Source organism: Muntiacus reevesi, chromosome 3, assembly GCF_963930625.1.
Source record: "Muntiacus reevesi chromosome 3, mMunRee1.1, whole genome shotgun sequence".
In the NCBI taxonomy this organism is placed as follows: Eukaryota; Metazoa; Chordata; class Mammalia; order Artiodactyla; family Cervidae; genus Muntiacus; species Muntiacus reevesi.
This window is the reverse complement of record NC_089251.1, coordinates 130,395,296-130,454,086: the sequence shown is the minus strand read 5'-3', so window position 1 is coordinate 130,454,086 and position 58,791 is coordinate 130,395,296. Positions and strand designations below refer to the sequence as shown.

Sequence of the window (58,791 nt, the reverse complement as noted above, 5' to 3'; positions counted from 1 at the left end):
CTGAGGCCACTCATACCTGGTTCGGTCTAGCACTAGATTATCCCCTCCCTTACGTTTCCGTCTCTGGGAGGCAGAGGAAGGTGTGCAGAGGCTGAGGATGGAGACAGAGGTAGTAGAAATGGTGAAGCAACTTGGAAGATAGGCTGATGGAACCACAGTATTGTTGCTGAAAGTTTGTAAGTAAGGGCTGGGGTTTGGTTAGAATGGGGTATATTTTGTTTAAGGGGCCAGAGTTAGGTAGCAAAAATGAGCCTGAAGAGGAACTGTATACAGCATACACAGACCCACATAAAACACACCCCCACAGGGCAAGGTGAGGGTGCTGGAAGGAAAGATCTATGGCTGGGAACTCCATAGGCAAGGAGTTCCAGGGGGACCAGGACAGAAACAATGGAAGGGGATGGAGCTGAGAACCCCCAGAGAGAGAAACGTAGGTGCCAGTGGAAACTTCTGGCCACTTTGGACCCCAAATGACAAGCAAGTTGGACAGGAAAGTCTGCAAATGAGGCTGCTTCACAGAGAATTCTTTGTCTCTGTCCTGCTTGACATAAGGAGATGCTGGTGTAGGGCTGCCCTGGAGGTAAGAACCACTCCAGTCTTCCTCCTCAAGACCCTCATCTCCTTGGAGATGGCCCCTCTCCCTCCAGCCTTGGGCCCCAGGGAGGGGAGCCTCCCAAACCTTACATCTCTTTCTAGATCCCCAGACGTCCTTATATCTCTGCCCCTCACACCCCAAACTTCCTCTTCCACAAGGGGCTTATCCTTTAAGCCCGCAGAAGGGGGAACTCTCCTTCCCATAGAGAGAAGCTTTCTACTGATGAAAAGAGGAAGGAAGGCAGCCGAGGGAAGTCAAGAAATCAACAATCATAGGAGGGACTTCCCTGGTGCTCCAGGGAGCTTCTCTGTGCTCCCTAATGCAGGGGACCCGGGTTTGATCCCTGGTCAAGGAACAAGATCACACATGCCTCAACTGAGTTCACACACTGCTGCTGCTGTTAAGTCACTTCAGTCGTGTCTGACTCTGTACGACATCATAGACGGCAGCCCACCAGGCTCCCCCATCTCTGGGATTCTCCAGGCAAGAACACTGGAGTGGGTTGCCATTTCCTTCTCCAATGCATGAAGGTGAAAAGTGAAAGTGAAGTCGCTCAGTCGTGTCCGACTCTTAGCGACCCCATGGGCTGCAGCCTACCAGGCTCCTCCCGTGGGATTTTCCAGGCAAGAGTACTGGAGTGGATTGCCATTGCCTTCTCCATCGCACGCCGCAATGAAGATGAAAGATCCCATGTGCTGTAACTCAGACCAGTGCAGCCAAATAAACAAATAAATAAATATTTTTTAAAAATTATGGGGGCAGGACAGGCAGCAAGGCCCACTGGGATGATCTCAGTCAGCCCCCAGCCTTCCCACAGATCCCCTCCAGCCAGGGTCAATAAGGGGGCCTCCTGGCTTAAAGTTCTTCCAGAAGGGACACTCCAGAGCCTCCCCAGACCATCCTATTCTACAGCTTCACAGCCCTGACTGCTGGGAAGTGCTTCCTAAACTCCGACCTCCTGCCCATCTGCTGCTCTTCTTACACCTGCTGGTGGCTTCACACCGCACATCCTGTCAATGGCCTCCAGGCCATAACTAAGAGAGCAGATCTAGGAGGAAGAGAGTGGAGGAGACCCTATATCTGGGGCCCAGAGAAGGCCGCACCTTGCAGCCCTCCTCACCAGTCTCAGCCTTCCTGCCAGCCTCACTCCACTGCAGGTGAGGGAGACCCCCGCCCAGAGGATCCCAAGTGGACACTTCCAGGGAAGTTGGCTGATGGAACATACATGTGGACTTTTGCTCTCCTCTCAAAACTCCTGTAATGCAACAGAAAAGTTTTTTATTTTGTTTTAATGAAAGCATAGAGACTTTCCTGGTGGTCCAGTAGTTAAGAATTCACCTGACAATGCACACGACATGGGTTTGATACCATTCGGAAAAATCCCACATGCCATGGGGCCCCTAAGCCCATGGGCCATAACGACGGAGCCCACGCACTTACAGCCTTTTCTCCGCAGCACCAGAGGCCACCGAAATGAGAAGCCCACCACTACAACTAGAGAGAGGTCTTCCACCAAGTGCAACTAGAGAAAGTCTGTGTGCAGTAACAAAGATCCAGCGCAGCCAAAAATATATAAATAATAAATAATTTTTTCAAAAAAACATAAAGCCTGGCGGATCAAAAAAGACCAAAACAGGGGAGAGAAGACCATAGGAGCGATGTTCAGCAAAGCACAACCATGGCGGTTGCTAGAAACTAAAATACTTCTAGTCCAGTGGGTAAAGAGTTACAGCACACCCACCCTCCCAAAGCTCTAGCCCCTCCCCTGGACCCAAAAAGGCTAACTCTTGGCTCAGAAGGGGCCTCAGGACCCTCTCCAGCCTCTCAGCGCAGTCCCTAGGATCTCTTGTTAAATATTTTGATTATCGCCCCTGACAACAGTGTCAAAATTCTGGGAGGCGGAGAGCAGATGGATGCGTGGGAACCCTGGGCCTGAGAAAACTAAACTCTGAGCTGGCTGCAGAAAAGCCAAGAAGCCACCCAGTTCCTCAGCGCAGAGCCCCCAAAGGCTCAGGATCAGTGACTTTGGAATCCCTTCGCAAGGCAAGGAGGGGATGGGGAGGGAGGGGGGAGGGGGCAGGGGCAGGGTGTGAATATAAATCTGAACCCGGATTGGTAGGACACCGAAGAAGTGGTTAGATTTCTAGATCCTCTCCCTGACCCCCAGCAGAAAACAGGAGATTTATTCCCTGGAAAGGATAAGAGAGTGAGCTCTGGCCCCAGGGCCAGCAGGCACAGTTAAGAACACGAGTACTAATAGGAAAGACAGAGTCAGCTGGGCGTTTCCTGAGCAACAGGCTGCCAGGCCTTTACCTGCCCCCAGGCAGAAAAGTGAAAACTTCTCTGGAGATCTGGCAAGGCCAAGAAGAGAAACCCAAAGATACCAGACAGTGGTTTCCCCAAAATAGAAGCCCAGCCGGACACCTGAGAGCTAGAGAAGCCCTTGGTGTGTCCACCCTCACTTCTGGTGCAAAGAATCCACCCTTTAATCTCCCACTTGAAATAGAAGTGGAGACCCCAGGTTCCCAGGCTTTTAAGGAAAGCTTAGTGTTAGTCGCTCAGTCGTGTCCGACTCTTTGCAACCCCATGGACTGTAGCCACCAGGCTCCTCTGCCCATGGAATTCTCCAAGCAAGCATACTGGAGTGGGCTGCCCTTCCCTTCTCCAGGGATGGAACCCTGGTCTCCTGCACTGTAGGCAGATTCTTTACCATCTGGGCCACCAGGGGAGCCTGAGGCAAGCTTAGCAGAGAAACAACAGAGGCCAACAGCAACTGAGAGATAGTAAGTGAAATTCAGTGGGGAGAAAACTGTAAGAAAAGTTATCAATATCCTCAGAGAGATCAGAGAAGAAAATGCATCCGTGAAACAAGAACAGCCGGTAATAACATAAAAAGAATATTCAGAGAGCAACAAGAATAATAATAAAACCTCAGAAATTTAAAAGCATGGAGCCCAGACTGAGGCCCACACCGAGCACCCAGACTATAACTGCCCCTTCACCCACTCCATACACACTGACAGAGGCCTGGCTCTCCTCTCCAAGCAGTTCTGCAGACCCCGGAGGGCCCCTCCGGGATGGGAGCCATCTGGAGACCAGAGAAGGCATGAGAACCCAGACACAGGGAGGGACCCAAAGGGCCAGGAGGAGACAGAAGGCCCAGGGCCGAGGCTGAAAAGGGCCAGAGGCTGCCACCTTGGTGAGCCTGTGGATGTCCCCAGGGAGCCCTGTCAACCACTGAGCCAGTAGCCATGGGCCTAGCGATGGCCCGATCACCCACGTAGGAAAGCTGGCTGAGGCTCGGAGAGCCCAAGTCATCACTCAGAGCCTAAAGCAAGAGAAGTGAAAAGCTGGGCACGAGAACTCGTCTTAATTCAACCCACATGAACAAAACCAGCTACATCTGGAGTGGCGCTGCCTCCAGTCTGAGAGCCTGGACTTGGGTTCAAGTCCTAACCAGCTCCCCTGGTAGCTCAGACGGTAAAGAATCCACCTGCAATGCAGGAGCCCTGGGTTTGATCCCTGGGTTGGTAAGATTCCCCTGGAGGAGGGCATGGCAACCCACTCCATATTCTCGCCTGGAGAATCCCCATGGACAGACAAGCCTGGCAGGCTGTGGTCCGTAGGCTTGCACAAAGTCGGACATGACTGAGCAATGAAGCGCACAACCATCCACACTCACCAACTAGGCATCTTGGTTTGATCTTGGCACTCAGCTTGCCTCTTTCTGCCCACATGTCACCCACCAGCGACAGAAAGCCCCTCCCAGGTGTCGCTGGGACCTGAGGCCCTCCACCCAAGAGCTTCTGGTGGCAGCAGGATGGTGGGGAGGCCCCGGAGGAATATGTTCCCCAAGAAGAGCATGAGGGGGCCTGTGGGCTGGACCCTCCCTCTGCTCCAGACTGCCCTGAAAGCACACCACAGATGGGAGTATTTTTAGCCAGGCCCCAGCAGGCAGCCAGCCACCCAGTGTTATTCGAGACTCTGGGGTCATCAGGCCAGCCAGGGTCAAGGGACCCATGGCTGAGGCTGCGGAAATAGCACCCCTGGGAGGAGGCACCCTGTAGATGGAGGAAGAGCTGGAGCCCAGAGCAGGGAGTCATGGCCAGAAGGGCTGAGCTGAGGACAGAAGTCAAGAACAGGTTAAAATACTGGGATGGCGGCAGGTGACAGGGTCTCCCCGGAACTAACATCCAGGGGCCAGGAGGGGTGCCTTCCTGGTTTCTCCTCAGTAAGGGGGTCAGTGCCAAGGAGGGCAGATGCCAAGGTGAGAATAAGGGAGTGGATGGAGAGAGGTGGTAAGAAGAGACAAGGAGCAGGGAAGGGAAAAGAGGGAGGCGAATGACGGTCTCAGGGGTGGGGAGGAGTGACAGCTCCCAACTGGAGCCAGAGTCACTCCCAGGCCCGAACACCCCCTCCTCAAGGCACCCAGGCTTCTTTCTCCCGCTAGGGTCTCTCAGCCTTGGTATAGGCTTGCATCTCTGAATCCTTTCACGATTCCTCCCTGTCACCCCATATAAGAGAGGCCAAGCTGGGATGTGAACACACGCATGTGTACACACACACACACACACACACACACACACACACACACACACACACAGCCTCCTGGGAAGAGACAGGACAATGGAGAGGGGAGAGGGGTGTGCCTTTGTCCACCCCACCCCCACCCCCGCCCAGCCCTGAAAGCTCAAATCCACACAAAGAGCTTCACAAAGGGCCTCTGGCTCCCAGAGGGGGAGATAAATGAGGAGAGGAGGAGAGGAGAGACCCCGGAGCTGGAAATGCCCAGTCAGTGGGTCTGGGAAGCAAGATGGGGGCTGTTCTCACAGCCACGGAGGCCACTGGGGAGCACGGAGGCCGGGGAATTGGGGAGGGGGTGGGGCTCATGTGTCCAGAGCATGAGGAGAAAGCTGGGGTGAGAGGCCGCTTCCTGGAGGAGGCAGCCAGAAATGCCAGCCTGCTGGCCAGCCTGCTGGAGGCAAGCAAGAGACAGGTGGCTGCCCAGCCTGAATGAGAGGGGCAACAGGCCTAACCCCACCCCAACCCCAAAGATGGTCGCTGCATCAGACTAACCCCCACGTACCCCCTACACTGACTCAGGTCTGGCAGGGAGGAAGGTGGGTACCTTCAAGGCTGAGGGCCAGACCAGGAAGGGGGGGCATGTCTGTCCCAGAAGAACTGACTGGTCAAACAGAACACTGACTTCTTACTCCCAAGAGACCGCAGAGAACAAAGGGAACCTCTCCTTCTACCGGTACCACACACCCCTCCCCAGCACAGTTAAGGGGGGGCTGTCTAGCTCAGCAAGAAGAGAATGGGTAAGAGGTAGGTGGCAGGCCAAGTGCAGACAGCCAGGGACCCTAAGACCTGGTTTGAATCCCAGCTCCGCACTGCCAGTGTAAGACCATGGATGAGTCACTCACTGGGTCTCAGCCTGCCCATCTGTGAAACAGGGTGATGATGCCTGCTCACGCTGATTTTCAGGGTTGATGTGGCATCATGTGAGGTTGGTCTGAAGGGCATTTATTAGTATTATTATTGCTAAATGACCTCTGAACTGTCTGCCAAGTCGGAGACCCCAAGCCCAGGGCTCTCCCCAATCATCCCTCTCTTTCTGAAATGGGCTCAGATGTGAGGCCCTTGGCCAAGTCAGCAAGTGAAGGGGTGAACCAGATGATTCAAAGGCCCCTTCCAGGGGGAGAAGGAAACTGATGTGTATTGAGGGCCTACAAAGTGTTAGGAACTTTACCTACATCAGTTAACTTAACCTCCTCCCTAACGCTGTGAGTAGGTGTTATCATTCCCATTTCCCAGATTAGGAAACTGAGACTCACAAAATTAGTCAGTGGCAGAGCACAGACTTGCAACCAGATCAGCCAGCCTGGCCCACTGAAAGTGGTTCCACATTCTCTCACCACACACCCTCCCTCATTTTGTCGGTATCTGGGGTGGTGCTAGTGGTAAAGAACCTGCCAGCCAATACAGGAGATGTTAGGGACACGGGCTCAATCCCTGGGTCGGGAAGATACTCTGGAGGAGGGCATGGCCACCCACTCTAGTATTCTTGCCTGGAGAATCCCATGGACAGAGGAGCCTGGCAAACTACAGTCCATAGGGTCACAAAGAGTAGGGCATGACTGAATTGACTTAGCCCCCACATCCTACCCCTAATCCTTGAACCTCAGAGCAGAGCTCCCAGAACAGCCTCCTCCCCACACACCCATCCCCAGCTGACCTCAGAATTGAGGAGTCCGGACAGCAGAGGGTGATACAAGAGGGAAAGAGGGGCCAACAAGAATTGAGTGTGGACAGGCTTGAACTGTGGCCCTGCCCACTCTGTCCCAGAGCTTGGCATATGCTGTTCACAACAGTTGGCAAGGTGGGCTCTATTGTCCCCATTTTACAGGTGAGGAAACTGAGGCTAACTAGTTTGCCCAGGGCTCCCAGCTAAGAAGCAGTAAGCAAGGACTCCTCAGGTGCCTGTCCATAAGTCCCTGCTCCCTTCACGACAGGCTCTCCTCTCTGAGCTGACCACCTTGAGGGGGACAGTGCTGAGTCACACAGGGAGCTGGGGTCTTACAGCAGAACCATGGAGAACCACCCTCCCCGCCCCCCACCCCACCAGTCGCCTCCAACTCACTCAGCCCCTGCTGGCTTTGCTGCAGTTCCATTAAGGAGCAAGGGAATAAATTAGGCCTGCTTAGCATATTCAGTGGCTGGGGTTCAAGAGGCCATCTGGGTGGCTCACGCATCTCAGTGCAGTCTGCAGCGGCGGGGAGCTGAGGCGGGCAGTGAAGGGGGGACAGTCTGGCCAGACTGGGCCTGCTCTGACCGCCCATAGACGGCCTCAGCTCAATGCCCAAAACACGCTTGTTCCTGCTCCAACTTCATTCCCCTAATGGTGTCGCAGCTTGGCTCGGGTATCTGCACCCCTGCGCCACACTCAGGCCGTTCCCAGAGGACACCCAAGGTTAGCATAGGGGTAGTTGCCGGCTGCCCAGCGTCTCCCAGAAGGAGCTTTGAAGTGGATGGTTCTGTCCAGTGGGGAAGGGAAGGCCATTCAGTACAATACAGATTCCTGAGTGCCCCCGCCTGGAACCCACACCGGCCCAGTGAATCGTGCCTCAGTTTCTCCCCTCAGCACTGAGGTGCCTCAAGCAGGAAGGGAAGACAGGGTGGGGAACAGAGAACAGTGTCACAGGCCAGATGGAGTCAGCCCTCTGCTCCAAGCAGGACCATCACGCCGTTAGCACAACTAAGCTAACAGCCAGGACCCAGTCTGAAGCCAGGCCCTGAGTGAGGAGGCCTGGCAGCCAGGCCAAGAAGGCCCAGGGCCATGCTTCATGGCAGCCTGGGGCCCAGGTCGCTGCCTCCTGCCAGCTCCTTGGGTCACCCCTTCCACCCGTCCCACCCCACCTCAGACTCCAAAACCAAAGGCCCTGTCCTCTTCTGAGTTGCAAGGCCTCAGAGGGCACCTTGAAGGCCTCCTGTGGCAGGAGCAGGGGCCCCACTGTGCTTTGAAATCCATGCCTCCCTCGGGCTGCTACCCACCATTGATTTTAAGGCCAGTTTCTGGGGTTGAGGAGATGTGACGGCCAACTGTGGTTCCTGGATTCCCTGTCCTGAGAGGACAGGGAGATCTGGGACACTTCCGCCCCTCTCTGGCTCCCTGTCTCCCCTTCACCAGGGGTCAGACTCTTGCTGCCTGCTAAAGGTTCTCTCAGCCTTCCCCGGCTCCTTCCTCTCACTCAAGCATCTCCCCTAATAAAATCTTTACACATTTAATCCCATCTTGTTTCTCGGAGGACTTGGGCTAATACAATCATTCCATAACCATAACGACAGCAATAACAACAGCTACTGTTTATTAAATGTTATCGATATGCTTCACGCTGAGTGCTCTTATGGGCAGCGGAGGCACAGAGATGTTACACAGTCACCCAGGGATGCACAGCCCTGCAGTGGCAAAGCCCAAAACTGAATTTAGTTCACCCCAGAAGGCCACTGGTGTAACCACAACTCCACACTGCCTCTTCGGTCAGAGAGAAGCCATCTATCCATCCCCATCTCCCGCCTGTGGGGGGGAAGAAAGACTGGGAAAGGGACTTGAAACTCCTAGGAAGGGACAAGCCAGAGAGAGAAAGAAAGAGAGAGATAGAGCTTGAGGGAGATTTAAGAAGAGAAAGAAGGCGGAAATGAAACAGGAGACCAGGAGGAGAGCCAGGGCCGGGCCTCAAAGAATCCTGATCCTACAAGCAAGAGTGCCTCGCCTCCCCGGGGCAGGGCTGGGCTGGGCTATAGGACCAAAAGAAACAGCGAGGAAGGAGAAGGCAGCCCTGGAGCACTTTCCAACCCCACCCTCCTCTTGCCACCCTTGGCCAGGCACCCCCAACTGCGCCCTCGGGCACGTGACCAGAGTATGTCAGAGGTGGCAGTCTAGGAGCTCTGCAGTCAGAGGCTTCACGGCCCCAGGTCCAGGCACCTCCGTCCTTTCCCGCCCCCTGCATTCCTCATCCTCCAGCCCTTCCAGGGCAGACACAACAGGCCCAGCCCAGGTCTCAGGGTCCCAACAAAGCCAGGCCTGTCCCCTGCCCAGCCTCCGTGGGAGTGACGTCTGGGCTGGGCAGCAGGTGAAACTGAGCCAAAGGAATAGGCAGAGAGCCAGGGACGTCCCTCCCGCAGGTGAGCGCGCAGCTTAACTCCTGGTCTGCCAGACCTGAGTTCTCGGGGTTGTTGGTTAGGGCACGAAGGGCTGGGTGGAGGTGAAGTCAGGGACGAGGAAGGGGAAGCAGCTTCCAGGGGGCACCCGTTAGCGCGCGCGCACACACACACACACACACACACATCCCCATTTGGTCCAGCCACAGTCACATGAGGATGACCCACCAGCTAGCTCACACCCACCCATCACCTATCCCCTACCCTATGTGAGTGAAGTCACTCAGTCGTATCCGACTCTTTGTGACCCCATGGACTATAGTCCACCAGGCTCCTCCATCCATGGGATTTCCCAGGCAAGAATACTGGAGTCGGTTGCCATTTCCTTCTCCAGGGGATCTTCCACCCTGTACCATAGTTTAAAATGCAGGCTCCCATCCAACCTTGGTTGAGACTTCCAGAGGCTCTCTGTGGCCCACAGAAGTCTAAGGTCCAAACTCTTTAGCTTGGCATTCAAGGCCCTTCCGATGCCGACCCACTGTTTCCCAGCCTCTCCTCTGCTCCCCTCTACTCCAGCCCCTGAGGACACCACACAATTTAATACCCCCAGGCCTGACAAAAAGTGGCTTTGTCTCACCTCTGAGAACTCCTACTCACCTGCAAGGACCCAGGTCAAAATGTCACCTCCTCTAGGAGGGCTTTCCAGATTGCCCCAGGCAGAAGAGCCACTCCCTGCCCTAGAGCCAGGTGACAGCTTGCACAGGCTTGCGTGCACCTTGTCTCAGGATGAGGTGTTTGCACTCTGCCCCCACTGCCCGCCCCCACCCCCACAGGGCCCCTCCCACCACAGAGTGAGGACTCACTGGGGAGGACATGTGTGCACCTGGGCAGAGGGTGGGTGAGTGGGAGAGAAGAAGGATGCTGGAGACAAGGACGAAGGGTGGATGGAATAGAGAAGATGGTAGAGGGAGGCAGGAGCAGGTGGGTGGAGAGGTAGGTGGGCTGAGAGGTGAGCAGACAAATGAGAACTGGGAAGAACAGAACCAACATGTCACATACAGGGCACCAGGGCCCATCAGACCAAAGTTTTGCCAGAAGGCTCTGAAAATTGAGTCCAAGGACCCACTCAGCCATTCTTGACAACTCTGATTTCAGCTGTGGCCAGAAGAGAGGGTGAATGGGGCTTGATGGGGACCCCTAGAAGTTCCTGAGAAGGAGATGCTGGCAGGAATGTCCAGAGGAGGTAGGCAGAGGCAAAAGCTTGAGCTGAGAGACAACCCCTTCACCACCACTGGCCTCCTTAGGACTGCTACCCACTACTGGTCCCGCCGAACATCAGGGTCTTAGCTCCCTTTCCACTCCTTCCAAACCTTCAAAATGCTTGCTCTTCTGACCCTGCAGACATTCCTATTTGACCCCTCAATCAGATCTGAGCTTGTCCAAGGTTGTCTTATCCCAGCTCCATCCTCACTCCAGCCCCAGTCACCACTCGGTGGGTGTTCAGAGGAGCCTACGACCCAGGGGAGAAGGTGGTTTCCCAAGCAGAAAGGCAGCAGCCCCACCTGCCCATCACTGTCCCCTGTGCCAGGCCTCCACCCGGGTTCTCTCTCCTTCTCCAGGGTTCTTCACCTGCCCACCCTCGCCATCCATCCACTGAATAGCCCTTCAGTTCAGTCACTCAGTCGTGTCCGACTCTTTGCGACCCCATGAATCGGAGCACGCCAGGCCTCCCTGTCCATCACCAACTCCCGGAGTTTACTCAAGCTCATGCCCATCGAGTCGGTGATGCCATTCAGCCATCTCATCCTCTGTTGTCCCCTTCTCCTCCTGCCCCCAATCCCTCCCAGCATCAGGGTTTTTTCCAACGAGTCAACTCTTCGCATGAGGTGGCCAAAGTATTGGAGTTTCAGCTTCAGCATCAGCCCTTCCAATGAACACCCAGGACTGATCTCCTTTAGGATGGACTGGTTGGATCTCCTTACAGTCCAAGGGACTCTCAAGAGTCTTCTCCAACACCACAGTTCAAAAGCATCAATTTTTCGGCACTCAGCTTTTTTCACAGTTCAACTCTCACATCCATACATGACCACTGGAAAAACCATAGCCCTCACCAGACGGATCTTTGTTGGCAAAGTAATATCTCTGCTTTTCAATATGCTATCTAGGTTGGTCATAACTTTCCTTCCAAAGAGTAAGCATCTTTTAATTTCATGGCTGCAGTCACCATCTGCAGTGATTTTGGAGCCCCCAAAAAATAAAGTCTGACACTGTTTCCACTGTCTCCCCATCTATTTCCCATGAGGTGATGGGACCAGAGACCATGATCTTAGTTTTCTGAATGTTGAGCTTTAAGCCAACTTTTTCACTCTCCTCTTTCACTTTCATCAAGAGGCTTTTTAGTTCCTCTTCACTTTCTGCCATAAGGGTGGTGTCGTCTGCATATCTGAGGTTATTGATATTTCTCCTGGCAATCCTGATTCCAGCTTGTGCTTCTTCCAGCCCAGCGTTTCTCATGATGTACTCTGCATATAAGTTAAATAAGCAGGGTGACAATATACAGCCTTGACATACTCCTTTTCCTATTTGGAACCAGTCTGTTGTTCCATGTCCAGTTCTAACTGTTGCTTCCTGACCTGCATACAGATGTCTCAAGAGGCAGGTCAGGTGGCAAAGGACAGAAATGGTATGGACCTAACAGAAGCAGAAGATATTAAGAAGAGGTGGCAAGAATACACAGAAGAACTGTACAAAAAAAGAATAGCCCTTACTGAGCATCTATCTGATCTACATCCTGGGATACCTAACCCACCAAACACCGGCTCACAGACTTGCAGGGGAGACAGGCTAGTGAACAGACATCACCCAAAGCACCCAACACTTCCCTTGTCTTGGCCAGAAAGGAGCACTAAAGCTGAGGCCTCTCCACCCTCTTTTCCTGGGATCTTTTTGGAGATCCAGCGTCCTGATATGGGCTCCAGGGCTATTCAGGTTGAGAGAGAGAGGGGCTGGCCGGAGGCACCAGGGCTGGGGTCTCTTGATGAGGAGGACATCAACTCAGGTCTCCAAGCTAGGACCTGGACCCTCAGCATCACCTGGGTCTCCTTCGCTTCCCACCACTGGGCTTCTCTGCAGATGGCAGCCTTGGATTCCCACTCACTAGCTGCTGTCCCTCCAGGGGTTGTCTTGGCTTGCCTGCCCTTGACACTGTGCTCCCTCCTGGTGCCAGGGTCTCCCGGCAAGTTCATACATCAAACAGGAAGGCAGTGGCTGGCTTCCTGCCCTCGGCAAAGAGAAAAGGACTAGAGGGCACAGCCCTCAGCCTTGTATTCTCCTGACCCATCAGGGACCTGGGCCTGCCCCCAGAGAGTGGGTGAAACTGAAAGAGGTGGTCAGCTGCCCTCTACCCACCCTGACTCGAATACAGACCTCCAGGGCTTCTTCCTCCTTCCTCTCTGACACATGAGCCCCACATTGGAGGGAGAGGGGTGGCAAGATGAGAAGAGTCACCGCAAAGGGACATATTAGGGAGCTAGATTATGTTCTCCTGTTCCCCTGGATGTCTCTCGTGCCTATTATCAAGATGGTGAAGTGCTCCCTTTATAGAATGATGCCTCGGACTCTTGAGATACTTGAGTCTTCCAAAGACAGTGTATTAAAAAAGCAGAAAGAAAATTAAAAAATAAAAAGCAGAAACAGGCTGCCCAGCCTGAATTTTGAAGCAGATGGCTTCATCCAGGGGTGAAGGGGAGGTCATTTAGTACAATACAGATTCATGAGTGCCCCCACCTGGAACCCACACCAGCCCAGTGGATCTGTGCCTCAGTTTCCCCCTCAGCACTGAGGGACCCCAGCAGAAAGGGAAGATGGGGAAGGGAATAGAGAGCAGTGCCACAGGCCAGGTGGAGTCAGCCCTCTGCTCCAAGCAGGACCACCACACCGTTAGCATGACTAAGCTAACAGAATATTAAAAAGCAGAGACGTTACTTTGCCAACAAAGGTCCGTATAGTCAAAGATGTGGTTTTCCCAGTAGTCATGAACAAATATAAGAGTTAGACCATAAAGAAGGCTGAGTGCCAAAGAATTGATGCTTCCAAACTCTGGTACTGGAGAAGACTCTTGAGAGTCCCTTGGACAGCAAGGAGATCAAACCAGTCAATCCTAAAGGAAATCAACCCTGAATATTCATTGGAAGGACTGATGCTGAAGCTGAAGCTCCAATACTTTGGCCACCTGATGTAAAAAGCCAACTCATTGGAGAAGATCCTGTTGCTGGGAAAGATTGAAGGCAGGAGGAGACGGGGACGACAGAGAATGAGATGGTTGGATGGAATCACCGATTCAATGGACATGAGTTTGAGCAAACTCCTGGAGATAGTGAATGACAGGGAAACCTGGTGCCCTTTGGTCCATGGGATGGCAAAGAGTCAGACACGACTGAGCAACTGAACAACAACAAAGAGACACCCATCAGGATAGATGGATGATCTGCCCAACAGAAATGAGAACACAGGATCACCGAAAGACACGAGTGAAAATGTTCGTGTCAGTGCTATGCGCAATAGCCCCAAACTAGAAACAAGCTAAATGCCTGTCAATAGCAGAATCGATAGCTTCACACAGTGGGGCACGAGGCGGCAGTGAGAAGGAACGCTCTTCAACCAGACACAAGCACGTGGATGAAATTCTCAGCCATCATGTTGATCAGAAGTCAGACACAAAAGAACACACAAGCTCCATTTATAGGAAGTTCTATAATAGGCAAATCTATGCTGGTAGAAGTCAGGACAGTGAACAACGCTCAGAGGCAATTAGTATCGGAAGGGAACGGGGAAGGGGGCCTTCTGGGTGTGGGCAAGGCTCTATTTCTCGACTGGCGCTGGTTACATGGCCACAGGAGTGTGTTCATTTTCTGGAAAGTTTGTGCACTTTAATGCATTTATGAAACACTTCACTAAAATGGAGGAATGCTCAATGAAGCCTTACCACCTTTCATTTTTATGAGGGGAGTCATCTTCACCTCACACCCTCCTTCCTGCTCCTTCTCACCCCACCTCCAAGCCTCCATGTCCTGTCCCTTCTCCTCTGGAATCAGTCCTGGCCTCACCCACCCCACAGTGACCCCTCCCCATGACCTGTCACCTCTCTAACCCAAACCACCATCATCTCTCCCCCAGGTGACAGCGACCATCTCCCCAGGTCTCATTGCTCTGCCTCTCCCTGCTTCCAATACACACACACACACACACACACACACACTGCATGGATCACATGGCTCAAGGGGAGCAGCTGGAGAAAGCCTTTGTAAAATTCCCAGGTGCTCCCAACTCCCAACTCTTCTCCATCTCAGGACCTTCACATGTGCTGGTCCCATCACCTGGAACGCTTCTCCTCTCTAACTTCTACCAGCACGTCAGCTCCTTGTTTAAATGCTACTTCCTCCACCTTCCTAATCTAACTCCAATCCCTCTGGTAGCCCCCATTACCTCCATTACTTCTCCTCCATTGCACTGTTTCCAACAATGCATTTGCGCAATTACTTGTTTGCACTTGGTTCTCCCTCTCCTCTTGGACTGACACCCACTCTGAAGCCAAGAACAGGGGCTGCCTGCAGGTATCTGGATGGCTGAGTCCCTTCGCTGTTCACCTGAATCTATCACAACACTGTTAATCAGCTATACTTCAATACAAAAGAAAAAAATTAAGAAAAAAAAGGACAGGGACTGCCTGCATTCCTGCTCTGGCCTCAGCTGCCAGTTTCATGGCTGGCTCACTGCAGGTGCTCAAAAATACACACGGGCTGAGACAGGATCTTCATTGCTCCCATCACAAAAAAAGAAGTGATAATTATGTGACATGATAGAGGTGTTAGCCAACACTGCAGTGGTAATCACATCACAATATATAAATGCAACAAATCAAAATGCTGTATACTTTCACCTTACACAATGTGATATGTCAATTATATCTCAATAAAAATAAATTTAAGAAATACATTAACCTGAATGCAAGCGTGCTCAGTCGTTTCATTCGTGTCTGACTCTTGAAACCCCATGGACTGTACTCTGCCAGGGTCCTCTGTCTATGGGATTCTCCAGGCAAGAATACTGGAGTGGGTGGCCATGCCCTCCTCCAGGAGATCTTTCCAAACCAGGGATCGAACCTGGGTCTCTTGCAGCTCCTGCATTGTTGGCAGACTCTTTCCCCAATGAGCCACCTGGGAAGCTCAATGCATACACTTACAGTGAAGTTAATTCTGTTACAAACTGGGGCAATGAATATCCCAAAACTAAAGGAAAAAAAAGTTTGTTAAATAGATGAATGAACAGACCCGCCTACCTTGCAGGCAGTCTGGGAACCAAATTCCCACTTATGCAGGGTCAGGACACAGGTTATGTTCCTATCTATCCCTCTGTTATGGCTGTGCTATCCCTCGTGTGGCCCTGGACGAGTCATTTCCCTTCCGTGGGCTTCTGTGCGTTCATCTGTGCAGTGCAGGGTTGGGGTTGGTATGGATCAGGACCTGGGTCTTCAGGGGGGTTATGATATTGTACAAGAGTGATCCTACAGTGGTGGAGTGTGTGAGTGCATGCATGTCTGCGTGTGTATCTGTGTGTGCACACACCCGTGCACATTTCCCTAGCTGGAGAATCCATAACTTTCATCAGATTCTCAAAGGAACCTATTCTCAAAGGTTCAGAACCACTAACCAAACTCCTTCAGCTGTGGGATCTATGATTATATATGACTAGAGAAATAGAGGAAGCAATTCAACCCAGAGCAGTGGGAGTTAGGTGAGACCCCAGAACTCCCATCACAGATGTAGGACCCCACAACAGGAATGCAGGGGGGCTGCAGGACCTTTTACCCTTGGGGATCTCCTAAACTCAGTTGGGCTCTGGGCTACTGGGCAGAGACCAGATGAAATGACCCCAGGAGCCGGCTTCCAGAGAGAGGAGGCAGAGGCAGCCCGGAGTCTCCTCCCCTCTGCTCCCACCAGCATCCAACAAGCAGCCACTTGTCTTGGGATATGGCAGAGAGCGAGGAGGCGAGGCTGGCACCTGGAGATGCCCTCCAGGCCCCTTGGCGCCCAGGTCAGAGAAGGTTTGGCGGGAATGCTCCGGAGGAGTGCCAAGCCCCACCTTCCCCTCTCCGGAGGCTGGCAGGCTGCTGTGTAAGACTAAGGGAGGGCCCCCCGTGTGGGGCAGTCACGGGACCATGAGGAGGCCACCCGAAGGGTGCAAGGCCTAAACCTTCAGGCTCCACTGATTCAGGGCTGAGGCTCAGAGGTGTGGGTGCCAAGGCGGGGGCAAACTTCCTCAAAGCCAAGAGGAGGAGCAGGCCACAGATTCCGGCTGGGGAGGAGAGAGGTGTGGGCAATGGGGCCTGAGGGGAGAAAGAGGCCACCAGAGCAAGGAAGCATTGTGGCCTGAGTAGAGGCTAGACTGCTTAGGGGGGTGAGTGTGGCCAGCATGCAGGGACTAGAGGACAAGATGGCCTGGTGGGAAGGGGGCTTGCCAGAAGGGAGAGAGGAAGAGCGAGGCTGCGGGTGGGGACAGGTGATGTGAGCACAGCCTGTGGCCCAAGAAGAGAAACTCAGTCTACAGAAAGAGGCAGAGGGGAAGGGGGTCCTGTGGCAGGGAAGGTGGCATTTCAGTGGCAGGACTGTTGGTAGAAGTGCCCTGGCCAGGAGCCCAAATGCTTGAGTAGCTTCTAAGCCCTGACTCCTAAGGGAGGCTGAGAGCCCGAGAGATGTTTATCCGCCACAAGAACGTGATAAAACACCTCCTCTGGCAGGAGATCGGCAGCCCAGCTGCCCTTTCCAGGGTGACCAAAGTCTCCTGAGAGTTGCAGTATGAATGGGGGGCCTGCAGAGGGGAGACAACACTGGCGACAGCACCTGCCCACACCCCCCCACCCGCTGGAGCCAGAGGAGCGGTGGGCATGAGCTAGGACTGGGACAGTTCCATCCTGCAGATGAAGGCAGGCTGAGTCATGGGTGAGCGCCAGGCTCTCTCAAGAGGCCGCTCGGAAACCAGCTCATCCAAATGCAGACAGACACTCGTCCCCATGCCCGTCCCCAGAGCTGTCACATGTGGGCGTCCATAGGCCCTCACACCCACTCTCCTTGCCCCCACCTTCTCCCCTCTCCTTGATCACTCTCCTCCAGCGCCCCTGGCTCCTTCCTCTGTCCTGCCCTGACTGCTTGTCCCTGCCCACCCTCAGGTGGCCCCCTGGCTCCCACCCACCACCCCCACACCCTGCAACCACATGCAGAGTAGAGAAGGTAGGGAGATGGAAAATCAGGAGACCCACAAACAAAGAGAAAAGTCAGGAAGGGTCTGCAATAGGAACAGACAGGGGAGGGAGACTGTGAACTCACTTCCCCCTGAAACCTTCCAAGGACAGAGAAGGGTTCATGAGGCTCTGAGGCCAGTAGAAGCCTGAATGACATCTGGGGCGGAGGATATAGAGTCCAAGAATTAGGCCACATCAGCTTCACTTTCTGCCCCTTTGCCAAGACAGAGAGGCAGTAGTCTGGGATACCCAGCTGACACCCTCAGCCCTCACCCTACCCTCAGGGCCCAAAGCTGGAATCAGGCTTTCAACAGGATCATCCCTGGGCCACCAGCCACTGTGAAGACCCAGAAAACATCTATACTCCACCAAGCCTGTCCCCTCACCATGGTCGGTCATCGCACTGAAGACTGGCACTAGAGTTTGGGAAGGACAAAGTACGGTTTATAAGTGCAGCCCTATGCCTGGCACTGTGAGGACAACCACGAATATGCCAGATCTTTGATCCGGAGGGGCATCCAGTCAAGTAGGGCAGAGGAGTCACTTCAGTGCACACACACATATATGCACACGCACACACCTGGCTTTGCTGGCTGCCTCAAAGAAGGGGGATAAGGGAGCAGGGATTACCCACACCACACATTCTGAGTTGCCCAAACTCTGTGAGCCCCAGGTGGAGGGACAAAAGATAGCAGCATAATCCAAACCCCATACACCAAATGAAACTTAGGAGGCTGCAGCCTTCACAGCCCCCAAACAGGGAGGTAGGCTGGGATTGTGCAAGAAGCCTACAGCAAGGTTGTCTAGTCCCTGGTGACCCCAAGTATCCCTCCTCCTCCTTGGAGAAATTCAATGCCCACACCTACACCAAGCTTGCTAGTTCAGGGGACAGAGGCCTTATCCAGGACAAACAGTTGCCTCCCTGCACCGGCCTATTCCCACCCATCTGGGTCAGCTTCCCACTTGCAAGGCTCCAAGACTTACCCAGAATAGAGAGTGCAGAGGTGAGGGTCCAGCTCCCCCACCATCTTCAGGTCAGTTCTGGCTCTAACCAGACCCTCCCTGACCCAGAAGGCCCCCTCCCTCCTGACTATGGAGCCCTGGTCAGAGACAACAGCCGGGGCTCCGGGCAGGGACACACAGTCAACTGCTGGACTAGCTCGGGGAAAATTCATTCTTTCAGTGCTTTTCCCAGCAAGCCCAGCCCTGCCTCTCTTGGGTGGCTCCTAAAATCTCACCTGAACTATTTGTCCTTTTAAGGGTCAGGTCCTACATCACCCTTCTCCCAGGGTCACAAGACAGCCAGATGAGACCTAACACGCTGCCCCTTCACCTGGTCCAGGCTCCAGCGCGCCCTGACCCATGCTGGGTGCTTTCCCCGCGGGGCTCTTTACCTGTCTCAGGTGAGCCAGGCTGTGCCTGCCACCTACCCGCACAGCGCCCTACCTGAAGCAGCAGCCGCCTGCTCTGGGCTCGGACTGAGCCCCGGGGCTCTCGGTACTCCCACGGCGCGGGGGCCGGGGGGCTCCCCGGGGGCTGGGGGCCGCAGGGGGGCCCGGGCTCCAGCGCCTCGCAGCACACCAAGCTCACCGTGCAGCCCATCCGGCCGGGCGCCCGCCCGCCCCTCGCCCTGGCCACCGCTCGGCCCAGGGCGCCGGCGGCGTCGGGAGGGGACCAGCGACGCCCCCAGCCCGTCCCCGCCCGGAGCCTCCCGGCCCGCAGTGCCAGGAAGCGGGGAAGCGCGGGGCCGGGCGAGGGGCGGTGACACGGGCACCCGGACGCAGCCAGTGAGGAGGGAGACCCGAGGGCGCGGTGGCGCGAGGAGGGGCGCGCGGGGGTCTCGGGACCCGGGGCGGCCGACCCGCCCGGAGAGAGACAGCGCCGGCCGGCGCGACGGAAGAGGCAGGAAGCAGATAAGGGGAGATAATGAGGGAGAGATGGGGACACGGGGGACGAAGGGGGGGATGCAGCCTCTGCACGCGGGAGACCGAGTCCCGGAGAAAAGACGGGCAGGAAGTCCCCACCGAAGGACGGAGCCAAGCGTGGGTACCGCGTGCGCGCCAGGGCTTCGCGCGGCTCCTGGGGCGGGGGTGGGTAAAGTGGGTTGTCCTCGCAGGGGCCTGCCGCTCTGTTCCCTGCCCTCAATACTAGCTCCTGGGGACCCCACGGGGAAAAAAACCCCAGCCTCAAGGAGGCAGAGCCACAGCCAGGGTGGGAGAATACCAGCCCACCTGAGCATCCACCCAGCCCATTCTGGATACAGCCTTTCACCAGTGGTTTCACTTTCGACCTTTCTGGGGTGATTCCCAGAACTGGGGAGATGGCACTGGTGATCAGCAGTCACGGGAGGAGAAGGGAGACACGTGGTGGGACCCTTGTTTTCCTCTCCCCACTTGTACCACACTCCAACTAAGTGTCAGTGAAGACCAGCGGTGCCGCTGGGGGCGGCATCATAGCCCCTTTGTGCCACCTGGTGGCGATAAGGAAGAAAGACAAGAGCAAGTGACCTTGATGAGAAGCGGAAAGAACTTGCAAAGCACTTGCAAAGCAGCAGTTGCCTCTACCTCTGGGTCCCCATCCCTGTTCAGCCAATGAGTGAATCTACCCCTGGTCTGCCTAAGAGGAACCGTCTCCTGTCTCACCACCTGCCCCGGTGCCCTTGACCCTGCCTTTACCACTTCTGCCCTGTGTACAGTCTTCCGTTCCTCCTGCTCTGAGCAAGATTTCCCCTTCGTCCAGGGTGCTAGACTGGGGTGAGTCACTTCTCAGGCAGCAAACTCTGGGAGTGGCTGTACAGAGCGCTCAGTCACAGATGACAGGCTGAGGCTGCAGTGCCCGAGCTTTCCATGCCCCAAAGAGCCAGGCCTTTCCAGGTGAGTAGCAAGGAGATCCTTGGGTCTCTGGGGGTGGCCGGAGAAAGGGAATGATGCCAGGAGCAAGGGCAGAGGAATCCTGGATAGAGATGAGGAAGGGGAGGCAGTCCAGCTAGGTGTTTGTGGATTTCAGAGTCATTTGGGCTAAACGGAGCTACAGAGACCCTCCCTCCAACCCCTTGGTCTACAGGTGGGGACATCCAGGCCCACGAAAGGTGAAGGATGTTGCCCAGGTCACACAGTGAGCTCGCAACAGGGCCAGGCTGGAGGAGCAGGACTCTTGACTCTCAGCACCATGCTCCCTGAATGCCATCCCCCCAAGCCTCCCTCACACTCTCTTCCATTTCCTTTTCGCCTCCCCTCCTCTGGGTCCCAGTGCTCGTTCACTCCCACTCACCCCCAAATTCCAGCCACCACAACGTGGGAGGCAGGACACCTGGCTTTCCCACCCTGTGTCTGTCTTTACCTCCAGTTCAGAGAAGAAGCCCACGGGCCCTAGGGGCCACATTATTCCTCTCTGAGCCCCAGGACCCACTGTGTGTGGGGCAAACAGGCTGAGATTCCCTGGGGAGAGGGCAGCAGGATTAAAACCCTGCTCCTCACACCCCACACCCCAGCATTCTAGCCCAGGCCCCTCTCTGGGGGCTTGCCTTGCCTCTGCCTCCTGCCTCCTTTTCCTCAAAGAACACACATTTTCCACTCAGCTGGGGCCCAGGAGAGAATGAATGTGTGTCCCAAGGATGATGACTATTAGGGCAAGGCCCCTGTGGGGGATGGGGCCTCAGCCCAGCGACCACATGGCTCGCACACATGAGCCCTAACAGGACTGCCCGCGGCCAGGCAGCGTTGAGAGCATGGGCCCTGCAGGCAGGGACCTGAGTTCAAATTCTAGCTTCATCCCTTAGAGTCTGGTGACTTTGGATAGAACACTCTCTCTGAGTCCCGCCTCTCCTCGTATAAAATGGAGTTAATAACCTCCCAGGGTTACTGTGGGGACCAAATGAGACAAGGTAACAGGCAAGGGCACAGTACTTGCCTCCCAGGAACGGCTCCCTGGGAGGTGGGGAAACTCCACCATCCTCCTCCCACCCTGTGTCGCAAGAAGGAGCTGGGCTTTTCTCCTACCGGTGGACTCGCTGTGTGACCCCAGAGGTGTCACATTGTTCTTTAGGCTCTGATTCTTCCTTTGTATGAGGAGAGCGCTGGGCAGCTGCAACCGGAGGCTCCTTCCCAGGTCGGTATTCTGGACCATAGGAATCACGTCCTTCAGATACTCATGGCGGAAGAAGGGGCTGTCCTCAAGATGACCAGGGACCTGAAGGGTGAGTGTGTCCAGAGAGAGCTCTGGGACGGCACTTGGGGAGAGGTGAGGGATCTCGGGAGCCCCACTCCTCTCTGAGGTTGACGTCCCCACAGCTGCTGTCTCCGCCATCCTCCATGGCTACGGGGCTGGGCGGCAGCCGGTGACGGACGCCAGTGCTGAGCTGCACAGACTCTGCGGCTGCCTGGAGCTTCTGCTGCAGGTAGGGCCTCCCCTCCCCGTCTCTCCCATCTCTCCAGGTCCCAATAACCAGAACCGAGTGGTTTCCCAGGCGCTGAAGGAAGAGCCCCTGCCACTCTTTGGGACCACACACTACCTCGTCTCTGTGACTGTGCGTGCACACTCAGTTGTGTCCGACTCTTTGCGACCCCAAGGACTGCAGCCCACCAGGCTCCTCTGTCAATGGGATTCTCCGGGCAAGAATACCGGAGTGGGTTACCATTTCCTACTCCAGGGGATCTTCCCGACCCAGGGATCGAACCCAAGTCTCTTGCATCGCAGGCAGATGCTTTACTACTGAGCCACTGGGGCCTCCTCTCTGTCAATCGGCAAACCCTCCAGACATTTCACCTCACTCTTGGAGGGAAGTGAACCAGAGCAAGGCTAGGGTAGGGTTGGGTGGAGCTGGAGGCAGCCTCCTGCCCTAAAGACAAAGGTTTCAGAGACAAGGATGTCCCTGGGCTGGCCCTCTTCGCTGCTGGTTACAGCCCCAATCATCAGTAGCACTAGCTTTTATTGAGCACTTACTCTGTGGCCAGCTAAACCTTTTATATGCCCACCTTGTTTAATTTGGGCTTCCCTGGATGGCCCAGATGGTAAAGAATCTGCCTACAGTGCAGGAAACCCAGGTTCGATCCCTGGGTCAGAAAGAGCCCCTAGTGAAGGGAATGGCAACCCAGGCCAGTATTCTTATCTGGAGAATTCCATGGACAGAGGAGCCTGGCGGGCTACAGTCCATAGCGTTGCAAAGAGATGGACACGGCTGAGCAACTTTCTTGTTTAATTTTTCTTCACTGTGGTGCTTGATGACCAGCCCATCCCCAACCTCCCACACACATCCCCTTCCTACTTCTCTATGTGGGTGTAGATGTGTGTGGTGTGAGTGTGCATGTACGTGTAAGGTTTGTTTGTGTGTGGCGTATGTTGCGTGCCTATGTGGTCTCCTGCCAGTCTGCCCCTCAGGTGCTGCATGCCAGTCACACCAGCCTCTTCCTAAAGCACAGCAGGAAAGCACCTACCTCAGGGCCTTTGCATCTGCTGTTCCCTCTGCCTAGAATGCTCCTCACCCAGAAATTTGGATAGCACATTTTCCTTCAGATCTGGACTTGAATAACACCTCCTCAGTGAGACTTTCTTGAACCACCATAATCTACATTTTTAACACACACCACACACACATCACACACTCACACACCCCACACACATCTCACATATGTATGCACATGCCACACACTTTCCATTCCCTTTCTCTGCTTTATTTTTTCTCCTTTTCAGTCAGTGCAGTCTAATGTACTATCTGTTTTACTTATTCACTTTGTTCATTGCTATATCCCCATTCATTCTGCGATGAATGAATGAATGAGAACACCAAAGCCTCTGAAAGATCGAGCAGCTTGCTCCTGATCACACAGCCAGCTAGGGCAGACCAGGACCCTCAGCTGGCTCTGTCTGCATGAGCCCCTTCCCTGCCACCACATGCCCACTCAGCATGCTGGATGGCAGAGTGGGTTCTGGCAGGAAGCATTTCCACACTTTCCTTTCCCTCTTCTTGCTCCCAGTTTGACCAGAAAGAGCAGAAGAGCTTCCTGAGGCCTCGGAAAGACTATTGGGACTTCCTCTGTGCAGCCCTGTGGCAGCAGCGGGGGGACACGGAGCCAGTCCGCTTCGTCCACTCACAGGACAAGGTATCCAGGGTCAGGTGGCAGGGAGGCTAGCCTCGGCATGGTAGGGTCCTGCCCCTAGGCCCTTGACAAAGATGGCTCGGGGGCTGGAGGGGACACAGGCCGGCCCGAGGTCCCCCTTCTCACCCATCCCTGCTCCACTGACCATAGCAGCCCTCACCTGGTCCCCACCTGTCATTAGCCCTGCCCTCAGCACCCTTTCCTCCCACAGCCTTGAGTTCCAGGATACCCTTTCTCATCAACTATTCAGTCATTCCATCTTTTCTCCCTCTGTCCTAACACCTCCATCTGCCCACTTGTCCGCTATGCACTCTCAGCTGAAGACTCCGCTGGGGAAAGGCCGGGCCTTCATCCGCTTCTGCCTTGCCCATGGACAACTGGCCGAGTCCCTGCAGCTCTGCCTCCTGAACCCAGAACTTACCAGGTAGGTAAGAGCCTCTTTACCCCAAAAAGGATGATTTGATATCAAGGACAAATAGAGGAAGGGTTGTAAAGGGAAAGTGAAGGAAGAAAGGGCAGAGGGGGAGGTTAGAGCCCCAGTCCGGGTAGCATCGTGATGCTTGGGCCTCCTGGTCCCCAAGGCCCATAACCCTGTTCTGCAGAACCATCCCGATATGGGGTGCAGTGGAAGTGGATTCTCTGAGGTCGGGGGTGGCAATAGCACCAGAACCAAAGGCCAAGGGCGTGGGTCATTGTTAACGCAGGGAGTGGTATGGTCCCCGGAGCCCTCTGGTGTGCCCTGAACTCCGGGAAGACATCCTGGACTCCCTCTATGCTCTCAACGGGATGACCTTCGACTTGGACCTGCAGCGGCCAGACTTGGATGGGGCCTGGCCCATGTTCTCAGAGTGAGTGGGGTCAGCATGGAGGGAAGCTTCTTTTCAATGCCTGCTCGCAGTACCACCACCCGCCCAAACTAACCCTAAGTCCTCAGTCCCTAGCCCCATCTTTTCCTCCCTCCTTTATTGCTCCCTGAACTCCCTCTTCTCCACCTCCTTAGACTTCTGTCTTCCAAGTGTCATCTTAGGATGTCCCATGATGCTGCATTAAAGAGTTGCTGGATTGTTGGGGTGGAGGAGGCAATAGCAACCCACTCCAGTACTCTTGCCTGGACAATCCCATGGACGGAGGAGCCTGGTAGGCTGCAGTCCATGGGGTCACTAAGAGTCGGACACAACTGAGCGACTTCACTTTCCCTTTTCACTTTCATGCATTGGAAAAGGAAATGGCAACCCACTCCAGTGTTCTTGCCTGGAGAATCCCAGGGACGGCGGAGCCTGGTGGGCTGCCGTCTGTGGGGTCTCACAGAGTCGGATACGACTGAAGCAACTTGGCAGCGGTGGCGGATTGTTGGGAAGGATGTTGCGAAGGATGAATGGATGTTGGGATGGAATGGAAGGATGGATAGAAGATGGGATGCATGGGTAGATGAACAGAAGGAATGCATGCATCAGAGTGGAAAGTCAGGAACGCGGGAGGGTGGGTGGGATGAATGGGTGGCTGGAAAGATGGGGTATCCTGCATCCGAGGACCAAGGCCATTACTGGAGAGAGACCTAGCGTCCCCCTGCCTCTTCCACTTTCAGATCCCACTGCTCCAATTCCAGTCAGACCCGGGGAAGAAGACCCAGGAAGACCAAAGATTCCCCGAAGGAGGTGCCTCTTCCCAACCTTCACTCTAGTTGCTTCTTCTCTATCTCTGCTGGGACCCCCAGGTTGAAAAGTAACTGAGCCCTGACCCAGCTAGACAAAGACGGAGTGACCAACATGTGGACCTCAGGAGCCACAGTAGCACAGGCTTATATTCCTCAGGTGGTGAGGATATCTACCAGAGAGAGAAAGGAACCTCAGGCAGTACCTGCAGGCACATTGAGGGCCCCCGGGGGGAGGAACGCCTGGGGAGGGTGACTGGAAGCCTGTAGGAAACAGCCCAGGGAAACCACCTCTGCTGGACGGTCTGCAAACATGTCAGTTCAATTCAGAGAGTAAAGAGCCAGATTGCCTGCTTCATATCCCATCTCCATCCCTTACTAGCTATAGTCCTTGGCACAAAACTTGTCCTGCCTCATGGGGTGGGGGCGGAGGTTGTGACGATGCCTCAGCCCAGGTGCAGCACAGGGCAAGGCTCCTGCTACACGCCCACTAGGCAGTAGCTTGTGGTTCTCATCCTTCCATCGGCTCGCTTTGCACCACCATCCCGCCAGCTTCCAGGACCGGGGTGCAGATACTATAGCTCCATCTCGGACCTTAAGGAGTTCCAGATCTCTTCAGGGAGACAGACCCTAAAGGAACACATTGCAACACACATTAAATGTAGTGACCAGACACACTTAGGAACATGGGAGTGCTGAGAAGGCTTCTTGACAGAGGTGGCTCTTAGGGGCTGTTGGTCTATTTAAGCTTTCACCACAACCCTGTAAGGAGATATTATTATTCCCATTTTACAGATCAGAAAAACGAAACACAGAGAAGGCAAGTTCGGGGGGAGGGGGGAGATCAGAGGAGAGTGGTGGGAAGGACTTAGGGGAAATCAGATAGATGCAGAAGATGAAGATAAAGGAGGGAGGAAGATGCAGACTGGAGGTGAGGAAGGAAAGGGCATTGAGAAGCACTATTGTTCGCTGATGAGATGAAATCCCAGGCCTCGGGTCACCTGAGGTTGTCAACACTGAGATTCCTGGGCCCCACCCCAAATCTCCTGGATCAGACTTCTAGTGGGAGGACGCAGGAATTCATATATTTAGCAAACACACTAGATTAGGGCTGTGACTTCTCCCATGCACCAGGATGTTGAGCTGGTGCTGAGAGTGATGATGGGTTTGGGGCTTCTCTGCAGATATCAGCCACATATGGGAACTCCACAGAAATCCACCTAGAGGAGCCACATACAAGCCAAGCCAGCTGTCTGCGAGATGCACCCAGGGAAGACGGGTTGGCTGGACTTCCCAGGTCCCAGAAACACAGGCATCATCCCCACTTTTTGGAAAAGAAGAAGGAAGATCCCAGGAGCCTTGGGTGCCCCCCGAGCATGTGGGAACTAGAGGGGGAGGAGTTTCAGCAAGACCAGGAGAAAGGAGCTCCAAGGACAGGGATCTGCCTGGAGGACTCAACACCCACCATCCAGGGACAGGGGGAGGGGGCCAGAGATACCCTGAAGGAGGTGATAGGGTCAGAGGCTGAGGGCAAGGGAGCTTTGCTGGGTGTGGAGGGCCAGAGGACAGCAGAGAGGACTCATGAAGGGGAAGCAGAGGGGAGTCATATCCATAGACTGCTGGCCTCCAGCCCCAAAGGGACAACAGGGGGTGTAGTGTCATGGGGCAAGCAGGATGGGAAGGTGCCTAGTATCCCAGGGGAGCTCTGGGTCCTTCAGGGCCTGGGAACCAAGCAAGACTCCACCGCAGAGAAGCTTCAAGAGCAGACAGGAGTGATCAGTGTGACCAGGAGGGAGGAACAAGCAGAGATGGCCTTGCAGGATGTCGTCAAGGTGAGAACATTTGAGCTCCATACTTGTCTCTGCTCCCTGCTCTAACCTGGACCGTAGACAGGTGTCTTCAAGGGTGGCCCTGGGCCCCTTCTGGCCCATAGACTAATTTGTATTGGTCCACACAGAACCATTATGATTTAAGGATACCATCTGAAGTTCTTTGGTTCATCATATGAAGAACATGCATTCTTCAATTTATCACAATCCCCACCTCTCCCTATTGCCTCACACCAGGCCCACATTGTTCATCCTTGCTATCCCAGCCCCTGTAGGCATCTGAGTTTGCAATCCATTCCCAAAAGTTCTTCAGGGCAGTTGCTTGTCCTCAAGATCCATAACCCTCTTTATTGGCAGATTTCTTCCCAATATCTAAGTTCTGCTGTTGCAGGCCCCACCCACCTCATTGCTCCTGTGGCTGCTTCTCTTCGAGGTCACCCAAATTGTTTTCAAGCCTTCCTCCAACATCCTCCCTAGGCAGAGGCTTCCAGATGCTTGCCGTCAGGGACTTGGATTTTTTAGTGAAGGAAGAAATCATGGTTCCAGGCTCACCCAGGGGCACAGCCAGGCACCACAGCTCCCAGGGCTGTCCCCAGTCCTGCGCTCCCCCCAAAGCCTGTTTCACATGACCTGGGGTCTCATGGGGGTGTTTGCCAGGTCAAGTCCCGGGCTGGGGTCTCTGCCCTCCTCCTTCAGCTTCCGTTTCCTTTCACCCTGTCCCTGCCCTCAGAGCCTCAGACATGGGCTGCAGAAAACCCAGGAGCAAGCCCAGCACCAGGAGCAGCTGCTGAAGGAGCAGGAAGGGGAGCTGAAGGCACTGCAGGAGCAGCTCAGCAGGTAACCTAGGCAACCAACATCACAACCGGGTGTGGGAGCCAGGAGGCCAGGGGGCAGGAGGCTTGCATTCATGGTCATGCCAGCAAGCATCTTCTGAGCACTTCCTGTGTACCAGGTCTTGTGAGGGCACAACTTCGGGGTGCTGAGGTATACAGAACACTATTTCTGCTACCCCTTGCCAGCCCCCTCCCTCACTGGCCTCCCTAAGTAGCCCCAGGAGAGCTCTATGCGTCCCTCCCTCCCCTCACTCCCCTTTGCCACTTTCTGCTGCCTCTTCTGGGTTCCCCTCTCTCTTTTCCATCCACGAAGCGCCCCCCTCCTCCACATTCCTGCCCCACTCTCTCTCTCTCTCCCTCTTTCCCTCCGTTGCCTCTCCTTTTTCTTTTCCCTGTTGTACAATCTCTCTTTCACCCTCTTGATCATCGTCCTCGTAACTATCATCACGGAGGACATACATCCCTGGCATTCTTCCAGGTGCTTGCTCCTAACAACCTCAGGAGATCAGTCCTTCAAGAACCCCCATTTTATAGATGAGAAGGCTAAGTCTCCAAGATGCTACACAACTCACCCAACATCAGCTAGTCAGTAGAGGAGCTGAGATCCAGACCCTACAGCTGACTCCAGGCCCAGTGGGCTAAAGGCCACTCCTCAACCGGGATCCCCTATGCCTGTGTACCAGTCCCCCCCATCTCTCCCTCTCTTAGCAACCAGCACATTCATCTTCCCATCATCACATCCACCTCAGGGGTCCCAAGTGCACATTTGTCTCTGCTTTCCCCCTCAGCCTTTCATTTTCTCATGCTCTTGGTCACAATTTATTTTTAAATTATGACACCTCACGAAGTTCATCCTTGGTCTGACTCAGTCTCACCATGTGTCTTTCCCTTGGTGTCTGTGTGCCTCGGTCTGCCCGCCGGCCTTGCCCCTCCCACGTGGCTGACACCTGCCCTAACCCAGGGGAGCCTGCGTAGCTGTGATTCAGACTGAATCACAGAGCCATCTACTGACTGCTTAACAGGCACATAGAGGACTGAGACCCAGTAGCCAACTCCAAAAGGCCCCCAGGGACTCCTACCACCAGATGCTCAGCTGAGTCCTGTGGTTTTTTTTCAGCCAAGTATCCCATGATTCAGACCCTAAGTGAGTGCAGGGACCTTGCCCACCCAAGGCCATCTCTGAGGACCAAGACAGGCTTCAGGGAGATGCTGGGAGGTTCTGGAAAGACCACCTAGCCCCAGTTGCTCCCTGAGGCTGGGCAAGCCCTTGTCTCACAGCCCCCTGATCTGCCCCTGTTATCCCATCCAGCACCCAATCATTCCACAAACACTCCACATGCCCACTCTGTGCCAGGCCTGTTCTATGTGCTATGATAGTTATGATTATGAGGGTCAAGAGGGTGAAAGAGAGATTGTATGACAGGGAACCGGAAAATGAGAAGCAAACAGGAAAAGAGAGAGACGGACAGAGAGAGAGAAGATACTTTCAAGGATAAAACGCAGAATGCTTGCCCTTGTGGAGCTTACACACCAGTGGGAGAGGCAGTTAATAAACACAAGCAAATAAAATACACAGGGTGTCAGATTGTGATGAGTTCTAAGAAGAAAAAAATTAAAGCAGGAGAGAGGAATGGGAAGTGACAGGGGTGATACTTTAAATGAGGTGGCCTCACCAGGGGAGGCCTCCCTGGAAAGGTGATGTTTGAGTTAAGACCTGAAGAAGTGAGAAGGAGCCATTTGTATATGTGATAGAAGAATGTTCCAGAGAGCGGGAACGGCAGGAGCAGAGGCCCTGTGGTGGGAGTGGGCATGGCATCAGGAGTGCCACTGTAGCCCCAGCGGCAGGAAAGCGAGAGAGGATGCAGGATAAGGTCAGGTGGGTAGTGGGAAACCCTAGTGGGTCATCAGAGGACCTTGGCTTTGGCATGACTTTGAACCACTGAGTCTCCTGAGCCGAGGAGGGACATGATGTAACTCTGCTTATTAAAAATATGCTTCTCTGCATTTAAAAAACATTTCAGGGGTTTTTAGTGTATTCACAAAGTTGTGCATACACAATCAATTTTAGAATATTTTCATCACCCCAAAGAGAAACCTGGAACTCATTAGCAGACACTGCCCAGCCCCCCTTCTCCACCTTCTAGCCCTGGGCAACCACTAATCTGCCCTCTGTCTGCATAGGTGTGCCTGTTCCAGGCTGGCCTGTGCTTTCAAGGACTCACGCCCCTGGCTCCATGGAGGTAGTCTACAGGGGATCCAAGCTGGAAGTGGGGAGACTGATAAGGAAGGGGAGCTGGGATGTACTAGGGGCGATGGGGGTGCACGAGCAGCTGGATTCTGAAATCAGGCTTCCCAAGGCACTGGATGTGGGGTGAGAAAGACGGAAGTTGAGACTGACTCCAGGCCTTCAGCCTGACTAACTGGAAAGCTAGAGTCACTGTGTGGAGGAGCCGGCTGGCAGGAACAGCTCAGGCATTGGGTTTGGAGCCTGCCAAGTTCGAGACCCCTGATAGACCCCAAGTGGAGCTTTGGATGGGTGGTTGAGTCGAGTGGAGGAGAGAGGGTGGGCTGGAGAACCCACTGGAGAGTCACTGGAATGCAACAGAAGCTTCTGAGGCTGGGACAAAAATGTGCCCCTCTGCCTCCTGGGAGCCAGGAACTTAGACCCCACACCCCTGGGAAAGGAGCCATGGGCTTAGAGCTGGTGACAGTGTGTCCCCACCAGTGAGAAGGGATATGGGGCCCAGGCAGAGAGTGAACAATGTTCGTTCTGCCTCTGTCGTGGCCACGGGCGGGGAGGGCACAGCAGGGAACAGGACAGGCACATCTACTCTCAGAGGCCTGCAGAGACAGACGACAGATCAACAAATAGAAATACAGTTTTAGATAGTCAGGGGCCCTGCACGGACCAGAGAGAGAGAGGAGCATCATCTAGAATTGGAGCCAGGGAAGCGCTCTCTGAGGAGGTGACATCTGAGCAGAAATTCCAACCACAGGCAAAGCTGGACCAGGCAGGTATCTCGAGAGGAGTCCTGCAAGCAGGAGAACTGGCAGAAGCAAAGGCCCAGGAGGTGTGAGCTTGGTGACAAGCAGGCATGTGGCTAGAGCAGAGACCTCCACGTGCTCTAGAGGCAGGGTCGTGAACAGGAGGGTCTCAGGGTCTGACTTGGGTTTCTGAAGGATGGCTCTGATGGGGAGAATGGACTCAGGATGGGCAGGGTGCAGAGCCCCAGGCTAGACCCACAGGGGAGACGCAGCAGGCCCCAGAGCAGACCAACCCAGGGCTATAAAATTATACCTGGGCTTTCCATACCCGCTTCCTGGCTTTCTGACTGTGTGGCCCTGGGTCCCTCTTCAGCCTTAGGTCCCTGATTTGCAAAAGGAGATGATTGACTCTCTTCCAGCTCAGATGCTCTGTGAGATCTTTCCAAGCAGATCTGCCCTCTGGGTTAACCTCAAAGCAGAAGGGATTAGGACAGGTACGAGTGGAAGATATTCAGATGGGGAACTACGTAAATATCCCTTCTTCCCCCCGTCTTGGGTGGCAGCACTGAGCTCCCCAGAGGCTGCCGCAGGACCGTAAGGATCCATCCCACTCTCCTACCTGCTGTCCACTCAACCCTGGTGCCACAAACCACTGGTGACTAGGGTCCTGCATGCATGCAAGTGTGGGGAGGCAAGAGATTAGAGCTAGGCAGGCCTCTCTCAGATTTCTGCTCCCTCCACTCATCAAGTTATGTGACCCTGGGCAAGTGTTACTCCCTCTCTAAAAGTCTGTTTTCTTCCCTGTAAAGTGATGATCATATCACCTGTCACATAAATTTGTGAAAGTTCAATGAAACAAGGCCATAAAGCACCAAGCTCAGTGCCAGGCACATAGTAGATTCTCAATAGACTTTAATTCCCTCCGTGTTAAGAGAGCACACCTCTTGCCCTAGGAGTGTCTGTGGTGGTGGTGGTTTAGTCTGTAAGTCGTGTTCGACTCTTGCAACTCCATGAACTGTAGCCTGCCAGACTCTTCTGTCCATAGGATTTTCCAGGCAAGAATACTGGAGTAGGTTGCCATTTCCTTCTCCAGGGGATCTTCCCGACCCAGGAATCAAACTCTATTCTCCTGCATTGCAGGCAGATTCTTTACAGACTGGGCTATGGAGGGAAGCCCTTAAATACTTAAAATTCTTCAGTAGTTTCCATGGCACTGAGATCAAATTCCGCTCCTCCTGGAGCACTGAGGACTGCTACCTACCTCCCGCCTCACCTCCTGCCTCCCCACCCCACTTCAACCCCTGTATAGCGTTGGCCAAAAACTCATACAGGTTTTCCCTTAAAGCTTATAAAAACCCAAACAAACTTTTTGGCCAACCCAATAGTTTCGCGTGTCCTTCTTTCATTTCCTCAAACAAGCAAGTTCTTCCCAACTTGCGGAACTTGGCATGTCCCTTTCGCTGGCTCTGCAAGGCTGCTTTCTTGTCTTTCAGATCTGCTTAAAGGTCACCCTGTCTAAGACCTCCTGAGTGCTCCCTCAGCTCTGCGTCTCTGCCCTTCCTTTGTCATTGTCACACACTTAATTATCTTATTGGTCCATCACTCATTTTGACCACTGCCCCAAACATGCTATAAGCTCCACCAAGAACCTTAGGCATTGCTATATTTCCGGCACCTAACACAGTCACTGGCACACAGTAGGTGCTTAATTTCTTGCCTGGAGAATCCCATGGTCAGAGGAGCCTGGCGGGCTACAGTCTATGGGGTCACAAAGAGTCGGATACAACTGAAGTGACTTAATAACAGGAGCTTAATAAATCTTCCCTCTATCCGCAAAGACAGTGACTAACCACAGTGGTCACATTAGGGCCTGCGCTGCCCACACCAGAGGCCCTGGGATCACTGGGCAAGTAACTTAGCTTAGGAATGTGAAATCCTAATACTAAGAAACGAAGAGGCTGAGGGCTCGAGTGTTTGTTAAGTCACTCTTCCCTACGGCTGCAGGGACTGGCCTTTCTGGATTTTGGTGGCTAGCTGTTGTCCATCTGATGTCATGGCTCACCCAGTTTTCCTCCCTGCAGCATGCTATGGCAGAAATTCTTAAATTAATAATTCAATTCATTGTCAAGCCTCTTCCCCTAGGGGCATGTGTACACACACAAACATACACACACACACACACACACACACACACACACACACACACACACACACACACCCAGAGGTCACAGAACAGACACCACCATTACAACACCCACCTGTCTGAACAATGGAGTAGGAGGTGGGGGCCTGGAGCTAGGACCTTTTTATTTCTAGTCCATTAGATTTCTTAGAAACTTCTAGGAAGCCACTAAGACAAAAGGAAAAGGCAAGAATAGAACTGAGGAGTTTCCAAGCCCAAACTGAAACAGAAATTTAAGAAAGCCATATGTTTAATATGACTTTTTTTTTAACTGAAAAGACAATGTAATGCAATGTTTCAAAATATTTTAAAGCCAAAAAGTCACTTCAAATCCTACATCACTTACAGCTCTCCTCAAACACCACAGCTGTTTTCAGCTGGCGCTGCCCATTCAGCCTGTGTGCCCAGACACCCACTTCCCCCCAGAGATCAGCCAGGATTATGAGCATGCCTTTCCAGAAAATTATACTTTAAAATGAAGGAGAAGGAAAACAATTGAAAGTATTGGCTTGTTCTCTCTAAAGTTACATGCAAGGCTAGACCCTGTTTTCATTGCTCTGATCGATTGATGAGTCAGTCTGTAGGTGTCAGGTCACACAGTGTTTTGTTTGGTGTGATGTGTGTGTTGGGTGGTGAGTGTATGTGGTGTGTCGTAGGAGCTATTGGTGTGTGATGTGTTGTGAGTATGTGTGAAGTATGTGCATGTGTGTGATGGTGTGCGAGCTGTGTGTGTGTGATGTGTTATATTGTGAGTGTGTATGTCTAGTGGGGGTGTGGCATAGGTATATGTGATGTGTGTGGTATGTGTGTAGTGTGTGTGTGCTGTGTTGTGAGTGTTGGTGGTATGTGTGTATGGCATCTAGTGGTGTGTGTGCCTGTGTGTGTTGTGAATGTGTGTTTTATGTAGTGTGTGTGCGCCATTGTGAATGTATGGTGTGTGGTGTGTTATGTGGTGTGTGTATAGAGTGTGTAGTGTGTGTGCACTACGTTGTAAGGGTCTTCAGTGTATGTGTGTGTGGTGTCTAGTGTGGTGTGTGCCTGTATGCATTGCGATTGTGTGTTATATGTGGTGTGTGTGCTGTGTTATGAATGTATGGTGTGTGTGCTGTGTAGTGACTGTGTGTGGTGTATGTGTGTGTGGCGTCTAGTGTGGTGTGTGTGCCTGTATATGTTGTGAATTTTTATTCTATGTGGTGTGGGTGTGCTATGTCATGAATGTATGGTGTGTGGTGTGTTATGTGGTGTGTGTATAGAGTGTGTAGTGTGTGTGCACTATGTTGTAAGGGTCTTCAGTGTATGTGTGTGTAGTGTCTAGTGTGGTGTGTGTGCCTGTTTGTGTTGCAATTGTGTGTCATATGTGATGTGTGTGTTGTGTTGTGATTGTATGGTGTGTGGTGTGTGCATGTAGTGTGCGGTGTATGTGTGCTGTGTTCTGAGCGTGTGTAGTGTATGTGATGTCTAGTGCGGCGCGTGCCCCTGTGTGTGTTGCAGATGTGTGTCATATGTGATGTGTGTGTTGTGTTGTGATTGTATGGTGTGTGGGGTGTGCATGTAGTGTGCGGTGTATGTGTGCTGTGTTCTGAGCGTGTGTAGTGTATGTGATGTCTAGTGCGGCGCGTGTCCCTGTATGTGTTGCAATGGGTGTTGTATGTGGTGCATGCATGCTGTGTTGTGATTGTATGGTATGTGGGGTGTTATGTGGTGTGTGTGTATAACCTGTAGTGTGTGTGTGCTATGTTGGGAGTGTGTTCAGTGTGTGTGTGTGTAGTGTCTAATATAGTGTGTGTGCCTGTGTGTGTTGCGGTTGTGTGTTATATGTGGTGTGTGTGTGCAGTGTTGTGATTGTATGGTGTGTGTGTGCACTTCGGCTGCGGGGGCACCAGCAGCTTCCTGAGTGGGGCTCCTGTCACTCAGCCCGGCTCAGACACACACGCTGCGCCGGCCCCCCAGAATTCAGCCCTCCTCTGTGCCCAGGTGTCAGGAGGAGAGGGCCCGGCTGCAGGCGGAGCTGGAGCAGAAGCGACGGGAGGCTGAGAGGAAGGACGTCATGTACGAGAAGGAGCTTGGCGGGCAGCGGGACCTGGTCCGAGCCATGAAGAGTCGGGTGCTGGAGCTGATTCAGTAAGGGCGGGACCCGGGGGTGGGGTGCAGGAGAGGGCATAGTGTCAGGCATGCCCTCTGGACCTTCATGTATACCAACTCATTTCCTTCTTTCAGCCACCTCTGCTGTTATCCCCATGTCACAGATGAGAAAACTGAGGGTCAGAGAGGCTGACTTGGCTACCAAGGACACACAGCGTACAAATTGCAGAGTCCTCTGCCTCTAAGGCAAGCCCCCCTACAACTCCCACAAACACATGCACCAACCAAGGTTAGGAGAAGGGAAAGGAGCCCAGAGGTTAGCTGGGAGGTAATCTCATGTCTTATACCTGCCTGCCTGCTGGACTTCCTCAGACCACTGGGCCTGTGGCCTGTCCTGGATCAGCTGTCCTGAGTTCCAGAGGCTGAGCTCACCAGGATTCATCCCAAACCACTAAACTCGCTGAAGGATAGGAGGAAATGCGTAAAACCTGCTTTCTACCCTTAGGTCCAGTGAGGAGGTAATTCCCAGATACACAATGTTCTCTCACCTCGTTCAGAAAATACGAGACTGTTGCACTCAGGTTCCCTTAGAACTGGAAGGCTGCTGAGGGATTACCTAGAAATAAATCCTCTTGCACAAAATCCAAGTGATTAAAGGTGAGACAAGGGAGAGATCAGCCAGGAAAGAAAGAAGAATTTAAGGAATAATCTCCCCTGAGGAGCTGTCAACTAGGAAGAAGCTAATAAAAAATTAGCTATATATCTCATAAAAGAATTTAAGGTGGCTAACAATAAGACATATAGACAGAGGGAGGGAGACATATATATATATACACACACACATATGATTGTTAAAGAAAAATAGAAGATTTCCTGAAAGATGAAAAAGATACTCTTGAAGTATCAGGTTTAAAACTTAACTCTGAACATCTTGGTAGCAGGATGAAAAAGAGAAATGCAGAAAGTTTCACCATCCATTCAAAGGAGCAATACCAGTTCACCAAGAGAGACAAATGTTTTTCCTCGTGCTAAAGAAATTAATCACAAGGTCACAAGCCACATTGTACAATGTCCTTCCCAGAAGCATTATGGAAGACATGACCCTAAGCCAAAAAAAAAAAAAAGAGGGTGAGGCAAGAAGGTTGACTTCTGTGTCAAGATGGTAGACTGGCCACATGTGAGTTACTTAGTTTAGTCGCTCAGTCGTATCCGACTCTGCGACCCCATGGACTGCAGCACACCAGGCCTCCCTGTCCATCACCAACTCCCAGAGTTTACTCAGACTCCTGTCCATTGAGTCAGTGATGCCATCAAACCATCTCATCCTCTGTCATCCCTTCTTCTCCCGCCTTCAATCTTTTCCCAGCATCAGGGTCTTTTCAAATGAGTCAGTTCTTCACATCAGGTGACCACACATTATCCAGCCTCTCTCCTGAGATCTCACTAGAATGATTGTAAAGAAATAAAACAGAGAGAAAGTTGGAGGAGCCAACCACGAGTGAGAGATAATAGCTAATTTCCAGAAGCCAGAAAATAGATGGAGAAGTGGATACTGAATTTAGCCCAAGTTAGTACTCCAGGGTCCAGAGACACCAAGAACACAGGTGGCAGAAGGGAGAAGTGGGGCAGAAACTGGGAAAATTTACTGATAAAATCATTAGAAAGAGCAGTGTCCGTCCTGCTCTATACAGCTGTGGAGTGTACAATGTACAGTACCTTCTGCCTGCTTCCCCAACTACAGAACATCTAAGAGTGAGGGGTCTATCATCAGGCAAATAATTAAAAGTTGATGTGGCAGGTAGCACCCTGCCCAATCTGCCCTAAAGTGAGGCTACTAGGCAGCCATCCCCATCTATGCCTTAGAGCTCTAACAGCTTTTATCACCTCTTTATTAAACATGAAATGACAACCGAGGATCCCCAGACAAGTGAGGAGAGCCTAGAAAATAGAGGGGAGTGACAAAGATAAACAAACAAAAAAGATCCATCGTCCATGATGCTATGAAAAACAACCATCAAAAGATGAGAAACATTCTTGGAAATTAAAAATATGATTACTGAAATGTTTGAATTCACTCGGATTGGAAAAGAAAGATGAGGCAGTCTCTCAGAAACTATAATGAAAGCACAGATAAATGAAGACATGAGAGAAATAGAAACACAGAGAATCAATCCAGGAGTTCTAATAACTTCTCCAACTGACAGGAATTCCAAAACAGGAGAGAATAAAAAGGAGGTGATTATCCAATAAAAATACGAGATACGTTTCCAGTTCTGATGGGAGTAGTTTTTCAGATTTAAAGATTTTACTGAGCAACCAGCATAATAAAGGAAAGGTGCAGGGTAAACCACGTTTAGATACATCATTGTAATATTTCATTAAAACAAAGATAAGGAGAATATCCTAAAAGACAGGTCCACTATAAAAGAAATAGAACCCAACAAATTCTAAGGGTTCAGAGACGTAGGTTTCAATGGTTAAGACGCAATGGTGTAATGCTTTCAAGTTCTCAGAAAAACTGGCATTTGCCCTTGAATTCTACATCCAGCCAAACTATGAAGCAAGTGGGGAGGTGGTGGAGGGAAGACATTTTTCAGATAGACAGGTTACATAAAATTCACGTCCCACACAGACCTTCTTCGGAAGTTAATTAAGGATGTGCTCCAGAGAAACAAGGAAGTAAGCCAAGAAAAGAGAAGATGTGGAACTCAGGAATAGTAGCTCTAGCCCATGAGGAAAGGAAAGGGAATTCCCATGATGACCAGTGAGCAGCAAGCCCAGGAAGTAGTCAGTTCAGACTACAGCAGAAGTATGGAGCGCCCAGGAGGGAGGTCTCAGGAGAGAAAAAGCTTCAGTAGAATATCTGAGATGATGAAGAAGGGGGTGGGTGCGGATGAGGCTATGTTAAATGCAAGTCATGCAAGGAGCAAAGAAAAGTCATTAGAAAGTTCCAGAAAAATAAAATTTCCAAGAAAAGAAATATCACAGAACACAGCTCCAGGTGACACAATATATTTATATATTGTCTAATAATGTAAATACTGTTCATTGATTATTTTCAATATTAGAATCAATCTAAAGGTAAAGCACAGAAAACAGTTATAATTATAGAACAAACCTGTTACTACCTAAACAGTGTCAAGTATACAATAGGATCCAACAGGAATTCCTGTGAAGATGGAAATGTTCTGCATTTGCCATGTCCAATATGGTAGCTACTAGGAGGAGAAGGGGACGACAGAGGATGAGATGGCTGGATGACATCACCGACTCAATGGACATGAGTTTTAGTAAATTCCGGGAGTTGGTGATGGACAGGGAGGCCTGGCGTGCTACAGTCCACGGGGTCACAAAGAGTTGGACACGACTGAGCAACTAAACTGAACTGAGTCCCTGGTAGCACCTGAGTACCTCAAAAGTGACTGGTGCAACTGAGAAACTGAAATTTTAAGTTTATTTAACTTTAAGTTAAATAAACTCCTGATATCACTTATATGTGGAATCTAAAATATACAACAAACCAGTGAATAAAACAAAAAGAAGCAGACACAGATATAGAGAACAAACTAGTGGTTTCCGGTGAGAAAAGGAGAGGAGGGAGGGGCAATACAGGGGTAGGGGACTTTTTTAAAGGAAGTTATTATGGCATTATTGTGTATGTGAAACTTTTGAAAATTGTAAAGTACTGTAGAATTTAAAGAATCTTTCATTCAATAAAAATAATAATAAGACAAAAAGTTAAACATATACCTAAATATCCACATATGGCTAATGGCCACCATATTGGATGTTGCAAGAGTAGATGACAAATTAGGAGGTGGAGAAGGAGGAGCGCTGAAGAGAAGGGATGCTGACACCATCTTATTACAGAATGGCAGTTGTATGATGCTGTCTATAGTTAAAAGACAACAACAGTTAATGAGTGAGAAATAAATGTGTGGGTATATTCTATAAAATTCCAGTAGTAACCAAAAAAGGAACCAAAAATGGAGACATAACTGCATTGAGAGGAAGGAAGAGTTAGTAAGGATGGTAATAATTAGGCTGTATCCTGTGATATCAAGGAGCTCTATGAAAGATACTCTCTCTTGATAAATCAAGGTGGAGGAATATGAGTGCATTACTTAAATATGGAAGTAATATCAAGGGAAAAAACCTAAAGGATGTAAGAAGTGGTTTGCCACTGAGAATGGGAAGGAGGTATATTGATTTCCTTTTGATATAATTCCTTCTGGACTGTTCAGTGTTTAAATCATGTTCAGTGTGTGTCATTTTGGTAAAAATGTTAAGCAACCCACATTCTTAAACATTCTTAAAAAAAAAAAAAAAAACAGTGAGGATAGTTTTGCGGGAGCATGAACATACATAACTACAAAGCAGTTTGTACTGAGTGCCAAACAAAACTAATAGGCGTTATATGCTATAGGAAGCTGGGGCTAGAGCCCCCTGGGGCCTTTCGGGATCAGGGGGCATTTCTTGAAGGAGGCGGGATATGAACAAATTCTTAAATAATGGGTCAAGATTATGTTGGGTGAAGGCAGCCTGCGTGTCATCACCCATCTCCCCAGAAAAACTGGAGACTCACTGATCTCTCCTGTGTGTGTGTCTCATGTCCCTTCACTTGTCTGCGTCTTTCTCCCTCACTGTGTCTCTTTCTTGGTCTCTCCGTCTTGCTCCGTATGTCTCTCTCTCTGTGGCTCTGTCCCTGTCTGTGTCTGCATTTTCCCCCTGTTCTTTCTCCCTCCCTCCACAATGATCCCCCTGTCTCCTCTGTGTGTCTGTCTCCATCTCCAACTCCCTGACTTCCTTTCTCTCTCTCTCTGAGTGCCTGTATCTCTTTCCCTCGCTGTCTCCCTCTCCATTTCTGGGTCTCTGTCTTTCTGCTCCGCCATTTCGCATCTCCTTCTGTCTCTCTGTGTCTATCTCTGAGTGACTTCCTCTGTCTCTCCCTCTTTGTCACTGTGTGCCTGTTTCTATTTCTCCATCTGTGCATCTCCATCTTTCTCTCTTCCTCTATCATCTTCTTCCTCTCTCTCTCTGTCTGTGTGTCCCACCTCTACTTGCCCATCAGAGAGAAAGATACCCTGTGGCAGAAAGTCCAGCATCTCTCTTCTGTGGCCCCTGGATGCTGTGTCGTCTGCAGCAAGATCTTTGGCCGGTTGTCTCGGCGGTACCCATGCAGGTAATGGGTGGGGTACAGAATCCTTCCTTGGGACAGCCCAGTTTCCACCAGCCCACAGCCCCGTGCCCACTCCAGAGAAGGGAGAGACACAGAAACTAGGCATTTGGTGAAAGGCCACTTGAAGCTGGCCACTCTTTTTACCCAATACTTAACAGAGACATGAGCAAGAACTGTAGAAAGGAATGGACTTGAGCAAGACGGGACGGGGTTACCCTTCCAGGAGCTGACTGCTTAATCAACCAGCTAATCTCATCTGGGAAGAGAGTTCTTGTCCAGAGGAAGCTGCTGTCCTCACCTTGCCCTGGGAACATGGTGAGAGGGCAGACAGCAGGAGAAAGGACAGTGGGCCATCAGGAGAGCCTGCCATCTGGAGGACCCGGGAAGGGTGGGGCATCAGGGCACCTTTTAGGGAAGAGAAGGCCTCCGGAGGTAGACCCGGGCCATTCAGCTAGAAGATGAGAAATGCAGAGACAGACACAAAGATGCGCGAACTTCATGACCCACCCCCGTATGCACCCACGTGCACCCACGCTTCTGCATCTGCTCCCCAGGCTCTGCGGAGGCCTGGTTTGCCATGCCTGCTCTGTGGACTACAAGAAGAGAGAGCGCCACTGCCCACCCTGCTCCCAGAGGAGAGACGCCCAGGTTCTCTGACCGAGACCCATCCAGGACTGGCTGCTCCATCCCACCCGACTCCTCCCCTTGGCCCTTGCCGGCCCTCTGGTCTGACCAGTCCTGCCGTCTAAGGCAGACAGCGCTTGAGTGGACAGACCGTGGTGTGGAAGGTGGAAGGAAAGAGGTTCTAACCCTGCATCTCCCACTGATGAGCTAGGTGACTTTGGCAGAGCTGTCAGGCTTTTCTCGTACCATGAGAGAGTGGGCGCCATAGTGGTCTAAAGTCCCTTCAGGCTCAGAACGTCTTGTCCAAGAATAAGACCTGGCAGTCCAGGTGTTTCCCTTCCACCCTCATTCCTCAGTCAGCCCACCCTTCACGACATGGGGAGCTTCCTGTCTGGAGTCTGCTTTGGGGGGTCTATGTTGTATTTTATTTTTAACAGCTTTCTTCAGGTACTATTAACATAGAATACACTTTACATAAAATCTGATGCGTTCTGTCTTTAATATACACCCTGAAGCCATCACTGTATTCAAAGTAACAGACACGTCATCCTCAGCCCATTTCCTTGTGCCCTTTGTCATCTCTATCCCCAGCCTCTCTTCATCCCCAGGCAACTACTTACTTGCTTTCTGTCACCAGAGACTAGTTTGCACTTTCTAGAATTTTGTACAAAAAGAATCATACAGTATGCACTTTTTATTATCTGCCTTCTTTCACTCGGCATAATTATTTTATCATAAAATACTGTTGAGTAGTAATTCCACTGCATGGATATACTGAATTGGTTTACACATTCAGCTGTTGCTGATACTTGGGTTGTTTCCAATTTGAGGTTATTACAAGTAAGTTTCTTCTCATCACATGTGTACATATAGTTGTGTAGAGATATACCTTTATTCCTCTTGGGTAAATACCTAGGCATGAAATGACAAGGTATGGTAGGTATATGTTTAAGTTTTAAGAAATGGCAGAGTTACTTCCCAAAGAGATTATATTAATATGTCATACCTTCTCACCGACAGGGTGCAGGAGTACCAGTTACTCCCCAGGGCATCTGGTTTGGTGGGCTTGAGGGGAGGCTTGAGGCTCTCTGCCCTTTCCTTCTAACCACTGCAGTGACTTGGTGGGTCCAAGTTCTGAGCACTTCAGAAGAAGGGGCTGAGTCTAGGTGACTCTCTCGGCAGTGCTTCTACAACTAGGCTTCAATACTAAAGACAGTTGATAAGGACACTTGTAGCTCCATGGTATGAGATCGTATCCCCTGCCTGCTCAAGAAGTCTTTCCCGACTTATGGTTACTCAGTAGGAGTTCCCTGGTGCCTCAAACAGTAAAGAACTCATCTGCAATGCAGGAGACCCAGCTTCGACCCCTGGGTCAGGAAGATCCCCTGGAGAAGGGAATGGCAACACACTCCAGCCTTCTTGCCTAGAGAACCCAATGGACAGAGGAGCCTGGTGGACTACAGTCCACGAGGTCACAAAGAGTCGGACATGACTGAGCCACTAGGCCCACACACAGTGGTCATCCAGTTATGGTACTTCTGAGAACGCTGTTTCAGATGAGGTGTGGACTCCGTTCTGTGGCTAGGTGATTAGCTGCCCTACTTGGGCTATAGGGCAGACTTGACAATCTCAAAGAGGCATGCTACTCCTGGCCCCTCTGCCTCAAACAGACTGCCAAAGCCTCTGCAGTGGTTGAGCAACCCTGTGGCTCTGACCAGAGCCTGCGGACCGCCTCTCGGGGTCAGGGCCGCCCAGATTGCATCCCATTACCATCTCAGGGAGGAAGAATTTTGCAACAGCAGTTCCTGCCCTGGAGAGCTGGTGAGAACTTCTCCTTAACAGGGGCAGCAGCAAGGTTGGCGCGGGGGGTGGGGAGGGCAGGGAATGGAGGGAGTGAGGGGCAGAGCTGGGGCTACAGGAGCAAACAGGGCAATAGGATCACCCCTGCCCTAAAGGACAGTGGTCCCTTCCTGGAGGCTAGACTTGCTCAGATACTTTTGTTAGGGCCAGTTCTTATTATAGCAGAAGACATCATATTCTAGTAGGACCTCTAGCGAGGAGCTCAGACCTACATGATGAACTGGTGGGGGAGAGGGAACCCAGCAGAAGCCTATGTTCTAAGAAGAGGCAAGATGCTCTGGGAAGAGAACTCAGGAGGAAATCAGGGGCCAGGTATGGGGGAGCTTGACTGCCTTCCCTTATTTGGGAGAGATGGAAGGGCAATGCTGAAGACCAGCCTCTAGCTCAATACTGCCCCCCAAAGAGTCCCCACCAAGTCCAACAGAGAGCACAGAAGCTCCACAAAGATGTTGGGAAGCTTGTTAGATCCTGGGGACCCTCCAGCCAAAGATTCCACAAGGGTCACCATAGTCCATCCCAGAGCATGGCACTGTGAGGGCACCAGTCCACCAGAAAAGAGCCCAGGGCACAGGTCTAGCCCAGTAGCACCAGAGGCACACCTAGGGGATGCCTCCAACAGATTCCCCCATGTTCCTGGGGAGCAGTCTACTGGCAATAAGCCTTGCACGAACACACGGGTCTGAGCCAGTGCAATCTGGGTTATCACTGTTGATGTGACTTTGTTTGTGCTCACAGGCTGGGGGTGCCATGGGAAATTTGGGTGACATAATTATTTCTTTAAATCAGGTATCACTCCAATGCACCAACATACATCAGTTTTCTCACTCTGTCAGTTTTTTCAGTGCTCAACAAAACAATATCAAGCACCTAGATGTGCCAAACTGTGTGGGATAGCTTTGGGGAGACAAAATTTCATATACATATAAATCCTTCTTTCAAGAACCTCGCAGCGTGGAGGAGGAAGCAGTCAAACTGATGTTTATAAATCCCTGAAATTGATGCCATCGTAGAGGTAAGCCCGGGGATGCAGAGAAGCACAGAGAGGGGTGACAGAGCGTGGAGGTGACATCAGGGCTGAACTGAAAAGGAGAGATGGCTGGCCGGCCCAGGAAGGTGGGGAAGAGGGAACAGGAACTGTGTGCCAAAGCCCAAGAGGAACCAGAGCAGCCGTAGTGGGGGAACTGCGAGTTGTTCCCTGTGGCCGGAGTTAAGTATTCCAGAGGGCATGGGTAGAAATAAGGCAGGAGAAGCATCAGAGGCAGGGGCACCAGGTGCCCAGGTCAGGAATTTGACACTGACTGAGGGCAACGGGGGTCCCTGAAGGGTTGTAAAAGGGAAAGAAGGTGATCAAACTCACATTTGAGGCAAATGGTTCTGACAGAGAGTGGAGGATGGATTGAGGGGGGAAGACTTAAGGCAGAGAACATTTAGGAAACTAGTGATTTGGTCATGGTGGTAGCAGCAGCAGCAGGAACCAACAGTGCCAAGAGCCATTCTAACTGTTTTGTAAATATAGACTCATTTAATTCACATGAAAACCCTATGTGGTGAATGCTCTAATTATCCCCATTTCACAGATGATGAAACTGAGGCCAGTAAGACACAACAACTTGCCCAAGGTCTACAGCCACTGACATTGCTGGGATCCTAACTCAGACAAATTTGCTCTGAAATTCAGAGGCGGCCCATGATGAGTCCAGTAGCTTAGGCAAGAGAATAAAGCAGGGCCTAACATCATCAATGAAGACATTGAGGAGGAGATAATACAGGAAGATGTTAGAGAGATGGCCTTGGTAGAGAGGAGGAGCAAGGTGAGCTGAGGGGCATGCCCGTTCCCCCGTTAAGGAGCAGGGGCACCCATGTCAGGGAATTCATGAGACCCGTTGTTTTTTTTTTCCTTTAGCCACAGACTTTATTGTTTGAATATTTGCAACTATTATTCTATACACAAATGTTAATTTCTTACAAAACCCTGTATTCCATATTGCTAGGTCACTTCACTCTCCATTTTATGCCATATTTCCATCAAAAACTATTTCCCTAAATTACAGTGTGCCTGCTTGTGTGGTATTGTTCAGTTGCTAAGTTGTGTCTGACTCTGCGATGCCATGGACTGCATAGCCCGCCAGGCTCCTCTGTCCGTGAGATTTCTCAGGCAAGAATACTGGAGTGGGTTGCCATTTCCTTCTCCAGAGATCAGTTTTCTACATGTTGAGTTTGCAGCATCTGTGGGACCTCAGGGTAGATTTCAGGAAGTGGTTGCATGTAAGAATTTGAGCTTAGAGAGAAGCTTAGAAGAGAAGCTGAGAACTATAGGTGTGGGAGACACTGACCCAGACTGGATAGGGGCTGAAGCCAAGGAGGCAGGTGGGCTGGTTTAGGGAGAGCAGGGAGAGACAGGGACCAAGGCGGAGTCCAAGGAACATCCATATTTGAGAAATGAATCAAGAAACAAAGCAACAAATGAGACCAAAAGAGTTTCTCAGAGAAATAAAAGAAGAATGGAGTCAGTGGGGTGAAATGTTGCAGAGATCAGATAAGACTTGAACAGTATCCATTTCACCATAAATAAAGTTTAAAAGCATACAGCAGGTTGGGAGAAAATATTTTACCATAATTGACAATTATGAGACAGTATGAGTGGATAGGGTAACAGGTCCTTATATAGGACCTGTTACTAGGTAATAGGAGAGTGCATGATAATAGGAGAGCACACTGGAACAGTCTTTTGAAGAACGATGAGCAGTATTTATGAACATTTAAACATGCACAATTATGACCCAGCAAAATTGTACTTAAGCTACTGAAACATACAAATTCCCAAAGACCTACATCCAAAGATACTCATAATAATGAACCTAAATATTTACCTATAAGTGTCAGTAGCTCGGTCATATCTGACTCTGCAACCCGTGACAGGCTCCTCTGTCCATGGAATTCTCCAGGAAAGAATCCTGGAATGGGTTTCATTTCCTTCTCCAGGAGATCTTCCTGACCCAGGGATCGAACCCAGGTCTCCTGCATTGCAGGCAGATTTTTTTTACCACTGTGTCATGAGGGCTTCATTCGTCTGTAAGGTAATTACCAAATAAATCATGTTACATCCTTGCCATGGACCATGATGTCATCACTGAAAAGAATAAGATGGATCTATATGGACTGATGTGAAATAGGAACATGATACTTTGTTAAAGTTAAAAACAATATAACTAGTTTAACACTATTTTAACTGTGCATGGGGAAAAGTCTAGAAAGATACTGGTGATACACCTTTACACAAGATACAGGTGAACAGAGGGATGGAAAGGAATCCAATCTCACTTTATATGCTCTTGCATCACCTGTATTTGTTACAATATGCCCATTTTATTTTTATAATATTAGAACAGCTTTATTTAAGAGAAGGGTTTACTGGGTTTAGCAACTTTAGGTTATTGGGAACCTTGGCAAAAGCTGTTTCCGCAGCACTGTGGGAAGGAAGCTGGTTGCAGTAGCTTGAGCAGTGAACAAGAAGTTGGTGAAGTGGATACAGCAGCTGCTCGCTGTGTTTTCAAGAAGTTTGCCTTTGAAATGGAGGCAAATACTTCTCCCAGGGGGGGAAGCAGCTGAAGGAGTCCTAGAACTCATGAAGGGAGAGAAAGACATATGCAAGTTCAGGAAAAGAGGTGGTTCCAGGAAAGAGAGGCAGAGGGAACAGGAGGCAAGACCCTCAAGATTATGAGAGGCAGTGGATCCCATGGGCAGGTGCAGGAATTCAAAAGAAGGAGAAGAAAGGGTACTTCTCATCCTGCCCCTCAAAGGAAGGAAGAAAGGGTACACATAAATTCAGCACATGTGTCAGCTGGGCGCTGGGGTTGCTTACATCTCCCTTGTAAAGAAGAAGGCATATTTTGAAAATGAGACAGAGATGGATTAGGCAAACCACCACCTTCAGACTCCTCTAGAAACCATTAGCCAGGAAGGTGTGAAACGTCCCAGTGCTATTACAGAATTGCCGGATAGCGCATTGACCTGCAGTCAGAGTCCCAGGACAGACCTCGTTGATCCTCTCTGGGAACACCTCCCCTGGTAGGCCTCCTCAACTTCCCCCTCGGCAGCCCTGGGTCAGAAGTTTCCACACAGAAGCTGCTTTCTTCTGTCTAACATCCCTGAGAGCTACCAAGCCCTGGGTCACCATGGAGGCATCAGTGGCTATTCCAATAGCAACAACATCAGGTGGGTGAGCAGTTTGGGCTTCAGGCTGCTGGGGACATGTTCTGATAGAAAGAACTTGGAAACTTCAGTCTCTTCCTGTGAGTCTCCTGGGAACTGAAGTGACGCATTGCAGAAACAAAATATTTAAGTCTTCACTAAGGCAGCTCAGTACAAATGAAACTTCTACAGTAATAGAAATGTCCTACAGGACATTTGCACAATCCAATATAGTAGCCAAAAGCAAAGACATCACTTTGTCAACAAAGATCCATCTAGTCAAGACTATGGTTTTTCCAGTGGTCGTGTGTGGATGTGAGAGTTGGACTATAAAGAAAGCTGAGCACCGGAGAATTGATGCTTTTGAACTGTGGTGTTGGAGAAGATTCTTGAGAGTCCCTTGGACTGCAAGGAGATCCAACCAGTCCATCCTGAAGGAGATCAGTCCTGCGTGTTCACTGGAAGGACTGATGTTGAAGCTGAAATTCCAATACTTTGGGCACCTGATGCAAAGAGCTGATTCATTTGAAAAGACCCAATGTTGGGAAAGATTGAGGGCAGGAGGAAAAGGGGATGACAGAGGATGAGATGGTTGGATGGCATCACCGACTCAATGGACATGGGTTTGGGTGGACTCTGGGAGTTGGTGATGGACAAGGAGGCCTGGCGTGCTGCAGTTCATGGGGTTGCAAAGAGTCGGACACAACTGAGCAACTGAACTGAGCTGAGTCACATGTGGCCACAGAACACTTGAAATGAAAAACTAAATTTTTTATTTATTTTAATTAATTTAATTTTAAGTAGCCATATGTGACTAACCTCCTCGTTTTCCAGGGGACCACATGGAGGCCCAGAGAGAAATGACTTGTCCAAGTTCACCCTGGTCATTAACAGCAGAACTAAGACTGGAAAACAGTTATGAATTCACCCCACCATCTGTAGGCCTGCGGTGGGCTCAGTGGAAATGAAATCAGTCTAATGAAAATTGAGAAGTAGGCTGTTTGGAAATTTCCTGGCAGCTCAGTGGTTAGTACTCCATGCTCTCATTGCTGAGGGCCTGGGTTCAATTCCTGGTCAGGAAACTAAAATTCCACAATCTCACAGTATGGCGAAAAGAAAAAAAAAAGAAAGAAATAGACTGGTTGGGGAATGTCAGATCTGGACTCTCCTTTCTACATCCAGTTGTCTGGAACAGAGAGGTACTTACAGGAGCTCAGAAACCTAAGGCTGGGATCCACTCCCTCGTTGCGGTGGACAGAATGCCAGATTTGAGGTCAGGTTAAAAAAAAAAAGTCTTAAAAACTGCTTAAAACTCAGTTCATCTGCGTCACTCTAGGTAAGTTGCCTAACTTCACAGTCTCGGTTTCCTCATTCAGAAAATGCACATCTCACGCAGCTGTTGTGAAGATTTAATTATACAGATTCTGAAAAGCACTTTTCTTGGATGCTAGGCCCTCACAGGCACTCATCATTAGAGCTAAAGTGACAACTGTTATTTCAGGTTAAAACAAATTAAGATCTACCTGGAAGTCAGCCCGGAAAGCAGACCCTCTGCCTTCTCTTGCTTGGCAATGTAGTGGGAGAGACCCCATGATTTTAACTGATCAACTATTTCAGTAGTAATAATACCAATAGTAAATGCTAGCCCTGTGCTTTATATGTGTCTTAAGTGTTTTATAGATAATGCCTCCTTTCATCCTCAGCTCAACTTGGTGAGTCAGAGTCTACCACTGAGCCTAAAATGAGTCTCATTTTACAGATGAGCAAACTGAAAATCTGAAAGGAAAAGTTGCTTGTCCAGAGCAGCTAGGCTAGCAGAGTTCTTCACTGCTGCACTCACAGCCTCTCTCCACAGGTCCTGGGTCTCTGTCTGGGTTTACCATCACCTGACCAGGAGTCTCTGGGTTCTCCAGCATAGTAAATTAAAGGTGACAGAGAATGTTTGCTGAATGGTTGAAATACTCAAAGGTTCTTTCCTAGGGGTAGGCAGTTAAGATGAGTTTTCCACAGGCTCTGAGTACCCTGTGGGCCCTGGGATGCCTGGGGCAAGAGGCCAGGATAACAAGTACCAGAGGGCCTGGGGTATCAATCACTGTAAGGGTAAGGACTTGGGAGGGTGCGGTGAATTAACGTTCACAACTCCACCTGAATTTATCCTTCCAATTGTTATCAATAGCAAATGTGACAAAACATATGCTTGGTGTCATCTGTTTTCAAAAATGTATTTGAACTTGGGTGGGATTTTAACCCTTACCAAATGTCTTTCTTTCCAAATGAGATGGTCTCAGTTCCAAAGTTAGTAGCTACTACTGACCCAATTCCAAGTGGACAAACTAAGAAAAAATAGCAATGCCCTAAGAGAGGAGCATGGTCAGAGAGGATGATTGGGGAGTGAGGTGAAAGGCAAGAAGAGGTGAATGGGGCACCCATGTGGGGGCGGAAGTTCTCAAAGGGGCGTGGCATGGAGAAGGAATTTATGAGGATTTAAGAACACCGGGGGTGTGTGGGGTGGAGATGAGAGGCCAGGGAAGAAAACCACCAGACGTGCCAAAGGCTAAAGCTCCATTCCTGGTGCCTTCAAGAGCTGTTCCCTTTAAGATGGGAAACATGTTGAAGAGCCATAGAACTGCTGGGTGGGAAACATGGGAAGCCCGACACAGCTGGAATGCAGGGAGAAACAGGCAGAGCAGCTGAAAGGGCTCGGGGCTGCTGAGCTCAAGGCAAAGACGAGAAATCTGTGCCATGCCGGGCCAACCACTTCCTTTGGGTGGGCCTCAGTTTCTTCACCTGGGAAATGGAAAGATTGGCTAGGAAACCCCTTCCCAAAATGAACTCTGCCAGTTCATAAAATGACGACTAGTTGTCAAAGAGCTGACCTGGGAATTAATTATTCAAACTATCAGAAGCATCCCGCACCCTCAGGGGCTCCACCCCAGAATTGAGCAATATAATCCACCACTTACTTCCTCACTGTGTTCTCAGCACCGCCGCCCTTTCTTCAGTCAGACACATCTGCCTTTCCTGGAGGTGTCCCACAGGTGACAAGCCCAGAATCATGGTAAGTCTTGAAACACCCACCCCTCCCACCTTCCAGACACCTCTCTGTTCTCTGTCCCCCTTGACACCCAGGCTCCATTTGCCCGCTCCATCTATCCCCACACCTTTCAGTCTCTCCATTCTCTCTTTAGATCACACTGTCCTCAAAGGGAGAGCCTCTGCTCCTCTTCCATACCCCTCTCTCCAACAAGCACCTAGGGCAACTCACTGCCCACCCTCTTCTCCTCCCACTCCCAGCCAGCTCTCCCTGCCTTGGCTAGAATTGAGTCTGAGCCAGATCCTAGTGAGGCCCTCCTTCCCCATATTAAACCCAAATATGTGTGGATTCTATTTCTGGAGAGAAAGAATACTGGAATTGTATTCAAACAACCTGGACTTTGTTGCGTTATTGTTGTGTTGCTGCTGTTAAAAAGATTGCCTTAAGTATTTGGGCTCTTCTAAGTATAAAACTTTTGTGAAATAAATTAGAATCATGCTTTCCATGGAGTCACTAGGGGGCTGGCGGTTTCACTCAGTGAGGGACTGTCCTGTTTGGTTACCAAGGACATAATTGGGTGGCTACCAGCAGGAAGCCAGTCAATTCAAGGATATTTGGTTTATTATTTCCTGTGAAGGTTTTTTTCCATCCTGGGTCTAAAGAATAGCAAAGAAAGCAATGCACGAAACATCAAACAATTGGAGGGAACTATAGCCAGGTTAAACTCAGGATATCTCAAGAAATCATTTTACAACTATGTTTTTTTGCAAATTCATTTATTTATTTTCACTGTTGGCTGCACTGGGTTGTAGCGAGTGGGGGCTGTTCTCTAGTTGCAGGAGCTTTTCATTGCGGTGGCTGCTCTTGGTACAGAGCACGGGCTGTAGGCTCACAGGCTTCAATAGTTGTGGCGCACAGGCTTAGTTGCTGTAGGGCATGTGGGATCTTCCTGGACTAGGGATCGAACCTGCGTTCCCTGCATTGGCTGGTGGGTTCTTAACCACTGCACCCCCGGAGAAGTCCACAGCTGTATTTGATACGTTGAGTTGTGATTTTTTTTCTTAAGAAGCAGATCTGTGGACTGAAAATAGCATGTAAAGTCATTCACACCTAGTTGCAATTCTGGCCGCAGCACTGAGAGGCTCTGTGACCAAAAGCTGGTTTCTGAGCCTTGCTGTGCCTGTCTGTAACTGCCGAGCAAGACCATGTAGCTGCGAGGCACAAATCGGATCTCAAATATGCTTCTCCCTTCAACTGTCAAACAGCCTCACCAGAGACCCTTAAACTAAAAAACAAACAAACAACAACAAAACATTCCCCTCCCCCAGCCTCCCGTGGCTGGAGGTCATTGCCCTGGCCTGGTTCCCATTTCTGAGTTCTCTACCTCCTGTCCTGACTTGCGTGGTCACCCCCTGGTCCCTGAGGCTGAGCCTTCGTGTCTAGGAATGGGAGCTGGCCCATACACCTCCAGCCCATCTCCTGCACAGTTGAACACTGGATTATCCGGAATGAGGACTTGACTGTGACACATGCTTGGCTGTTGATGCTGCTTCTGAGAGAGGCAGTTTCTGTGGCTGCCCCACCTCTGCCTTCTCTCAGCTGTTGCTTGTAAATGTTGGGCTCTCCCCTCTAAGGGCACAAGCTCTCTGCATCCGTCGCCACTCTCAAAGGTGGGTCTTCTCTCTTAGGTCATGTGTTCCCTGAAGAGTATCTCTGATCATCAGCTCCCAGAAGTGACCCACTTTGTGATTTCATTACTCCGGGCTTCTGAGAAAACTTGGTCTTGACCTTGGGATGGCAGAGTCAGTGGTTTCTCGCAGGTTTTGCAAGCAACACCGGCTGAGCCTGCTATACAGTCACCTCTCTCACTACTGTCCCTGTCTCCTGGCCAGGCAGGGCCCCATCTTTATCATCACATCTTTTAGGTTCACGAACTGACTTAATCTGCTCTATTTGTGATCTCTGTGTTCTGAGAAGGCAATTTATCTGGCCCCAATCACTTAGCGGAGGGATACCATCTCAGGAAAGTGAAAGTTAAGAATTCTTTCACTCTAGAGGAAAGAGGCATTGTTTTTCTACTTTCTCCTAACCTCATTCTTCCTTTTTCTTTGCTGTGTATGCTTGACAGTAACAGTTTCTTCTGCTAAAGAGGAAAGCTTCCTAGGACTTTCATGTTGATGATGAGGAGGATGATATTACTGATTTAATATTTCTATTTCTTTTACACCTATGTTTTTGTTGTTGTTTATTAGCTAAGTCGTGTCCAACTCTTGAGACCCCTATGGACTGTAGCCCGCCAGACTCCTCTGTCCATGGGATTTCCCAGGCAAGAACACTGGAGTGGGTTGCCATTTCCTTCTCCAGGGGATCTTCCAAACCCAGGGATTGAACTCACCTCTCGTGCATTGGCAGGCAGATCCTTTATCACTGAGCCACCAGGGAAGCCCAATACACCTTTTTTCTTTTTTATTGAAGTATAATTGATTTATAATGTTGTGCCAATTTCTGTTGTTTAGCAAAGTGACTCTGTTACACACACGTACACATTCTTTTCTACGCACCTTTGATTCATCTGTTGTATTTGAGATATAATCCACACACGATAAAATTCACCCATTTACAGTATACAATTCAGTGGGGTTTTGTATACAGACAGTCCCCAGCTTACAATGGTTCAACTAATAATTTTTCATCTTTTCAATGCTGCAAAAGTGATACACCTTAGCTAGAAACTGTTCTTTGAATTTTGATCTTTTCCCAAGCATGCAATGTACAATAAGATACTCTCTCATGATGCTAGGCAGCGGCCATGCAGTCATGAGAATAAATTCATGAAGTCTTTTGTGTCTGGCTGTTTTCACTTAGAATAACGTTTTCAAGGTACAACCCATGTTGTAGCCTGTATCAGTTCTTCATTACTGTTTATGATTGATTAATATTCCTTGTATGTGTATACCACCATTTGCATATCCATTTATCTGTTGATCAGCATTTGAATTATTTCCACTTTTTGGCTGCATGCTGCTGAGAAGATTCACTTACAAGTTTTTGTGGGGATATACGCTTTCAATTCTCTTGAGTATACTAGGAGTGGAATTGCTGGATCATATGGTAACTCTGTGTTTAGCTTTCTTAACAGCTGTTTTCCAAAGCAACTGTACCATTTTATATTTCCACCAGCAGTATATAAAGGGTCCAACTTCTCCATATCCCATCACCATCATTATAGTCCTTACTTTATTATTATGATCATGCTAGTGAGTATAAGGTAGCTCCTGAGCCTTCTTATTTTATGTTCGTCTCTTTAACACTGGGTACCATGTTGAGGTGGGTTACAGATTGGCGTAGAGACACAGGATGGCCATATCTTGTTACAAAGAAATGACATAATAGTGATACAGTTTGTGGTTCAAAAGGAAGCTAACTCAGTAGCTGGTCACTTTAGTTTATTTCCTTTTGGAAAACTGGGATAATATTTCAGAGTGGCTGCAGCTTCCTCCAGCAGCAGGTTCTCTGCTACCCCCATAACAAGGGCAGAGCCCACAGAAGTTAGCTGGGATAGTCTGTGGTGGGGTTGGGGGTTGCTGGAGAGTCAGGTTTGGAAGAAGGCACCCTGAGCAACATAGGAAGGATCTCCATCAGGACTGGAAAGCCACCCAAACAAGGATCATGTGTCTCCACCTGCCTTCTCTGCTTCCTGCTGGCCCTCCTCCTTATGCTGGGGACATACTACCTTTCTCTGCTCACCCCTGCATGGCAGAATATGCCTGCTCAGAGCTCTTAAGACAATCCGTTACATTTCCACCCATGTGGGAAAATCAGTCATCCACCTGCTTATGATTTTTAATATATTTTTTCAAACTACACAAGTGTTCCCAGAGGAAGCCTCCCACATCAAAAGAAAAACTCTGGGTGGTACAATTTCCTTTTAGCTTGAGCATGCTGAAAGCCTATGCTGCTATCACTTGGATTGTTTTTCCGGAACACTTCATTTTATTTTTTTCCAAACTTTAAACTTTTTACTTTGTATTGGGGTAATAGCTGATTAACAATGTCTGATAGTTTCAGGTGAACAGAGAAGAAACTCAGTCATACATACATGTGTATTCATTCTCCCCCAAACTCCCCTGCCATCCAGGCTGCCACATGGAGCAGAGTTCCATGTGCTATACAGTAGGTCCTTGTTGGTTATCCATTTTAAATATAGCAGTGTGTGTATATGACCTTCTGAAAGTCCCTAACTATCCCTTCCCTGCCACCCCGGCAACCATAAGTTCATTTTCTAAGTCTGTGAGTCTCTTTCTCTTTTGTAAGTAAGTTCATTTGTATCATTTATTTTTGTTTCCACATATAAGGGATATTATATGATATTTTTCCTTCTCTGTCTGACTTGTTTCACTCAGTATGACACTCTCTAGGTCCATTCATGTTCTTGCAAATGGCATTATTTCATTCTTTTTAATGGCTTTAGGTAATATTCCATTGTATATATGTACCACAACTTCTTTATCCATTCCTCTGTGGGTGGACATTTAGGTTGCTTTCATGCTTTAGCTATTATAAACTGTCCCACAATGAACACTGGGGTGTGTGTATCCTTTCAGATCATGTTTTTCTCCAGATACATGCCCAGGAGTGGGATTTCAGGGTCATATGGTAGCTCCATTTTTAGCTTTTTAAGGAACCTGCATACTGTTCTCCATAGTGGCTATACCAATTTACATTCACACCAACAACCAGAGCAGTTCTTCCAAACTAACTTTCAGAAAGTTGGACAAAAGAATTCATCTCTTAGCCTTATAGTCAAGTTTTGATATTTTTCTAGTGATCTAACCCATTTAGATTGCCTGCTTAATTCCCCAGATTGAAAAATGTGTAGTACCTCCTGTTTCTAACATTAAAATCAGCTTCAAGCTGTGGTACATATACACCATGGAATATTACTCAGCCATTAAAAAGAATTCATTTGAATCAGTTCTAATGAGATGGATGAAACTGGAGCCCATTACACAGAGAGAAGTAAGCCAGAAAGATAAAGACCAATACAGTATACTAACACATATATATGGAATTTTAAAAAGATGGTAACAATAACCCTATATGCAAAACAGAGAAAGAGACACAGATGTACAGAATAGACTTTTAGACTCTGTGGGAGAAGGCAAGGGTGGGATGTTCTGAGAGAACAGCATTGAAACAAGTATACTATCAAGGGTGAAACAGATCACCAGCCCAGGCTGGATGCATGAGACAAGTGCTCAGGGCTGGTGCACTTGGAAGACCCAGAGGGATGGGATGGAGAGGGAGGTGGGAGGGGGGATCGGGATGGGGAACACATGGAAATCCATGGCTGATTCATGTCAATGTATGGCAAAAACCAATACAATATTGTAAAGTAATTAGCCTCCAACCAATAACAATAAATGGAAAAAAAAATAAAATAAAATCAGCTTCAACAGTCAAATGCTCACCACCAAGGATCCAAGACAGCATGTTCTATAGGGATTATAAGGGGAAGTTTCAACATTGGTTTGGGCAACGTCATGGAAAGTGATGAGAACCTCTCTGACGCTGAAAGAAACTACATGCTTTTTGTGAAATCGTTCTTTCTAAATGTGTCTCCAAAACCTTAGAACTTTAATGACTCCTCTAAGTGAAAGTTACTTCCATGTAATATACAAGCTAACACAAAGAATTCCATCTGAAATGTACAAGCTGTTGGGCTTGAATCTGGGGAGATTTTACTGTGCAGTAACCCTGATCTCTCTTCTTTAGGCTGAAACAAAATATACTTCAAATATGGAAGAATTTAGCTGGTTTAATTACACCGATGAAGATTTTGGCAATTACAGTTACAATACTGACCTGCCCTCTATTCTACCAGACTCTTCCCCATGTCGACCAGAATCTCTGGATATCAATAAGCATGCTGTGGTCATCATCTATGCCCTGGTCTTCCTGCTAAGCCTCCTGGGAAACTCCCTGGTGATGCTGGTCATCTTATACAGCCGGGTCGGTCGCTCTGTCACTGATGTCTACCTGCTGAACCTGGCCATGGCTGACCTGCTCTTCGCCATGACCTTACCTATCTGGGCCGCCTCCAAGGCAAAGGGCTGGATCTTCGGCACACCCCTTTGCAAGGTGGTCTCACTCCTGAAGGAAGTCAACTTCTACAGCGGTATCCTACTGCTGGCCTGCATCAGCATGGACCGCTACCTGGCCATTGTCCATGCCACACGTACGCTGACCCAGAAGCGCCACTGGGTCAAGTTCATATGTTTAGGCATCTGGGCCCTGTCTGTGATCCTGGCCCTGCCCATCTTCATCTTCCGCAGGACCATCCACCCACCCTATTCCAGTGCAGTCTGCTACGAGGACCTGGGTGCCAATACAACGAAATGGAGAATGGTGATGAGGGTCCTGCCCCAGACCTTTGGCTTCCTCCTACCCCTGCTGGTCATGCTGTTCTGCTATGGACTCACCCTGCGCACGCTGTTTTCAGCCCAAATGGGGCAGAAGCACCGGGCCATGCGGGTCATCTTTGCGGTCGTGCTCGTCTTCCTGCTCTGCTGGCTGCCCTACAACCTGGTCCTGGTCATGGACACCCTCATGAGGCTCCATGTGATCCCCGAGACCTGTCAGCGCCGCAACGATATTGGCCGGGCCCTGGACGCCACCGAGATCCTGGGCTTCCTGCACAGCTGCCTCAACCCTCTCATCTACGTCTTCATTGGCCAGAAGTTTCGCCACGGACTCCTCAAGATCATGGCCATCCATGGCCTGATCAGCAAGGAGTTCCTGGCCAAGGATGGCAGGCCTTCCTTTGTTGGCTCTTCTTCAGGGAACACATCTACTACCCTCTGAGACCCCTCAGCGGGCTCCTCGCTTCCCCTCAACATCATCCCAAGCCCCATGTCCTCTGGCCAGGCATAGTCCTGTGTCAAGGCAGCTCCCCACTATGGCTGCAGGAAGTTGCTAAGGCCACATCCCTCTTAGGCCCACATCACATGGATTAGACAGCCTGTCCTGGGCCCCACCTCTTGCTGTAATTGCCATGTCAACTGATAGAGCTTGGTGCATCCTACCACTGAGCCCACAGTGCTCTATCTTCTGGCAGACATCCTTTGAAGATATTCTTTTCAGTGATTACAAAAGGTTCCCACTATTGGAAACCATTAAAGTAAAACACCATTGGTTACTTCCCTAACTCTCCCTTTCCTTGTTGGCCAGCAAAGTCCCCTTCCCTTGAGAGAGGCTGAAAATGACAGACACTCTCTTTCCAAGATTCCCTTAAGACAGGAGTGGCCATATCATCTTGTTCTGATTTGCAATACTTAAAAGCAATAGTGTGCTGGTAAACCACTCTCTTGGGGAGAAAAAATCTTGATTTGTAGCATTTGCCATGTGCCAGTGGTGTATATAAATACTCCCACCATAACCAATTTCAAGGATGATGATATTTAGCAATGAGCTCACAAAATCTAGAAAATGTGATAATCAACTTTCACCATCTGGTACAAACTGGTTTCAGTGCATCATTTTCTAAGAGGAAGTCTGCTGGGACCAGGAGATACCTGGAAAGTATTCCTGATTTAAAAAAGAGAGAGAGTGACGTATCCTTGGTTCTTGACTTTGAATATGGTTGTAGGATATGTTCTGTTGAGGCAGCCACTTTGTAACATTGAGGCAAAAAGTATACCCAACACACTTAGGCTGATGGAGTCAAACAATAAAAAGACCCTGATAATAAAGAGCCCAAAGTAAACCCACCATAAATAGTCAAATGATTGTAACAAGGATGCCAAGACTATTCAATGGGAAAAGGATAGTCCTTCAACAAACTGTGCTGGGAAAATTAGATATCCACATGCACAGAATGGAAATGAACCTTTACCTTACATCATGCACAAAAATTAACTCAAAATGGATCGAAGACCTCAAATGAGAGCCACAACTATAAAACTCTTAGAAGAAACCATAGAGGGAAAGCTTCATGTCATTGAATTTGGCAATGATTTCTTGGATATGATGCCAAAAGCACAATTAACCAAAGAAAAAATAGTTTAAAACTTTTGTGTGTCAAAGCCAGACACAAATATTATGCTTCCCATTATATGAAGTACCTAAAATAGTGACTTTCATAGACACCAGAGGCTAGGGAAAAGGGAAATGTGGGGAATTATTCTTTAATGGGTCCAGGATTCAGTTTGGGGTGATGTAAAGGTTCTGGAGATGGACAATGGTGATAATTGAACAACAACATGAGTGTACTTAATGCCACTAAGCTGTACATTTTAAAAAGGATAAAATGGTAAATTTTATGTTAGTATATTTTGCCACAATCAAAAACAAACAAACAAACAAAAAATCTAGTTCTAAAAAGGCAAACTTGAGCCGCTGGAACCACCTACCTATAACTTCTCAAGTGAGATAATTAAATGTCTATTTTGTGTAAATTACTTTTAGTTGGGTATTTCATTACTTGGAACAAAAAGCATCCCAAGTGCTGCAGAGAGGAAGGGCAGGGGTAAGCAGAGGTCCTCAGTGAGGGTCTTTATAATAAATAAATCCTTTTGCTGTTTATGGGGTACATGGAGAGAAGGTCTAAAATCCAGAGTGAGGCTGGTACTTCCTCCTTCTTCTTCCCCAGCCCAAGCCTCCAGCTGCTGAACACATATCACAGAAGGAAACGTA

The 58,791-nt window shown here is 50.2% G+C and overlaps 2 protein-coding genes across 2 annotated transcripts; both read left to right on the top strand.

The window, feature by feature from the left end:
- The first annotated feature begins 20,314 nt into the window (after window positions 1–20,314).
- On the top strand, window positions 20,315–41,153 carry RUFY4 (RUN and FYVE domain containing 4). The gene is made up of 12 exons (XM_065927662.1): window positions 20,315–20,425; window positions 21,597–21,747; window positions 21,842–21,948; window positions 23,525–23,650; window positions 23,965–24,071; window positions 24,352–24,495; window positions 25,233–25,302; window positions 26,483–27,130; window positions 27,858–27,964; window positions 35,102–35,248; window positions 40,281–40,391; window positions 40,943–41,153. The coding sequence occupies exons 1-12, from the start codon at window positions 20,399–20,401 to the stop codon at window positions 41,043–41,045; spliced, it is 1,848 nt and encodes a 615-aa protein (XP_065783734.1). The 5' UTR covers window positions 20,315–20,398; the 3' UTR covers window positions 41,046–41,153.
- Window positions 41,154–50,054: 8,901 nt separating this feature from the next.
- Window positions 50,055–58,521, top strand: LOC136163220 (C-X-C chemokine receptor type 2-like). The gene is made up of 2 exons (XM_065927661.1): window positions 50,055–50,121; window positions 55,873–58,521. Exons 1-2 carry the CDS (start codon window positions 50,119–50,121, stop codon window positions 56,959–56,961), a joined length of 1,092 nt encoding a protein of 363 aa, XP_065783733.1. The 5' UTR covers window positions 50,055–50,118; the 3' UTR covers window positions 56,962–58,521.
- The last annotated feature ends 270 nt before the right edge of the window (window positions 58,522–58,791 follow it).

Bases quoted from the DNA above. Each gene is read 5' to 3' on its own strand.
- RUFY4 (XM_065927662.1), top strand. From the start codon at position 20,399: ATGCCCCAAAGAGCCAGGCCTTTCCAG. The intron at 27,965-35,101 runs GTAACCTAGGCA...CTCTGTGCCCAG, and splicing joins CTGCAGGAGCAGCTCAGCAG to GTGTCAGGAGGAGAGGGCCC. The intron at 35,249-40,280 runs GTAAGGGCGGGA...CTTGCCCATCAG, and splicing joins CGGGTGCTGGAGCTGATTCA to AGAGAAAGATACCCTGTGGC.